The sequence below is a fragment of the Lemur catta genome, unplaced genomic scaffold (genome assembly GCF_020740605.2).
Source record: "Lemur catta isolate mLemCat1 unplaced genomic scaffold, mLemCat1.pri scaffold_62_ctg1, whole genome shotgun sequence".
NCBI lineage: Eukaryota > Metazoa > Chordata > Mammalia > Primates > Lemuridae > Lemur > Lemur catta.
In genome coordinates, this window is record NW_025423862.1 from 389,321 (window position 1) to 461,409 (window position 72,089).

The 72,089-nt window shown below is 42.0% G+C and overlaps 2 long non-coding RNA genes and 1 pseudogene across 6 annotated transcripts; 1 reads left to right on the top strand and 2 right to left on the bottom strand.

Annotated features, from left to right (window-relative positions):
- Positions 1–5,882: 5,882 nt before the first annotated feature.
- Positions 5,883–13,932, bottom strand: LOC123629884. 2 transcript variants are annotated; one of them, XR_006732357.1, is made up of 4 exons: positions 13,863–13,932; positions 10,628–10,712; positions 7,875–7,933; positions 5,883–5,992 (listed from the first exon to the last, which is right to left on the bottom strand). It is a non-coding gene; the product is annotated as an uncharacterized LOC123629884 (long non-coding RNA). The 2 variants fall into 2 exon arrangements; XR_006732356.1 differs by lacking the exons at positions 10,628–10,712; positions 13,863–13,932 and adding an exon at positions 8,021–8,123.
- Positions 13,933–13,938: 6 nt separating this feature from the next.
- LOC123629885 lies at positions 13,939–23,418 on the bottom strand. Of its 4 annotated transcripts, XR_006732360.1 has the most exons (6): positions 23,042–23,418; positions 21,713–21,866; positions 20,864–20,947; positions 19,843–19,922; positions 14,990–15,067; positions 13,939–14,027 (listed from the first exon to the last, which is right to left on the bottom strand). It is a non-coding gene; the product is annotated as an uncharacterized LOC123629885 (long non-coding RNA). The 4 variants fall into 4 exon arrangements; XR_006732358.1 differs by lacking the exon at positions 20,864–20,947; XR_006732361.1 differs by lacking the exon at positions 20,864–20,947 and having other exon boundaries at positions 19,843–20,030.
- Positions 23,419–25,950: 2,532 nt separating this feature from the next.
- Positions 25,951–59,607, top strand: LOC123629883 (annotated as a pseudogene).
- Positions 59,608–72,089: the final 12,482 nt, after the last annotated feature.

Below are 72,089 nucleotides of genomic sequence, written 5' to 3' on the forward strand. Positions count from 1 at the left end.
TTCTTCATGGTAACCACGTAATCGTGCGGATGGGGACCATGAAACAGTGTAAAGCATGTATTTCTAAATGTAAAGCTACTGGACTATTTTATTTAAATAGTCAAATTTTCCAAAGGAGATTGGAAAATAAACTTCCCGAGGAAGAATTTAAGTGTAAGCAGTCAAACCGTCCTCCAAGGGAGCTGAGTTGTCAAAGCCAGCAGAAGACAAAGGCAGGCTGGATGATAAGGGGCACAGCGATGATGCCCCATTAGGACAGCGACAGTCAGTTTCGGGCCCTGATGACTTCATCCCTCTCGGGGATCTCAGGCACCGTCCTGTCCCAGAGATGCCCAGAGTGTCCAGACCTGTCCCCACGGTGGACGCTGCGTGGGGCCTCCCCATAGGGGCAGGAAGCCAGTATTTGTGGAATAGATCACGGTTAACAGACTATTTTCAGAGATGGTCTTCTTAATATTTTGAGGCTTTTTTTAATTTACAATTTTTAATTGTAATAGATTTTTAAAGTCCAGGAGATAAAAGAAAATATACCTCCTGATTTTCTCCTCTTCCTTTCACTCTCAGTCCCTGTCCCTGTCTCTCTCTGTCCCTCCGTGTCTCTGTCTCCCCTCCACTTGCTCTCTCTCCACCAACTGTACATCTAATTAATACGTCATCAGCTGCTGGTACGACTTGCCCACGGATATTTGCAGCCACTGTCCCAGTTCCCAATTTTACTGAAGTTAATGAGGCATGAATGAAGAAAAATAATAATTTTTAAACATGGGAAATTGAACATTAAACTCAGCTCCTGCTGTTAAAGAAACCTAAAACACAGAGCAGCCAAAGAGCCCTGTGGAACAGTGTGGAAGAGACAGGCAAGAGTCCCCGGTACTTAATCAATCAATCAATCAAAGCTTAATCAATAGAGGTCTCTCATTCCTTAACAGGCCTGTGGGTCTCTTTATCCAGGCGGTGGGGACGGGGCTGAAGGAGGTGGGCAGAGGGGAGGCAAAGACACTTTCGCAGTTTTTTGCCAGCTCAATACTTCTTGCCAAGATAAAACCTTAGGCCTCACTTTAACTGTTTTCAAAAATTACTTTATAATGCTTTACTCTTTAGCTCTTTAACTATTAATTTCTAAACATCGATCTCTCATTAAGATTAGATAATAAAGAATTCTCAGAGGAAAACCTGTTAGTTGTTTTCCTATCTGTTTGGAGTTGTGACAATTTAGCTCTTTCAAAGATTTGTTTCCTGAGCGATGAGGCTGTAGAATAAAAGAAACTCACTTTTCACACACATGTCCTCAAGTCTTGAAAAAAGCAAGGATAAAAAATGTCTTTCTACTGAAATTGTGCAGAGCATGAGTAAAAAATCAATTTTATTTGAAAACACGGCCAAGATTAAATATCCCTAGGGTTTTAAAATAAAAACACCATATGGAGAAAATTGTTCTGGTGGTTGCAACGCACAGTCCAAACAAATGAATCCTTTGATTGATCTAAGAATGTAGAAAACCTTGGATAACAGAGAAACTGCCACACTGGGGCAGTTAGTACACAGTTAATAGATTATTGTGTTAAGTAATCAAAATTAACCATCCTCTGCCTTTGCTAACATGACATGTGTTCTGTAAGAAGAAAGGGCATCATCTGTAATGTAGTATTAAGTAGCATAATTGATAAAATGCATTTGAAAGTAAATGACCCCTTTCACAGTCATAAGTTATATCCTTTTTTTTTTTTTTTGAGACAGAGTCTCACTCTGTTGCCCAGGCTGGAGTGAGTGCCGTGGCGTCAGCCTCGCTCACAGCAACCTCAAACTCCTGGGCTCAAGCGATCCTCCTCCCTCAGCCTCCCGAGTAGCTGGGACTACAGGCATGTGCCACCATGCCTGGCTAATTTTTTCTCTATATATTTTTAGTTGTCCAGATAATTTCTTTCTATTTTTAGTAGAGACGGGGTCTCGCTCTTGCTCAGGCTGGTCTAGAACTCCTGACCTCGAGCGATCCTCCTGCCTCAGCCTCCCAGAGTGTTAGGATTGCAGGCGTGAGCCACTGCGCCCAGCCATAAGTTATATCTTAAATTGCAAATATGTTGAAATGTTTCCTTTTGGTGTCAATAAATGTAGATAAAGACGAGGTTATGGCCAGATGGGACTCAGAGTGTGTGCTTAGCTACTACATTCAGCCCACTCTTCAGTATGTTGCCATATTCACTTGTTTTCTTCAATATTACAGAATACATTGCCATTTTTCACAAACTCTTTACTTACAAAGTTCAAAAATCTTCTGGAAAGATAGCTTACATTTTTTTAATTACAAAAGGCAAAACAACTGTAGATATTAAAATAAGAACATTTGTTCAGCTTAACTGGAAAATGTATATCCCTTTTTAATTTTTTCTTGTAGAGAGAAACAAAATATAGAAACAGTATCAAGACAATCAAATTTTATTTATAATGAAATGAATACGTAACATCATTTAACTGGAAAAAATGAGTAGAAAGATTCTTAACTTTAAAGTATTTAATGTAGACAAATTTAATCCTGCCTAGATAAGGGTCAAAACGATAAGATTAATTTCTAATTTGATTAGAAATTAAAAATTTCTAATTTCTGATGCTTGTTTAAAAACAAGAAAAAAATAAAATAAAATAACCATAAATGTTAACACTGAAATAGAATTAATTTGAGAGGATCTTGAATTTTGCAGGTAAAAGTCAAAGGGTAGATTCTGTATCTGAAATCCAGTGCTGAGGGACAAGTCTCATCTCAACTTTTCACTATCAGCAGAGAGTATTAATTAGAATTACAGAGCTGAGATCGGTCGTTATTACTCCTCATTGTACCTCAACAGTCATTTATTTTCATCTGAGGAATTGAGACAGCAGAGTCTTTTGTGTTCCTTAATCTTGGGATAATCACCGGGATGTTAATATTACAAGCCGATGTCTGTGTAGCCCTAGGTATTTAGATTTAGCACAACTAATTGACTTTGATAATAATAATAATGATATATTACTTTTTGAAGGAATAGTTTCTGATATGACTTCTGTTGCTAAAAATTTGGTGCAGGTCAGAATACACTATAGTCTTTCCTTGCAGTGGCTCATGATGTGTTTTGGTAACAGGAGTAGAAAAAATTGTGTAACGATTATGCAGATACCTGCTGGGCTAGATGGTACAGGAGCTAAGAAAGGTGTTCTAGGATATAGCTGTGATGTCCACGCCTTATCCTCTGAATCTACAAGGCAATGATGAAATGCAGGTGAGATAACAAGGCATTTACCTTTTCTTTTAGTTTTTTGTGGTGCCCTGTATTCCCAGCCATCTTTTGACTTTCTCATGAAATAATTAGAGCTAATCCAACGGTAAAGTTTGAATTATTTTTGTACAAGACTAGGTCTTAATTTGGCCCTTACTTGCTAAGATGCATTCAAAATTAATATATAATTGTAAATAAAATTTATTACTTGGAAACAAAATCTAGTGTATAAATATTTCTGATAAATTGGCTGAAGTTGGCCTTTACTACCCTTTCAAGTGTGTGAGGATCTTCCGGAAGACGGTCAGCAGAAGCCTAAGGATGGCCAAGGCTGGCTCACCTCTAAAGGATATGAAAAAGATCCTTTTTTTTTTTAAACAAGTTTCACCTGAAGCATATTCCCATAAAACAAGCACATCCTTAATACCACATTTTGTGATTTTTTTTCAGCAGAACAACCAACATTCATAAATAATAATGTATCTAAAAATATTCATGTTCCATAAAAATCACTTTATCTACAGGCTTTCCAGTGAGTTTTGAAGATTAAACAAGATTTCAGTTTCATCACCTGTGTTTAGAGCTTGCTATTTGCCAGGCAGCACTAGAAAAATGATCTTGTAGTGCAGTTGAACTGGAAGTTGCTTTTAAATGCAGCTGCTTGTCTAAATCGCTGTAATTTTTTCTTTGAAGAAGGGAAGTATCATCCTCACTTTGCAGATGAGGACACTGAAGCTCAGAGTGTTTAAGCTCAAAGTGACAGAGCTTGGAATAGATTGGAATCCACATCTTTTGACTGTGGATCCGATCATCCTTTTAATAGACATGTTTTAAAAAGTTAGTTTGTAATTTGGGGAACTTTAATAAAATTCTTCAGTAGAAACTCACAATAAGGAACATTTGCCAAAATAGAGCTGAGTACAGACCCAGAGTAAGAACATGTTGGTCTTGCTGCAGAATGAGGGACTATTCTGTGGGCAACAATATCCTCTGCACAGGGTAACAATAGCTCGTTGGTAATATTTATTTCACTGAGCCTCTAAGACCCACGCATCAAGAGCGATATTACAATAATCCTAAAATGACCAATTTTCACAGCATGTAAGGATGGGAAGGACTCTTAGCCATGATAACGCCCAATCTGTTCCCATTTCAGAGATGGTGATAAACATCTTATTCAGGGACAAGCGAATTTAGTGATAGCCCTGGTGACAGACAGAGTCTTGGTCTCCTGACTCCTAGTTCAAGAACTTTTCCAGTTTCGGTGCCCAAATGTCAGTTGTGCATATAGAAGAAATGCGGGTGCCCTGATGTGATTGAGCTACAGAGAATCTGTGGTGGAGAAAAAGCTTTATTGCTATAAAACAAAAGGAATTCTTAGAAGGAAATAGATGATAAAAGTCCCTGATTTGACACCTTTCTAAGAAATATGAAATGAAAAAAAAAAAAAAACCTATGGCTCTTTTGGGTATTTCTTTCTTTTGGTTTAGCCAAATGTGTAGCCAAAAATCGCCTCATTCTCAATTGCCCTTGAGCTTTTCCTGTAAATGAGCGTGGTGTCTGATTTTCCTCTTCTCCAATTTTTCCACACTGCCATCAAACTCCTTAAGTACCTTTTTGGCATAAAAGGATATTTTCTAGAGGAAACAAATGAATGAAAACTTACAACATATGCTTTTTTTTTAATGACATCATCATATTCTCAAAAACCTTGAACATTTGGCTAATTTTGCACAGAAATTATCTAAAATATTTTAATGGTATCTTAACCTCACACATGTAAGTTTAGATTAGTCTTATAGTCACCTTATATGCTTCATTGTTCCTGTTTCTAGCCTAAGTGGAGTCCTTTTGATTATTTTCTTTTTTAATATTTTTGGAGATACAATGACTGATCTCGGGATAAAGCTTCTTGAACATACACACTGGTTATTTTAGGTATAAAGAGTGACTTACGATGGCTCACACCTGTAATCCTAGCACTCAGGGAGGCCAAGGTGGGAGGATCGCTCAAGGTCAGGAGTTCAAAACCAGCCTGAGGAAGAGCGAGACCCCGGCTCTACTAAAAATAGAAAGAAATTATCTGGCCAACTAAAAATATATATAGAGAGAAAATTAGCCAAGCATGGTGGCGCATGCCTGTAGTCCCAGCTCCTCAGGAGGCTGAGGCAGGAGGATTGCTTAAGCCCAGAAGTTTAAGGTTGCTGTGAACGAGGCTGACACCACGGAACTCTAGCCCAGGCAACAAAGCGAGACTCTGTCAAAAAAAAAAAAAAGAAATTAAGGAACCACAGCCAGAGGTAACTGCCGTGTGCTACTAGAATGAGGCGTCCAGACCACGGTGTGTCCTGGTTTGTCTAAGCAGGGGTCCCGTTCCCAGGTCTCCACACCAGTCAGCAAAAGTTCAGGACGTGCATGACCCACCCCCCCATCCCCACCCCCGCATCTAGGCTGATTCTGGGCTTCTGCTCAGTGGAAAATTAGGAGAGAAAACTGCAGCAGAATTCTTTATATTACGGTTTGATGCCACCCTGACTCGTAATTAGTGGAGATAAAGTTAGAGACGCACCCAAATGTTTTCTCAGTCCTGGCCTTCTGTTGTTTATTTCCTCTGAAAGAAATGAGGCAATGATATTGACAAGGCCTGTGTCCTCAGGGTGGGCTTTATTTTATTTATTTGCTTCCACTTGAAAGAGAAGCCCTTTGATTGCAGAGTATCTTTTGTCCAATTGTCTCCTTTGTCACTGTTTGGTTAGAAAAACACTTCTGTCAGTAGAAATGGAAAGAATTCTGGTGGAAATAGATCAATTGGAGATTATCATTATGCCTGAGATGTTGGCTTTTCCGATTATCACCAGTTGATACTGTTACTCCCTGACAAAATAATAACAAATGTAAAATTCCAGCCCAGGAAAAGGCAATTTAGGAAGGAATTACAATGTTCAGTACAATAATTAATACCTTTGAGGCAGTACCTGTCTTGTCTGTTTCCAGTGCCTTGGAGGTATTATTTGTGAATCTTAAACTATAAAATTTTAAGTCTGGAGATTTCTCTTTCCACATGGCATTTTTGGAGGGTTTACCACCAGAGTTCAAATAATGCAATGGTACTGCTTAAGAAATATATTTTCACAAGGTGTATTTGTAATGTAAAAGTTTTGTATATTACTTTAAAATATATTAGTATAAAAACAGATCGCATTTTACCTCAAATTTAAAACTTCGTCTGTATGATGTTTAATTATGGAACAATCATAGAAAGTCATGGACTAGGAGTCAGATGGCTCGGTGTCTAATCCTAGCTCAGCCGTTCATTGGCCCAGTCATTTGTCCTCTCAGGACTTACGTCTCCTTTATGGTAAAATGATGGTGTTGTGATTCCTGGAGTGTTCTCTAAAGTGTGAAATTCTATGATTCCCTGATGCGCTAGGATCCATGTATACTTTCAGATATGCTGGGAAATTTAGCATTTTTAAAAGTAATTTCAGGAATAATAAAACAATTGAGGACATTTAAAAACCCTTCCTACAAGTTTATTTCATTTCATTTATTAATTCAATTTTTAAAACTTCATCTTTCAGAAATAGAAGTCACTCTGTCAGGCAGCATGTCACTTGCCTTCCTGTTCAATGAATTTGTGAAATTGTGTACCACCTCCCGAGTGCCACGTAAGGGGCGGGCAGTCTTGCAATCCTGCATAGTTATTAATAAAAGATAGCTGTTCTAGTTGGTGGTCCACCTCCTACAACAGTCCTGACAGACACTGGCTTTCATCTCGTAACTGGCAACCATGGTGGTAACAGATGACTTTCAAACAGCTGTCACAAGCTGAAAACAAAGCAAAAAAAGCCACCCTCCCACACTATATACAGACAGCTTGCCAATAGCTGAAATGAATCCTTCCTGGAGTATTTTAACAAATGTTGTTTTCTTCTTTCTTTCTTTCTTTCTTTTTTTTTTTTTTTTTTTTTGGATGCTGTTACAATTAAACAGAAACATAAAACTCAGACAAGCCGGCTTCATGTTTCCCATAAACCTAACTCCCTAAATTTTCTAATGGGATCACAGCAATGAGTGGTTTCCAGATGCATTTAAAATGTGTTAATTGCCTGCATGAATTGGCTTTTAAAACCTACACAAATCTTCAAATTCTTCAACCTCAAGATTCTACTGGAAGTCCCATGAGGTGCTGTGCTGTCTTGGTAATGTTTGTCCACAGTTCAGTGCTTAGGTTGCAAATTATATCAAATAGAGAAAATGGGAAATGAAAAAATTCTGTGTCTTAAGCACACTTTTTCCTCCTCCTCTTATAATGATCGCATCACCAGAGCCCTTGTTATTCTGAAAATCATGAAAATAATCATTCATTCCTACTGGAGAAAAAGCTGGTGTGGACGCCCTTCCACGAAGAAGGCTGTTGGTGTCCTGGGTCATTTCTGGAGAACTCATTTCTGTCCTCCGGTTAATTAAACTACAAACACATCCATCTGACAACTTGGACAACTTTTCCACTCTCTGTGTTGGAATGTCTGGCTTTCTCTCATTTGCTCCTGGACGATTTCTACCTGTCATGAGCATCTTCCTTAACTGAAAGCCCCGAGCCTGTGTTTACACCCAGTGTTTTACCTTTGATTAGGACCCGGCAGAAGGTAAGCTTGTGGTCTGTCTTCTCGCATCTGGCTGGGCTGAAAACAAGACATGAGAATAAAAACATGGCTTTTGATGAAAAAAACGCATTAATTTAACAGGTGATTTTTCTTTCAGTGACTGACATAGTAAACTTCATTTGAGACACGTCTGAGCCTCACGTCCTTCATTTTTTTTTCTTTTAGATTCCGTGCGGACAGCTCATGAACAAAGATGAGAAACTGGTGGTGTTCACCATTCCGTATGAAGACTCTGAAAGGTAATAACAACACTTTGTTTAGAAGTTATAAGCCTCTCATAGTGATATTCTAATGAGAGCTCCTCTGTTTTCTGACAAAGATGGTGAGTTTATTAAGAGTGGATGAGCACCTATCAGGTGGAGCCTTGCAGAAAAGACAGAAACAGATGAGGTGACAGTGAGGGACAAGAATCATGGTAGATAATGAAGGTTATTTGATTTATAAAGTATTTGGCAAATTTCCATTGACAAACCTTGATACTTAGTTTGATTTCTCTTTAATGGCACAAATTTTCTCCTAGGAAACAACTCTGTTTTAGGAATAAGGTGAAGAAGTAGCTGTATCTTTCCTCCTGATTTGTTTAATCCTTAGCTCAGATATATAGCAAGAAGTTGACTAAGTTCCTTATGAAAAAATTCCTTCCTCAGCCGCTTTCCACATTCTTCCAATCTTTCAAGGTTTTGCTCAAGCTTCACTCTACTTGTTGGGGCCCAGAATTATGTCTTTGATTTCTTATTTGGCACCTTTTATGTGCACGATACCCTGCTACGTGCTGGCAGGAGAAGAATCAGATGCGGATCCTACGCTCTAGCTGTTTGCAGTTTAGAAGCGCAAGGCCATGCACACAGCTAAGTACAATATACAGTGGGATGTTTTGCCGCATAAGGAGACACAGACAAACTGCCCTGGGAAATCTGAGGAAAGTAGATTGCTAGAGGTTAGGACAGGGTGCAAGAAGAAGCTGTTGGACCCAATTTCTGGCAAAGGGAAAATGAGGAGAAAGATGGAATAAGAGAAGGGGAGAGTATTCCAGACTGAAGGCAGAGTGTGCACAGAGGTGTGGTGGCAGGAGAGTCGAGTGCTGGTGTCAAGACCAGTGACCGAGGCCGGGCACGGTGGCTCACGCCTGTCATCCCAGCACTCTGGGAGGCTGAGGCAGGAGGATCGCTCAAGGTCAGGAGTTCGAGACCAGCCTGAGCAAGAGCGAGACCCCATCTCTACTAAAAATAGAAAGAAATTATATGGACAGCTACAAATATATATAGAAAAATTAGCCGGGCATGGTGGCACATGCCTGTAGTCCCAGCTACTTGGGAGGCTGAGGGAGGAGGATCACTTGAGCCCAGGAGTCTGAGGTTGCTGTGAGCGAGGCTGACGCCACGGCACTCTAGCCCAGGTGACAAAGCGAGACTCTGTCTCAAAAAAAAAGACCAGTGACCAGTGACCCGTCCGCCTCGGCCTCTGCCCCGGGCCTGCGGCACAGAAGAAGGACGTCCGGTGGGCATCCCGAGTGAGGACTGAGCGGCCGGGAGTGCCGTCCACAGGCCAGCGTCTCTGTTTAGAAAGACAGAACTTCTGTCGTGCAACATCTTTTGGGCGAAAGATAATGTAAAGAAGTAATAATTAGGTTTCTATTAACACATCAATGTTTCTTAAACTAGGACTCCCAGACCCTGTGTGTCTGGGGCATCTGCTCGGGTTCTCTGTGAGAATCGTTTCATTAAAAGAGACCCACGCGTATTTCCGATATGAAAATCATGGTTGGACGAGGGAGGCCATTACGATTTGGGGATGGGGTCACTAACAGGCTAGCGTAGCAACGGTGTCTGAAACCGACTGGCAATGTGGAAGAATAGGGCTTGGATAAATACAGACATATTGATTTCTCCCTTTCCCCTCAGCCGGTTCCATTCAGTATTTTAACAAGCATTTTAGCCTTTAATTGTGTACGACTCAGCATTTCTCCGTGTGCCGCTCTTCACGACTCTGCGCGGTGTGTTTGGGGTCTCGCCGGCTCAACGCGGTTCCCTCCACCCCGAGGGAAGAGCCAGCACACGGCGAGGCAGCCCTGGGCGTCGTGGGTCTGCAACAGGCCTCGACCCATCTCGTGGACATTTTTTAAAACTTCAGTAAAACTCAAATTTGCCTCACAGGAACAGTCTGAGGACTAACTGATTCTATCAAAAACTTCCAGGATACCATCAGCATCATGGAAACATAGAAAATAGATGATGTTGAACAATTTCTAGGACAGAAGATGCCCCATGCTCCTTTGGTAGCAGAAAAACATGTTTGACTACATGTTATAGTTCAAAAAAGAAAGAATGAAAGGGAGAAGAAAAGAAAGAAAGAGAAAAAGGAAGGGAAGGAGGAAGAAAGGGAGAGGAGGGAGGGAGGGCGGGGAGAGACCCCTGCTTCCCCAGGGGCCGGGGTCACCTCGCCCCAAGCTCGGACTCCCACGGCCATTCCCTCCGTGCCGAGGATCGTAGGGACTTGTACGGGCTCCTGCGTCCCACCTTACAGCCCCTCTTCCCGGCGATGCTTATTAACGTTCCGATTCTCTGTATCTACTAACGATGAAGATTGTACAGAATTTAGTAGGTAACATACTTTTTTCTCTAGTGGTCAAAAACCCGTATTTCTAAGGGAGAGAGAGAGAGTTGGGGCCTTTGATAGTAATCTAAAATGCCCAGAAGATGCCTTTCAAGTTACCTGTAAGGTCTGCGTGATCCGGGGCTCGGAAGGAAGGATGCGGGGCTGAGGGATGAGCTGCCGTCGCGTCTTGGTCTCAGGGGACCTGGGGGAGAAGGCAGAGAGCGGGGAGATGAGAGGAAACGGCAGGAGCAGAGCAGCGAGCACCTGAGTCACCTTTTTACAATAATTGCAACACTGTAGATTCGGCAAGGGTAGCACTTGCCATCTCCTGACACATTATATTAATATATTGATATTATGGTTGTCATCCCAAGCAAGGTTTCATAAGAAAAGTCAAGGAGTGGAGGAAACAACTTTGATTCTCAGCGTGGGGGATTATCAGCGTAAACACAGTATTTTGTAGTTTTTATGTTTCACTTTCACATAGCCTGGAAGCATATCATTTTAAAGGCAGCCCCATTCCACCTGTTACGATCCTGGGGTCATCCTTTTTTTTGTTTGTTTGAAGTACTCTTATAATGATGCTAGTTCTTCACTTTAATTTCTCAAAAGCAGATGTTTCTCTGTCCAAACAATTCTTTTAAGAAGTATATTTTTAAAAAAAAATGATTGTGCATGCAAAAAATTACAATTATAACCTTGCAAAAAAAACTTTTTTTTTTTTTTTTTTTTTTTTGAGACAGAGTCTCACTCTGTTGCCCAGGCTAGGGTGAGTGCCATTTCGTCAGCCTAGCTCACAGCAACCTCAAACTCCTGGGCTCAAGTGATCCTCCTGCCTCAGCCTCCTGAGTAGCTGGGACTACAGGCATGCGCCACCATGCCCAGCTAATTTTTTCTATATATATTTTTAGTTGTCCATGTAATTTCTTTCTGTTTTTAGTAGAGATGGGGTCTCGCTCTTGCTCAGGCTGGTCTCGAACTCCTGACCTTCAGCGATCCTCCCACCTCGGCCTCCCAGAGTGCTGGGATTACAGGCGTGAGAAGGAAAACTATTATGATTCATTTTAGCCTGAAGTAGAGCTCATCTCAGAAGAGTAGGATGAACCCAGGTTCTCATGAAGTGCCCATGTCACCTGGCATGAAACTCACTCCTAATGGCAGTCGGTCACCTGCTCTTAAACACAGGGGAATGACATCACTCCCTCCTTGCCTTCTGCTAACAATATACCGGTTCTCACAGGCACATAAGGAGCTCCTGTGTCTTTCCTCCTATTCAAACCATTCAAATGTCTTTATGTAAACCACTGGCATCCTTTAAGAAAACCAACAATAGTTTTGTCTTTTTTCCCTCCGTGTGAACAGCACGCTGCCTCCCAGATACAGCGTTGAGCAGCCAGACAGCTGCTGGCTATTAAAAGTCCCGTAAAGCTCCATTATTTTGCTCATAAAGGGAAGAGAAGTGCAGGGACGTTTATGGGGTGACAGGCAGATGTTTTCGTTGGACTACGCAAGCGGTGAGCGAAAACTAAAATGATCTCTTTTGTGATATCATCAGCATTTTTACAATTCTTTTGGCCTCTTTATTTTTAACCCCCTTCTTACCTGCCCTAAAGTAAGCTATTCTGGAAATGCAGAATAAAGGACCATGGACACAGTTACTGTCCACCTTGCAGGGAAGTTAACGCTGTCTGCCGCTTTCTCATAAAGACAGGCATCCCTGAGTAAGGCTGGTGGCAGGCATCGTTCCTGGCGGGTCTGGTGGGCTTCTTCTTTTTCCACTGGGGAGGGGAGGGTGCCTGCCACCAGCCTTACAAGAACATCAAAGCCACCCTGGGTTTCTGTCCAACAGCTTAATTAAGTTTCTTCTCTTTCCACACTAAGAAAGTAGCTTCTCAACCATGTGTTTATATGTAATATATTAAACAAAATGAACTCTTATTGGATTGGTAAATCCACAGAGATTTAAGACAAGGGACTTTGGGAAAACTTGTGCCTTCAGCCACACTCTCTAAAGCACCTTCTGGAAAAACTTCTTCCATGCAAACAACACTCATGCAGTGGACCTTCCGTTCTCTGAGGCCTGGCTGGGACACAAGGCCCAAGAAGATCCCTAGAGTCCGTCTTCATATCTGTCTTTTTTTAATACTTTATGCTTACATAAGCTCTTGGATTCGAAGCAACAATTGCTTCTAAAGCTGCAACCACGTGCTAAGAAGTATTTGGGAGATACCACTGGAAAAAAGACCAGATTAGAACTTTCCCAAGAACCAATTTATCATTTGTCTGGGAAGGATTGGTATTGTTTCCCAGCATGAGATTTGTATGTCTGGAGACTGGAAATTGGCCAGGTTTTTACCTCAATGGAAATGTCTTTGATAAAAACCTCAGAGAGGCCGGGCGCGGTGGCTCACGCCTACAATCCTAGCACTCTGGGAGGCCGAGGCGGGAGGATTGCTCAAGGTCAGGAGTTCGAGACCAGCCTGAGGAAGAGCCAGACCCCATCTCTACTAAAAATACAAAGAAATTATATGGACAACTAAATATATATAGAAAAGAAAATGAGCCGGGCATGGTAGCGCAGGCATGTAGTCCCAGCTACTCGGGAGGCCGAGGCAGGAGGATCGCTTGAGGTCAGGAGTACGAGACCAGCCTGAGCAAGAGCGAGACCCCATCTCTACTAAAAATAGAAAGAAATTAGCAAAACAACTAAAATATATACAAAAAAATTAGCCGGACATGGTGGCACATGCCTGTAGTCCCAATTACTCGGGAGGCTGAGGCAGGAGGATCACTTGAGCCCAGTAGTTTGAGGTTGCTGTGAGTGAGGCTGATGCCGCGGCCCTCTAGCCCGGTCAATAGAGTGAGACTCTGTCAAAAAAAAAAAAAAGAATAACTATTGTCTTTTATTTTGGGGAGTTTGTTTGACTTTAAGGCACACAACATAATTCTTAGAAACTAATTTTAAACACATGAGACACAAAACGATGCCCCGTAACCAGATGTTCCACCGCGAGCCGCAGGAGCCCGGCCGTCCTGCACGGAGCACCTGTGGTTTCGTGGCCAGCCCTGCTGGGTCCCTCCAGGCACTAACTAAAGCCTGGGCACGGCCACCCTGCTGTGCCCTCTCATGGCACCTCTGATCATCAAGCTTCCTGAACTTTTCTCACACCTCAGAACCTGCTTTCTTGCCCCTCCCCATCCAGACTCATCGAAGCGTCCGGTGACACAGCGTGGAGTCCATCCACAAGCCACCCGGAGTCACCATAGCCACCAAATTTCCCCCCTGACCTTCAAGTCCCACCCTCTTCCCCCGCACCGGGTTCCGCTTTTACTGAGACTCAGAGCGGCTTACCAAAAAGTGACCTTTACTTTCACTCTCACCCGGCAGATCCAGAAGCCAGTTTCACTTTGTGGCACCTTCCTCGGGCTCAGTTCCACCGTGACAGGTTAGTTTCCAGCACAGCTCGGTGAGCGGACGGAGGACTCGGATGGCCGGCTGGGCTGGAGTTCCAGGAATCTGCAAACAAAAGTTTCTCTGAGGCAGTTTACATAAAAATAAACAAACAAAAATGTCTGTTGAGGAAAGGCCAGCCAAGGTGCCTGACTGCCGGCAGGGACTCTCTGATCAGCGATCAATGGCTTCGGCAGGGAGTGTCGCCGCGGTTCTCTCTGAACCCGATCGTTCTACCATAGGAACAGACGGCAGCTCGTTGCTGGCCGGGCCGCGTGTGCTCGGGGGTCTCTTTATGACCCCGCAGCCCGGCAGTGACAGCTGCCCACGGCCAAACCTCTGTGTCAACATGAGAAGCGGTGCTAAGAGGCGCGGAAAACCCCGCAGCCTCGCAAGTGCGACCGAGGGACAGATTTGAGAAATCGGGTCTAAATAAAGACGGCCGCGGGCCCCCCGCGGTTTTTGAGAAACCGTGGCCGACCGGTGACCTCTTCTTAATGTAAGACTATGCAAAAGGGAATTTGCAATTTTCGTAGGGTCTTCTTTGTAAAAACAACTCTTCTTCAGTTGTTCTGGTGAACCCGGCGCTCAGCAGTCCCGGGTGCGGCTGGTGTCACCTACCCGGGTGAGAACAAGAGCCAGAGGGACCGCCGGCAGCACACTGAGTCCATTCAGGGCAGTAAAGGACGCCAGCGACAGTGCTCACGACGCCCCGACGGACAAGCGAACGAAGTGCCAGATGCCATCCCGGTGTTGCCGGGTGACGGCCCGGCCTGTGACGGTGGCTTTTGGAGAGGGACACTGTTCCCAGGTCGCCCCCAGCCTATACACAGGTTCGCCCTTGCCCAGCATGTGCCCCCCCCCACGAGGGCCCTCTGGGCTTGGCCAGGTCCCAACCCTCCCCCAACACGGCAGCCTGCGCGGGACGCTCGGGTGGGTCCCCTGACAGTGACCGGCTCTCACGTCACCTGGCAAAGCTAAGTGTCCTTGGCCTCCCGTGTTCCCTGAGGAAACCAAAGGACACTCACCGCTGGACGTTGTGACTCTCTCTCCTCGGAGCCATTGTTCCCTGGCTGCTGCAGTTGGTCACACACCGTCAGTTCCAGCTGAGTGGGGGGTTGGGGAGATAAAAATCAGTTCACAATGGGCGCGGTGGCTCACGCCTGTGATCCCGGCACTCTGGGAGGCCGAGGCGGGAGGATCGCTCGAGGTCAGGAGTTCGAGACCAGCCTGAGCAAGAGCAAGACCCCGTCTCTACTAAAAATAGAAGGAAATAATATGGACAGCTAAAAATATATAGAGAAAAAATGAGCCGGGCATGGTGGTGCAAGCCTGTAGTCCCAGCTACTCGGGAGGCTGAGGCAGGAGGATCGCTTGAGCCCAGGAGTTTGAGGTTGCTGTGAGCGAGGCTGACGCCATGACACTGACTCTAGCCTGGGCAACAGAGCGAGACTCTGTCTCAAAAAAAAAAAAAAAATCAGTTCAGTGATAAGCCCAATCATGGGTTGAAATCTCTAATGAAAGTCGCCAGTTGCCGCCGCCGCCTCTCCCAGTCCATTGACCCCTCCTCTAACCGGGGCCTTTGGAGTCCTTGTTTTCCTGCCAGACGATGGCATTTCCAAGTAGAAGGATAGAAACATTCGTTTCTCACAGGCCCATGCCTGGCTTCTTTTACTCTTAAATGAAAACACGGTTCAGTCACAACCAGCCCTACAGGCACCTCTGCAAGCTGCACCCCCTGCAGGTGTTACGTGCACATCCCTGGACGTCTTCTCGCTCCAACATTCGTCCCTCACTGGTTCCCTGAGCTGGTGCCACCCCCGTTTCCATGGTGTCTCTCAGGTGTCCTTTTCTCTGGATTTTTCTCTCGATCTTCTGTGTCTCATTTTGTTCTGTTTTGTATTTTTTTGCTTTGAACTATCTGTCTCCTCTCTTAGCACTCTCAGCTGGGCCTGCCATGCCCCATCTGGGTTTTCTCATGTTTTTTGTTTGCTTGGTTGGTTGGTTTTAGAATTTCGCTAAACTGCCTCTTAATTTTTTACAACTTTGTATCTCTGGCCATCCAAGAGGATCTGTACTCTTTCCAAAAGATCTCTTTAAAAGATTTACATGTTAAAGACGATCTCTTTCTCATTACCCTCCCTAATTCTTCACTTTTATTAAAAATATTTAAACACCTCAGAGCTGTATGTATATTTTATGACCTAAAACAGTAGATGCTCTCATGGGTCACAACTCAGGCCACAGCAGTCACCTTTGAGAGGAGGGGCTGTGCCCGTAACATGTTCCATGATTTTGTTAACCCTCTCTTTGAACCTATCGATATTTTCCAAATAGATATACTAGTTTTTAACTCTATCTAGAGGCAATTAATCTTCCTGATACTTGAGTTGACTTTCACTAGATCTTCCAAGATGTGTTTATTAAAGAACATGACTGCAAATTCACTATAGATTTGTTCAGAGGCAGAATAATGTTACAGTCTTTGTCATTTTTTTAATGGAAACTTTGACATGTAAGCTCCAAAAGATCAGGGATTTTTTTTTCTGTTTTGTTCATTGATACAAGAATATGCCAACCACCAAGAAAAGTATGTGGCCCAAAACAGGTGTTCAATAATTATTTGCTGAATGAATGATAAAATCTAGTCATTTTAAAGTTTTGCCATGTAGCCCTGTAAGGGTAATTTCATAAACAAATAATCTACAATGCCTTGTAACTCTCTTTGCAACTGAAAGTTTAGGCCGCAAATACCGAGTCCATTTGTTCTGGTTTTTTTCTCTGAATGCAATTCTTTACGATGAAGCCATGTGTGACCTTTCAGCCTCTTCCCACAAACTTGTGCACTTCTCCTGCAGTTTATTTCTTTTGCTTTAGCATTTTGGTTTGAAAAGCCTTAGTAGTATCATTGTTTATCTTTCTAATAATTTATAAAAGAAACAAGAATGAAAATTCTCCTAGCCCAAATCCCCAAGAAAAATCAAATATTTATACTCACCCAGAAATGTCTGTTATCTGTACCCTTTGATTCTTTTCTAGAATCTATTTTTTAAATGACAAACATTTTCATATTTATTCAATGGTTTAAACTGCCTTTGCCTATAAGCTTAGTGACGGTTTCACATGTGTATTTATTCAGCAAGAAACTGTTCCTTCCACAGATTAGATGACTTTATAGCAGTGAGTCTGTATCGTGGCAGTCCGGTGCTCACTGGTGAGGCATTTGCGTTTGTTCCAGGGCTCTCTTTATTAGACAAGAACAGTATCAGCAATCCTCATTTCTCCTTCATGGGGGCTAACATATTTTCAGCAAGGTTTCTAAATTTGCCCTCAAATTCCTTTTGGTGATTACGAGGAGTCCACAGGGAGGTGAAATGCCAGCCCTCGGAGCCAAGGTGAAGGCCTTTCAAGGTTTGGGGTTTTTGTTTGTATATTTTGTTTTTTCTTTAAGTATTATGGCAGGAATATTCACTTCATTTTCTGAAATCCTTGGGCTAGAACAGACCATCAAAGTAATTTGATTCACACAAATGCTCTTCTTCCACATCCTTTTAGAAACACAAAACAAAACAAAACTCTAAATCATCTTAGTTGCTTTGGTTAGCGCTAATTTCACAAATCCCAAGAAAGATTTATTGGCCTGAATCTTATTTCCTGATACATAATGAAATGCTATTAATAATTTCATTTTTATAAAGTGATTTCTACCTTGAGCATAATTCAAGTATCAAATCAGATCTCATTTTTTAAGCTTAGTATTTTAAGTACTTTCTCATGCACTTTTTAAAATACTTTCAAACTTACCAAAAATTTCTAAGAAGTGTACAAAAATATGTTTTCCTCAGCCATTTGAAAGCAAGTCATCACTGGGTGACTTGGTATGCATATCCTACAAACAAGGATGCTGTCCAATACAGCCACAAGATTGCCATCAGAATCAGAATGTGAACGTTGATTGATACAGTACTCCCATCTAATACTCAAACCCCATTCAGGTTCTGCCAATTATCCTGTCAATGTCCTCCACAGAAAAAGGAATCCAATCCAGGATCATACATTACATTAGTTTTCATCGTTTTTATTCTCTTGAAATCTGGGGCAGTTCCTCAGTCTTGGCCTGTATGTCCAGAACACTCCAGAAGACCATGGGCCTGATATTCTGTGGAATGTTTCTCAGTTTGTTTTGGGCAAACGCTTCCTCGTAGTTAATTTCAGGTTATGCATTTTTGGCAGGGACACCACAGATGGGGAGCTATGTGTCTTGTCATGCATATGGTCCAGTTTTGATTTTTCCCATTACAAGGGATTCTAACCTCGATCCTTTGATCAAGGTGGTATCTGCCAAGATTCTCCAACGTGAAGTTATTCTTAGTATTTCCTTTAGTTGTCTCTAAGTATTTGGGGGGGACTATGGAATTATGTAAATATTCCATCTCTCATCAAATTTTCAGCCACCAGTTTTAACATCCATTGATATTTCTCATTTGAATTATTAATCATGGTTGTCAGATAGTGATTTTCTAATACCATAATGCTCTCTACATTTATTGGTAAGGCATTCCAATGTAAAGAAAAGCTTTGTCTTATACCCATTTATGTTTATTGGAAGTTTTTTCATCAATATAAATTAATGATTCCTATTTGATGAGTTACAATACATTCTCATCATTATATATTTTGATGTTGAAAGTGTCCTATATTTGATCAGTTCTCTGAGTATTTACTAATTTCTGTCACAAAAGAAATTCCAGGCTCATCAATTTCACATCCCTATGAACATCACAAAAGACAAGAGAGAACACGAATTATTGCAATTTTTTGTAAAACCGACTTACACATGACAGTGTCATGTCTGATCTCTGGGGGACTGTTCCCTGTCTTTCCATCTGGCTGATAGGGTGCAAGCCACTTTTTGTCAGATTCCCCACACTAGTTTTGCTAGAGGTGGTGCAAAATACCCTGAATCAAATCATGATCGGTTATTATCATGTGTGGGGTAACTCGATGTATTTATTAGAACTGTTTCTGAAAAACTTCTACTTAAGCTGTTTGATGTAAGTCTATTACATAAATGTCCAACATTATTGGCAACTCAAAAAACTTTATTAAAAAAGAAGTAATTGTGCTCACTTCAGCAGCACAGACACTAACACTGGAACAAGACACGGAATACACAGGAGTTGGCATGCTCACTAGGATGAATTGTGAATTTGTGAAGTGTTCCATATTTTAAAAAAAGAAAATAAAAGAAATAATTTTCATTAAGAGTTTTAAAATAAATAAAACAAATGAGCTATAATTATTACTCACATGGACACCACCTATTCTCTAGCCCCCGCCTTCCTAAACTCAAAATTCAAAATGAAAACCTTCAGAAAAAGGGGCCTTCGGGAACTTTCTATGGGAACTGAATGCAGAGCGCCCTCTAGAGGCAGCATTGAATTGATGCAATATTTCTAACAGCAAATGGACTATTTTTTTTTCTTTTTTCTTTTTTTAAAAATTTTTATTTATCTATTTTTTTGAGACAGGGTCTCACTCTGTTCCCCGGGCTACAGTGCCGTGGCATCAGCCTAGCTCACAGCAACCTCCAACTCCTGGGCTCAAGCGATCCTCCTGCCTCAGCCTCCCGAGTAGCTGGGACTACAGGCATGTGACACCATGCCCGGCTAATTTTTTTCTATATATATTTTTAGTTGGCCAGATAATTCCCTTCTATTTTTTTAGTAGAGACGGGGTCTCGCTCTTGCTCAGGCTGGTCTCGAACTCCTGACTTCGAGTGATCCTCCCACCTCGACCTCCCAGAGTGCTAGGATTACAGCTGTGAGCCACTGCGCTCAGCCAAGAATGTGATTTTTACAGAACTTTGTCCACAGCTTACCTCTCACTGGGGCTCACACCAGCACCCGCAGCTGCACTTCATCTCTGCTTCGAGTTGGCTGCTCTGCCGGCACCGTCCACCTGGGCACAGATGCAGGAAGTTGGGCTCAGGTGTGCAGCATCAGTACAGCGACCCAGCACATCAACAAAGCAAAGAGGAAATACACAGGGATCCAGCCAAGAATGCACCTTGAGGGCAATGACAGAGTCCGTGTTTGTAAGAAATATTCCCCCATTCTCTGAGCTTTCATTTCAGACATGCAAAATACAATTTTGAGACATTTATTTAAATTATGAAACCACATACCTTTGGGTAAAACTTTAGAAATATTCATTCTTGCCCAAGGACAATGCTAGTTTAAAAATTCTCTGAGCAAACTTTTTCTCTTCTACTACCTTTTTAAGCCACATCTGTCAATATTTGCAATTACTAAAATAATTCAGATACCTGAACTTAATCACCTAAAACCCACGTACACAGAGTAATTTCTTTATCAAGTAATTTGTTTCTCCCCAAATAGCCAGGAGCAAACTTAAAGTACTAATCGAACACTTAAAGTACTTCTAAGTGTCTAAAGTGTTTAACATAACAGTTTGCAAAAAGTTGAAAACATGACCCTCATGCAAACATAAAATGAAGATATGTCTAAGATTTTATTGAACTCATTCATTAATGAGGTATCCAGAAAGATAAGAAGGCTCATTCAAGGAGCATTTGAAGAGCTGGGTGCTTAGGGGCAATTCAGTAAAGGAATGTCAGAATAAGATGGTTAGATTAGATACAAACCTGCCCTACACAGCAGTAAACCATAACCTTTGAGGTTATCTTTTCTCCCAGACAGAATTCTACAAGTTAACAATGCCTAGGCTCTAATCATCTAATAAAATTTAAATAAACAAACCCTGGATGAGCCTGATAAAGGCATTCAAAGACGCTGCATCCTTTAGGTAATTTTTTAGAGACTCCTGTAAGTACAGATGCTTTTGAACAAGTAATAAACGTACGAGGGCTCCAAATATACCTGCAAATCATTCATGTGTCTTCCCCTGTCCTCTCTGCTTGCTCACTGGGGTGACAGGGCAGATTGTCACTTCCCAGTGTTAGTCTAGGGAAAAACAGCTCACAGTCGTGGATCATGTAGGGAAACTTTTTTTTGAAAAAAATTTTCAGTGTCAAATTGGCTTAACCAACTACCCTGTTGGTAAAATATAATTTATATTAATATCGTTCCTATTTACTTTCTGTGTTGATTTATTCTGTGAGTGAAGGGCAGGAAGGAGGGATTGCACCAAAGGAGGTTTGTGTCTATATAAGTTCAAAATAAGTCATGAATAAGCCACTTGCCAAACAGGGATTTACCGAATGTCACTCTCAGCTCGAGCTCTTAGCCCAATGGTATGGCTTCTATAATTCCCTGTTCACTTGCAATTTAGTAAGAAGGGCCCCTCAAATGAAGATTTTAGTAACTGTGTTTGATTAAAAGATCTATTTCTGAATTTTTATAGTTCCTCCATGGAAAAAAGAAAGAGAAAGAGAGAAAAGAAAGGAACAAAGAAAGAAAAAGAAAGAAAAGAAAAGGAAGAGAAAGAAAGAAAGAAGGAAGAAAGGAAGAAAGAAAGAAAGATTAAAGTATACTCTTACACCAAAAAAAAAAAAGCCACAGTGAGATTTGATTTTAAAGGAGTCCTCATGACAGTAACTAAAGTTGGATCCGTGTGTTCCAACTTATAAGCAGGACAAGAACGTGATAAAAACTATAGACCTTGTCCTCAGAAAGAGACAATAAGCACATAACATTTTTTATTTAGCTTCATTAAGGGTGATTCACGGACCCCCTGAATCCTAACCATGGAACTGGTCAAGAACTCACCACTTTAAAAACCGGGGAGTTCCAGAAAGGAGGGGCAAGGGTGGATTCCCGACCCTCATCTCTTCTCTCTCAAGCTTCTCCTAACATCGCCTTTACAAGCCGCCTACATTGCAGCTGGAGCCACCAACAGGTTGTTTTCTTTAAACAGAAAGGCCTGTCAAAATGGAAAATCTAAAACGAATTATTTGGAAGTGAAAGAGCCCTCCACGGTCCTGCTGAATTTATGGTTCCCAGCGTCACTGCGAGCCCAGGGACAGAGTGAAAAGTCTCCGGCTTCAGTGTGACCGTCACCCTGCCCATCACGAGTGACGGTGGAGCAGGCACTTAGCCCCACTGACCCCCAAGTCTCCTCGCTGAAAAATAAGGATGAGCTCAGGCCAGAGCCCAGAGCACAGGCCACTGCAGTCACAGTTCTCGCTGAATCAGCCGGGCAGATTCAGGGAACACATCCCAGGGCGAGGATAATGTTAGAACTAACGCAAGGATTATATAGGACTGGTTCTGTTTGTGTTTAAAAGTTTGGTAGGGTGTTTCTCTTTCTCTATTCCACTGCAAACCTCAGGTCTTAGTGCTATATTCAGAGTATATAAAAAAATGACACAATTAATGCATTTTTCCCGTGAGTTGTGTTTTTAATGAGAAAATTCCTCCGTCATGCCAACATGATAAAAAGGGAAAGAAAAATCTGATTGGAGGAGAAGATCTGGTTTAAATCTCGGTGTTACCAGTGAGCGGTTAAGTGACAGTGAGCAGTTCACTCTGGTTCTCAGCTACATGAAGCCACTGGGCTAGCTTCTCCTTAAGGTAGCTGCCAGATACTCTTCGGCTATAATATAATATTTCCATTTGGCAGCAAGTAATTGCTTAGGGATTTGCTCCCAGGTTAATTGAAGATACACAACAAAAATGGTTAACACGGGCTATAGAATTCTACAGATCTGAGTTTGATCTTGGCTTGCCAACATTTCACAGTTGACCTCACCTAAGTTAGTAAGTAAAATGCAAGGACAGTGACTACTTCAGTGGGTTGTTGTACTCATTGAATAAGAAAAATGTATTAAAGTACCTGGCTCACTGTGGGTGCTCAGTTCTTGTCATTGTTATACTATGGAAATCTCTAAACTTGTCTGCGTCCTCCTTTCCCACTTTGCGTAAGTGTGCAAGTAAGGGAAAATCGAACTCTAATACTCTTTCGAAGGGCTTTTATGTCACGAACTAATGAAAACAAAAGAAGGTCAGAGTCTGGGAGCTTCTAGAGAGGTATCCGACACAAATAACACCTCCGTGTCATTCACGAGCTCGCTCCACCCTTGCATGATTTGTGATCACCTTTGTAAAATGTGACTTTCCTGTGTCCCCCTGGGCAGGTGTGAAAGCCTGGAGCTGGACAGCCAGATCCGGGCTCTGATTGAGAGAAATGCTTCTGGTGCAAAGCGGGTCACCACGGAGGCCGGGCCGAGTCGCAGAAGTTCCTGTTCTGCAAAGGTAAGAGAGAGAATGCCTTCCTTCCGCTGCGTCTCAATGTGCCCTTCCATAGTTTACTCACCGAGAAGAATCTGTGGGGACAGTCCCCAAATCATTTACAGTCAGTCTCGTACTTCCTTGTCGCCCGAAGTGGAGCCCTATAAACCTTCTCGCACCCAGTCACTTCCTGTCACTAAAGAGCTCCTTCAGCACACGGCACCTTCCAGCTGAAAGTGCTCCGGCAGCTGTGACCACAGGAGAACGAGGAAGAGATCAGGCTATTAGAAAGAATGTTGAACACAGTGACAACTCTTTCCTCGGGAGGAAGTAACCCAGTTTGAGTAAACCCATTCAAATTGGGTTACTAAAATCAGCCCAAACGCTGTTTTTGTGTAGTTGCTGTTTCTGTTTCTGTTTTGTTTTGTTTTAAGAAAAGAAAACAGGTTGTACTGATTAAAGGAGTTGTTTGACTTTGGACTTCCTCCTGTTTGAGGAGCTGGATGTCTATGGTGCTTCAAAGAAGCAAATAAAATGCAAGGGTAAGCTCACGCTAGGAACTTTGTGAACCACTTTCTAGAAATGCATCCTAAATTAACAACAGGAACTCAGACTCCATGGTCCTCCTGAGTAGAAACCATCTTTAGTGATTATTACAAAAAAATCTAATGAGTAGATTGACAGCGTGGCTGGCATTAAAAAAATGAAATAATTTATACTTCTGTTTAAAAGTATCTTTAGTTCTTTCTAAAGTAATTCACGCTCATTGTAGGCAATGAATAAACAACAGAATATTGCATGGGACATATGTCTACAAAAAAAAAATTGTTGTCTATAAGAAATTCAAATTTATCTAGATGTCCTGTACTTTTCTGGCAACTTCAGTGTGGAGGCGTCAGGGTTTCAATAACGTACCCTGTGACACTGCCATTGGCACAGATGTAATCTACCCTGGTGGTCTTTTCATCGGTCTCTCTCCTCGGTAGCAGCCACTTAAGCTTCCAGCACATCTCCTGACCTTGGGTCCATGTACTTTGTGTTCAATTTGACGTCGAGCCTTCCTCAAATCCACTCAACCTCAGTTAGCCACTTCTGCATCCTTTCCCAGGAACACAGGAAATGTCTGGCTCTACTTCCACACCACTCTGGGGGGTGAGTTGTCTCAGGACCTCTCTACCTGGACGTGTCACTAGGCCCCATCACAGCTGTGCATCCCGCCGGTAAGGGGAAATTGGGAAATTCTCTGCAAGACGCACCTTTCCTGGAAGGCTGAAGCTGGCTCTGCTGTTTGAGATTCAATCTGGGCAGTTCGACAGGTGATGGATGAGTCCCTACAAGTAGGGGGGTAGGGCTTAGTCTCCTCATGAGGACTGAGTGACATTCAGGCAGTACTCTTCTCCCTTCACCCCACCCTTTTTTTTTGTTTTTTAGACAGACTCTCGCTCAAAAGGAATTAACAAAAGGAATTAACTTTTAAATTTTTAAAAAAATTATTTTGAAAACACTAGTTCTTGCAATTCAAAGGTTTGGGCCGGGTTGTTTTTCCTTCTCTAATGAGCAGTTTTAGTGTTGATAAAGTGTCAATCTCCAGGAAATTTCTGCTTCCATCCCCTAAAGTCAGACCCTGTGTGAGCTGTAACTTTTAGAACTCTGAATGAGCAATTTGATTCCCACCTATAGTTTTGAATACTGCCTTAAGGCCACGTCATTCCTTCTTGGCTCAAGTGTATCCCCAAAACAGACCAAGAAACCAGCAGGAAGTAAACACACAGGCACACTAGCCAAAAGTCTATAAATTGGGTGCCTGGGTATTCAGCTAGTCATCCATGTGTTCATTCAGCAAAACGTGTTGAGCACCTGGCGTGGGCCAGGCAGCCTGTGGCCGAGGTTCTGTGGATGCCACGGTGAAGACAGGAACATAGAAACACAGAATTGTTTTTTTGTTTGTTTGTTTGTTTGTTTTTTGAGACAGAGTCTCGCTCTGTTGCCCGGGCTACAGTGCTGTGGCGTCAGCCTAGCTCACGGCAACCTCAAACTCCTGACCTCGAGTGATTCTCCTGCCTCAGCCTCCCGAGCAGCTGGGACTACAGGCATGTGCCACCATGCCCGGCTAATTTTTTTTTTCTATATATATTTTAGTTGGCCAGATAATTTCTTTCTATTTTTTTAGTAGAGATGGGGTGTTGCTCTTGCTCAGGCTGGTCTCGAACTCCTGAGCTCAAAGGATCCGCCTGCCTTGGCCTCCCAGAGTGCTAGGATTACAGGCATGAGCTGCCATGCCCAGCCCAAAGATAGTCTTAAACTTGAAAGCCAAGTTTAACCTTTCTGCCAATAAAGAAGATGAGATTAGCAAACAATGCCCTTTTTTTTTTGCAATAAATTATTTTCTCTTTTAGGTGCATAAGAACTGGTAGCACTTACAGAATTATGGATGACTCATTAAGTTCGACAAATCTAAACTCACATTTAGAAGGCATTGCCAGAAAACTTTGCCATTAGGGAAACAAGTAACCGAGCTGTCAAACAGTCAACAGTTACCTAACTGCTCTGGGAAGCACAATGAATTTATAGCAGTTCGACTACTGAGGAAAGACTTGGATTGCCCAGGCTTTCTGCGGTGGTGAACTTCCTCTCTCCAGTGGGAGAAACTGCCAGTAAAGGAAGAATGATGATTTACATACCAGAGCAAGGCTGATCTGCCACAGGTCTTAGTCAGAGCCTGCCAATTTGAGACATCCTGGGAAATCCCCATTTGGAAGAGAAGAAAAGTTAAAATCACAGCTACTGTGCTTATAATCTTATTTTGTGTAACTCATATCCAGAGTTACTTCTGTTTATTTTTAATGAAAAACTATCGCTGTTATCTTCTATCATGAGTTAACTGCGGAGTATGTTTTTTAAATTTTGTATATTTGCTCTCACCCTAAAAGATACCATAAGAGACTTTTTTTCCCCTTTTTTTCCCACTGCTTTCCAAGACTCCAGGAAAAACAGCTTCCATGGCACATCTTGTACAGGAAACTTCTAGAATGAGTGCTGCGGAAAGTTCTATGGAGCATGCAGAGGTAAGAACACATTTCTAGGGGATGAATTGAGCACACCTGGCATTGGTAGCATTCCTAGCAGTTAATTGTGCATTGATTAATAGGAGTAGAAACAGCTAGTTTGCTTTTTTTTTAGCTAAGATGTGCTCTATATTTTTAATCAATGTTATTTAACACAGAAAAAGTATCTGGGTAACTGGTGCATTGCTTTTACCCTCTCTGGGCTACATTTCTTCTTTTACAAAATGAGAGGATTAAATCTGTCAAAATTACTTTTGGCCTCCCAACTCCATGGGTTCCATATTTTGCTCTTGATTTATAGGAATTTAGTTCAATATAAAATGTAAAAAGAATATTGGTCTGGTTAGAGATAGAACATATTATAGCAATAGAGTATCTATAGTAAAATTTTTACATATTTACAACTGATATCAGTATTCTTCTTCAGTTATTGCAATAGATACTTGCTAATAATGAATGAAGTAAAGTGCTTTCTTAAAGTTTTTTTTTTTTTTGAGATAATCAAGGTATAATGGGAAACCAGGTGGAACTCTTTTGTTCATTTAGGTATTTAATGTAGTAGTGTCAGACCTTAAATATACTAGAAGTTGGTACGGCTGTTATGGTAGAGAAAGGAATGCCCAGCTACTTTGAACACAGATTATACTTCACAAGGAGTAACCATAGGGAATTATTTACAGGGAATAATTGCTCTGTAAGCAGATGCTTACTAGAACCAGTGACTAAAAATCTTTATTAGATACCTTCACTAGCAACTGGAAAGCAAAGTAAATACAAATGAAAAGTGACCACAAACCTTTGTGTTTGATTTATTTCACTTCATTTTAATACACACCTGAGACATATGAACCAGAGTAAAATGTTGCTTAATCGCCAGTGAAACTCCTAGTGACACATTCACGGCTTACGGGCCATTCCGATTCACTGTGCCATCTACCTTCCCTCCCTCTTTCCTCTCCCGCTTATACCTGTGCATACTTCTGAATTTCAGAAATTAGTACTCCTACAGTTACAAATAGATTCTCTTGCAGATTTAGTAACTAGCTTTTCAGTAATCCTTGTTTATAAAATAAAAATCAAGGGTCAAATATTTTACACTTTTCTTCCAGAGAAAATTAGTTATGAAGGTTAAAAAAAAAAAAAAAAAAACACTGGCTGGGTGCGGTGGCTCACGTCTGTAATCCCAGCACTCTGGGAGGCCGAGGAGGGAGGATGGCTCAGGTTCAGGAGTTCGAGACCAGCCTGAGCAAGAGTGAGACCCCCGTCTCTACTAAAAAAATAGAAAGAAATTAGCTGGACAACTAAAAATATATGTAGAAAAAATTAGCCGGGCATGGTGGCGCATGCCTGTAGTCCCAGCTACTCGGGAGGCTGAGGCAGGAGGATCGCTTGGGCCCAGGAGTTTGAGGTTGCTGTGAGTGAGGTTGCTGGTGGCAAGTTAGGCAGATGGTGGTTTCCGGAGCTTTTGAGCTTTCTTTAAATGAATACTCCCCCTTCTGAAAAAAATACGTCTAAAAAGAAAGGTGGTTAAATTTTTCATTATGCCAATAATTTATAATCAATCTAAATTTGTAATCTAGTGGCTTTACTCAAGGAGCTGACTAAAGTTACAAGGTACCAGATAATCTATGCCCACCTCTATAACATACTTGTGTCATGGTCATTAAAGTATTTTTGGTTTGGTTTGGTTTGGTTTTGGGTGTTTTTTTTCTTTTGTTTGTTTTTTGTTTTTTTAGAGACAGAGTCTCCCTCTGTCACCCAGGCTAGAGTGCAGTGGCCTAATCATAGTTCACTGTAACCTCGGACTCCCACCTCAAGCAATGCTCCTGCCTTAGCCTTCAGAATAGCTGGGACTACAGGCGTGTGCCACTATGCACTGCTATAGTTTTTATTTTTTATTTTTTTTGACACAGGGTCTCGCAATGTTGCCCAGGCTAGTGCTAGGATTACAAGTGTGAACCACCACATTTGCAATCAAAGTAATTAACTTATTTAGTTCTGGAATCAACTTGCCACATTTTAGCTGTATGTGTTCTTTATTCTTGATGGTTCTATCACTCCTCTGACTTTTGCTAGGGCTACTCTTCAGAATCTCACTCACATACATGTTCATGGGCACAACTATAAAAATGACTTCTTAGAAATGTATACTATGTAAATGCCTAAAATGTACCCATGAAACTTACATGATTTCTATAAGCCATCATACTCTGAATTGTCATTTTTTTTTGGAAAAGATTGAAATCCAAATTCATGAAATTTTAAATTCTAATCTCTGGCTTGCCCATTGCAGTATATAGATACACTTATAATTTATTAGAGAATCATTTGGGTAACTAATCCATATAAAGGAGTTTAAAATATAATATGAAGCTGATTCATCAACAAGTTACTATGAAGGACTTAGAGTGTGAGGATTTTTACTGCTAGAATCAGGTATTTTTATAAATCATGACATGAGAGTTGGCCAAATGCATGAGGTTTGTGAAGGACAGTATTTCTCCTGCTTATTTTGTAGACTTTTGTTTCAATCTTCCTTTTTTCTTTGTCCTCAGTGTGCTCAATCATCAAGAAGAACGAACTTGACAAATTCTCTTGAACAAAAGATAAGGTGCTTGGAAAAACAGAGAAAAGAGGTAATTTAGAAATATTAGTTGAAACCACATGTGTCGTAGATTAACACTCAAAATAAAATAGTGTAGCACCTCGTGCTTTTTATTTTTATCAGGTCACAGTATTTACCTCTAGGATACTAGTCTGCACATTTTGAAAACAAGTGGTTTTTTCTTATTCACCCACATATCTTGTACTTGGTCTCTCAGTGTTTGTGCAATGATGAATGAGAAATAACAAAGACATAAATCTGGTAATTATAATACTAATTTTCTGAAAACTTAGATCTTTCTTTCACATGGACCACGTGAGCTTATCACCTGTACCCTTTATGCCTTGCAGCTTGACACACCTTGAAACTCAAACTGTCAAAGGCTTCATAAGTACAGTTGACTTGTAATTTTGTAATTTCTTTTCTAACCCATTCTATGTATTATTTAATACATCTTTCATTTCTTCTGTAGTGCCTTCTATTCCTCTTTGATACTGCATTGAATATTGTGCCCATCTGGAAAATTACTGAACTATGGCAGAGTAATGTTGTTATAGCATAGAAATGTGAATCCCTAAAATGCCAGCAGATCAGGTATATTTATATAATAATATTATATAGTCTTATGCTAAATAACCATATCTATTTCCAGTGTAAGATGTATCTAGTAACTGCCACTCTGGATTAGGTATTTTGTCCTTTAATTAGGAGAAGGCCTTGCTATTTTTTAGTCACGCGACTTATCTTCTCAGTGTCTGTTCCATATTGATAAGTGCTGGAATTTCTCTTAATGTAGGAAGCTGTGAGCTTCCCCTACAAAAATACTAAAACACAGATCATAGTGTTCTTTCTACCTTCTAATTAGCAGATAGTTTTAAGATCCTTAAATTATTTGCTGCCTCACATTTTTCTAAATATTTTCTTAGGATGAAACTGTTATTCCTTGAAATCTATACCTTCAAAAAGGTGATATCCATTTGGGCATATATCACAAATCATGTGTTAATCTTTTAAAGCACATTATTCCAAGCCAATGATTATCAGTTAATGGAGTCTAGGATTTGTTAATATAAATTTTGCTTTAAAAGAACTGGAAAAAATATTTCATTATAATGATCAGTGTAAACACATAGACCAATATGGAAAGGTTTGGAGGAAGACGCTTCATACATTAATAAATCTTACCAAAAGCTATCATTTCTTATAGACTTTTAACAGATTCTGATTGGATTAAACAAAGAAGATGAAAATTCAAATACTTAAGACAAGTTAATAGTTGCTGATAAACTGTTCAACTGATTTGTCAAGATACATCTAAGACTTAATAGTTGTTCATACATGGATCAATTCCTAAAAGATGATTCTAACGAGAGAGTGTGTCCAATTAAATTATCCTCGCCCAATCAAAACTTGATGGAAGGAATCTCATCCTCACTCATGGTTTCCAAAAAAATCTCAGTAAGGTCACAAAGTGATTTCATTGTAGCCAAATTTCCAGATAGGCGGGCATTCTTTTTTTGATTCATCAAATTTTAATCATTTCAGCTCCTGGAAGTTAACCAGCAATGGGATCAGCAATTTAGAAGTATGAAAAAGTTGTATGAAAGAAAGGTGAGCGCCTCTGTTTGGTCTTTTCTTGAAACCAATCGCCCTGGTGGAGCCAAGAGCATCAGGACTCACCGGCGGGAGCCGCCTGCTGAAAAGCGAGGGAGGGGTGCTGAGTACGTTGTTGGCCTCTCGGTATTGACGATTAACCATCAGCGTCAGCGAATTATCTTGAGGGGGCTACAGAAATGTGCTAAAAATAGCCCCCAGCAGCATCTCGGGATTTTTACGCCCATTTATCGCCCATTTATCACGGTCCATCGAGAGTCCGGCCTCAGCTGTGCTGTCGATACCTGCAGCCATCAGCGCCCAAGTTACAGGTGCAGTGAGAAACATTTAAAGTTCACACGGTTCTAGGCAAGTCTAGCTCTAATTAATCAATTAGAGAGCAAAAGCTGGTCTCCATGGAAACAAACGGTGGCGACAGCGAAAGTGGGAGGACAAACGGGGCCCCCCCTCTTCCTTCTAAAGCACATTTGCCCTCAAGGAGCTTTTGCTCTGGTGAGGAAGGAACTTTTTGGACAAAATCTCCTTTCATAGGTCAAAGGCAATTTATAACTTAAAATCATTCTGTCCTCCAAAAGGGAAAGCGAGTTCCCCTATATAAAGGAAACTCGACCACACGTGAGGAAGAGCAGCATTCGTCCCTTTATTTCCCAGCACGATGTCCCCGAGTGCTCAATTGAAAGGTGCGGCGTCCGCGGGGCGGGAGTTCGCGCCTGTCCCGGGGGCCGCGCCGTCTGGGAGGCCCCGGCCGCCGTCGGTCCGTCCCGCGGGGCGTCGGATTAAAGGCCGCGCCCGTCTCTCTCCGTGCGGGCATGTTCCGCCGGCCGCGACGCCCGCTGGCTTTCCCAGACCGTGCCAGGCCGCCCGGAGAGCCGAGAGCAGCGTGACCAACCTGGGGACGCGGCCCCGGCGGTCGACCCCGCGGGCTGAGCCGGGGAGGCGGGAAGCGCGAGGCCGTGCGGGGACAGGCGCGTGCGCCGCGGACTGTCTCCCTCAGTCGCCGAGTCGCGCCCGGCGGGGACGGGGCGTGTCCGTCGCCGCGAGCGCGGGCTTGGCGGCGACCGTCTGTGAACGCCTCCCCAGGTCGCGGAGCTGAGGACGAAACTGGACGCCGCGGAAGGACGGCTGGGCGCGCCGGATGGGGAGCGACGGCAGCAGCGCCCGAGAGACGGCGACGGGCCGCGCGGCCCCGCCCGGAACCCGCCGCGCGAGGAGGTGGGCGGGCGCCGGACGGTCGGAGCGGGGCTTCCTGTGGAAACCCCGTCAGGGCGACGGCGGCTGGCGCGGGGGGGGGGGGGGGGGGGGGGGGGCGGAGGGCGGGCGGGGGAGGGGAAGCGCCGGGCTCGGCCCTCATCGTGCGCAGGCGCGGACGGCCGCAGGCCCACCGGGAGGGCGCCGGCCCCCGGGACGCTTCGGGCTCGGCGAAAGTTACTTTTCCTTTTATTCATAGTTATTATTTTTATTACTGGCATTAATAATAATATAGCAATGCCTCGTATTTGTACAAGACAGCTTACAGAGACTTTACAAACAGCTAATGCGTTTGTAATCATAAAAAACAACACTTTTCGAAGCACTTCGGCCTCATCGTCTCCTTTAGCGCTCTCAGCCCGCCTGGGAGGGAAATGTGACTTTTGCTGCAGGAACGACGAGGAGGCCGAGGCTGCAGAGGGTGACCCGCGTGGAGGGGGGACTCGAACCCGGTTCCCGGATGCTGAGCCTCCGGCAGTCCCTGCCGCAACCTGGGTAGAGAGGATTGAGACGGCAGTTTCTCCTGAAATAGATCCTTCCCTCCCCCCCCTCCCCCGGTTTTACTTTCAATTACTGGACTTCCTGAATAGCGTAGAAACTGGGGAGGAGAAAGCCTTAAATACTAGCGGCCTCCAAGTAAGAGAAAACGCAAGGGTGGCTGTTCCGCGGTGGCGTCTGGCCACTGACGCTGCGAGGCGGTGGCGGTGGCCTAAGACCAGCGTGGCACGTGCTGGCCTGGGGGCTCTGGCTCGTGGGACGTGTTTGCCGCAGTGAGGAGGGAAAACGGATTGTGGCGACTCCCTTTCAGCCGGGTAGCCGGCATCTCCTTTTCCAATCACACCCTGACCGGGAATCTTTGTAATTAATTGTTTCCCTGTGCAGTTGGGACCGTTTTCTAGTTAGAATAATTTTCTCTTAAATTAGAAAATGATTGGTTCATTTTCTAAGTCTAGAGGCCATGCTGTTTAACTAAAAGCAAATAAAAAATGTTTGCATTTTTAATGACAATGAATTACCTAAAGTGGATTTTTAAAATTTAATAGTTGCGTTGGGAAAGATCAATTACTAAAATAACGTACTTTAACACATGTATTAGCTATTTTCTTATCTCGAGTTGCCTAAATTCTGCAATATTTATTTTACCTGGTTAAAATCTCAATCTCCTTAAGAATCCAATTTGCTTGACAAAACATTTGCTATCTGGCATCTAAAATTAAGAGATAGGGGACATTGTCTGAATCCAGAGCCTGTTAGTGTCTAAGCAGCTAACCTTCAGTCATTTAGTACACTAGACTTCTTGATAAAGATCTAAAAAATGGAACAGTGGTGGCAATTGAACTAGTTGATTTCTACCTTTTAAAAATAATAATCACAACAATGCAGTGCTCTGAATAATTACCTATAGTGAAGGGTCTTGTTTGCCCAAAAATTGTCTTCTCCCACTCTCTAGTACAGAGTGTTGCAGGATTGAGCTTTCAGATAGAGTATTATTTTGTTGCAATGACAGTTTTTTTCTTTTTAGGAGTTTCAGCTACTTTTCTGAATCACTTATCCATCACTTAGTATATGGGAACTTGTTTATTCTGCAGACCCATTTATTTGACTATTGAAAGTAAGACTTGGGGATCTTGATTTTTTTCCTAGGGTCACAAAACTTCTAAGCTACTCCACTAACTCTTGATAAAAGAAAGATTTCTTCAATCCTAACCTTGTCTTTCACCCAAAGGATATTGGTCAAATGGAATGTTCAGTGAAAATCTTGCAGGTTATGTTATTATTATATCTCAGAAGGGTGACCCTCTCAATCTACCATAGCAGCTGATATATCACTTTTTCTACAATATCGCATTTGACATTTACTGAGTTTGATTTTATTTTCTTGCTCTTTACCTCAGAAGGAAAAGGAAAGCCTAAATGAAGAATTGCATGAATTGAAGAAAGAAAATAAGCTTTTGAAGGAAAAAAATGCTCTTGCAAACAAGAAGAAGGAACATTTAGAATGTGAAATAAGACGCCTCAATAAGGTATCAGGCCAGCCCAAGCATGGGAGATCAGAATGAGAGGTCCCTGTGTAAGGACACTTTCCTACTGAGAGTCACAACAAAATCTAGCCTGCAACATGGGTCCCAGCCTTGGGGGCTTGCACAAGACATTATCTGTAATTTTAGAAATAACTCATGTCTACAGCTTTCAGCCATACATGGATAAGGAGGCTTTAGGGAATTTATGTCCCTGCAAAGAATCATCATGAAAAAGAGAAGTGAAGAGAAATTATAGACTATAAGAACTGTTTTTTTTTTAGTTTGAAGAAGCACACAAAGCAAGTGGGTGTTTGCGAACAGTAACGTATCTCTTGGTCAACCACAAAAGCTTCCTGAGGAAACAAGCTGCTCTTTAAAATGATCACTAGAGCTGGGTGTGATGCCCACTATATGGAAGCATGCTAAATGCCAGACCCAAGGCTGAGATGGTGGCCCTCCCAAGTGCAAGCCTAAAACCCACTTTTATTGGGGGCAGGATGTAGGGGGGGGGTCAGGAATAGTCAAGGCTTTTAGGAAAATGCAAGTGTTATAATAACTCCAACGTAATTCTTCAGAGGGGCAGCCTGTGAATTGCTGCAAAAGGATAATGCGTGTGTGTGTGTGTGTGTGTGTGTGTGTGGTTTTATGGACTAATTACTTATCAGGGGGAAGGGGTTGATGACTAGTTCAGGGGAAAAATAAAAATTCATTTGCTCTTGACTTCCAAGCGCCAAGCCATGTGTGGAACATGGGAATGCTGTAGCACGTGGTTGAGTTGAGATACGCATCTCTCAACTAGCTATCTCATGACCAAAGCCATAGAAATTGTCTTTCTTCTGAAAGGAGAGTAGGTGTTTGGCCTTGAAAATGTGCTCAGACCCTGTGTTTTGGACTGAATGCCCATGGCTGTAGTTAACCAGAGTTCCCAGGTGTCATTTAAAGATCCTCAATGCTAAGCATGTGCCTGCATAGTTGATAGGATGCTTTGCAGATGTGACCCTGTATTAGATCTGTTTGTGGAACAAGTTATTCATCAGGAGAAAATGGCAAGGTGGAGATTGACTTCACAGGCAATGTACTTTATCCTCTAAAAAAGAAAAACAATGTTTAGACAGACAAATTTAGGGCAAATATGTATCTTTTTCCTCCTATTCTCTGCTGGAAAATCTTCTGCAAATGAATTAGAGGAACTAATTAAGATTATATTAAAAATCCCTCGCATTTTTGACACCGTATTACAAGTTTTCTTATATTCTGTAGTTCATGTCCCTAAATGTGGGCACAAAGATATAAATCTCGTAGATATCAGAACAGCCAAGAATGCTGTTTTTTTGCTTATGTCCATGTGCACACTTCATCTTTATTTATCTGTATTTATAGTTCATAATTTTTTGAAGTTAGAAAAATAATAATTTTATAATTCTGGTGATTATAATCATAAAATATCAATGAGAAAAATTGATTTATGTAAACGCAGATATTTATACAAATGTCACCTCCCAAAGATAACTTTTCTGGCTATCCTAATTAAAATTACATACTCCTCATACTTCCTGCTTTAATTTTTCCTTGGAATTTGTTACTACCTAATATATGTTTAATGTCTTATATTTATTATCTTATTTGTTTTCTGTCTCTCAATCTTGATTACAAGCTACATAAGGCTAGGATTTTTGTACAGCTGTCTTCATTAAGCACTGTAGACACAGTGTCTAGGGACCACAATACGTTTAGGGGCCCATAAATGTTTACTGTCATTTAAAATCAAAAGAAAAAATAAACTTTTGTTGAATATATGTTTTCATATATATTTGCCTTTATAGCAAGGCAGTTGTAAAATATAATTTTAATACGTATTTTTATGGAGAAAGGGACTCACAAAGGCAACAGCACAATGTGGTCCTGACTTTTTTTCTGTTTTGTGTACTGCCATATCTTGAGTGCCTAAACAGGGCCTTGCTTACAATAAGTTCTTAAATATTTGTTGAATGGGTAGATGAATGAATAGATGAATAAACAAATTTAATTAGCTAGTATGTAATATGTTCAATAGCCAATTCTAGACCCAAGATTTATGCTTTAATGAGCATAATACATTACTTATGGGCAGTGAGAAAAATAAAAGGACACTTAAAGCCAGAAGAGATTTTGTCCCACATGTCTGTTTACACCTTGAACTGTCACTTGAAAACATACATATTAAGTGATAGTTACGAAAAGAGATTTTTTTTCTCATTTAGCACATGTGTTAGAAGATCATGACGTGTAAGATGTTATTGTTCTTCTATGTTACAATGAATATTTTTCTTTTCTTTTTTACCATTTTGATGTTACTCAAAATGTTGATTTCAGCAGCGGACTGTGCACACCGTGCACCACAGCACGGAATTGGGGCCTGCCCTCCTTGTACAAGCTGACTGCCTGCTGACCCATTCACTCAGCAGAAATCTGTAATACGTCAGCCTAGTAATGAACTTGTGATTGTCAGAAGTTCACACAACTGTGTACTCAATCCAGTTTATTTGCTTTGAAGAAAATACCCAAGGGTTTTATTTTCATCCCTCTCTCCTGTTGGGGGTATGGCATGGTTGTATAGCAGAATATTACTCAAAACATCATTTGGGACATTTCTCAGCTTTTGAGAAACTCAGATTCTCAGACTCTACCCCCAGATCTGCTGATGCAGAATCTCAGACTGGCAGTGCCCAGGGATGGGCATGTTTGCTACCTCTCATGCTCCCTGAGGTCTGAGCATCATCTACAGAGTTAAATGTAATTAAACCAGAGAATCTAGAAAAAGGCGATAGATATGGTTTCCTTTCCTATTTGGCTAGGTAGAGGAGGGTCCAACATCAAAGCCCCCCTAGGTAATAATGGGGATTGAATAGCATAAGCATTATCATGGAGAAAAGACAGAGATTCTGGGGAAAAAAATACATAATGCAAAAAATCAAAAAGAAGAAAGTTATTCAGTCCTGTAAGCAACATTAAAGATGAAATTCTACCTTGTGGGTGCATTTGAAATGATTGTAACTGTTATAAATGGATTCATGTGATGTGGTAAATCTTAGATCACCCGTGTGCTTATCTGCTACCACAGGCTCTTCAGGATGCCCTGAGCATCGAGTGTTCTTCATCTTCCGGGGGTTGTTTGTGGAAGTCTGGAGAGCGCCGCCTTCAAGAGCTGAGGACAGAAATGGAAGTTCTCAAGCAGCAGGTGAGAAGCTGGAAGTGGCATGAACACAAGAAGACAGGGGTTTGTCACACTCCTTTGGACACTTGTTTTGCTGCTCAGAATATGTCAAAAGTTTTTTGCATTTATTTTAATTAGAATTATCTAATTTTACAGCTTGATAGGAAGACTATAGATCAGTTAGTTCGTTCCCACACTGTATAAAAGAGGGAATTGAGTGTCTGCTGGATTAAATGGCACGGCCAAGCTCACACAGTCAAAAGAGGGGTATGCTAATTAACCCTTGGGTGAGATTCTGTTAGCACTGGGTCTAGAGAGTTTCATGTAGAGATTATTTTTAAAATGCTGTTTTCTGTTTTTTTTTTTTTTGAAACAGAGTCTCGCTCTGTTGCCCGAGCTAGAGTGAGTGCTGTGGCGTCAGCCTAGCTCACAGCAACCTCAAATTCCTAGGCTCAAGCGATCCTCCTGCCTCAGCCTCCCAAGTAGCTGAGACTGCAGGCCTGCGCCACCATGCCCGGCTAATTTTATCTATATATATTTTTTAGTTGGCTAGATAATTTTCTTTCTATTTTTAGTAGAGATGGGGTCTTGCTCTTGCTCAGGCCGGTCTTGAACTCCTGACCTTGAGCGATCCACCTGCCTCAGCCTAGACAGAGTGTTAGGATTACAGGTGTGAGCCACCACGCCCGGCCTAAAAATGCTATTAATCCAAATTCTGGGCCTTTTCAGAAAATGGTGGCAGCCAGATTGTGATTTCGTAGCTGCTGGCCTCCAGACTTTTGAACAGGAAGGGCAATTTTAAAGGGCATCCTTTGCACTGGGCATAATCACTGAAGAGCCAGGTCTGCTCAGCTGTTCCCATGTGTGGGTAGCACCACCTGGCAACTTACTGATGCCCATCAGCTCCCTCCTCCCCACTCACCCAGCTTCCCTCACTGTTGCCAGGTGGGCAGCAAGAGTAAGGATGCGCTTGCTACAACAGTTCATGCACGTATCTGCCAGCAGCTTAGGGCTGTAGGGATGTAGCAGCCTACACTGTTTGTGTCTAACTGTAGTTCATTCAGCTGGTGTGCGCTTGGCTGAGGGCCCAACCATGCATAGCACATCTCTTTTGCTGTGAAAGGTTAAATAAACTAATGTAGGTAAAAGGCTGGAACAGTTCATGGCAGTGTCGATAAATACAGGACACATACAGGAATCCCAATGCCTGAAGCCCATGTTGCTGGTAATGTATTAGCAGTGGGGAAGAGGGCGTCATAGAAGAAAGGGATGGAAAGTGTCTTTTTCTGATGTCCCTGGGTTTGATTTGTTGACTGTTTTGCTCTGAGCAAGTGCCAATGACAACGATTTTTGATGCAGTACATGAAAAGATTGAGCACTTGTGTTATTGTTGTTATTTATTGTTATTATTTCATAGGAAGTAGCCTATCTGTAAGTAGATCTAAAAATGTCATAACACTTGATGGTGAAGTTGGGTTTTCTCTTCTACCAAGTTCATTTGAATAATCGTGGTCATATGCATGGCTTAAAAGTAAACCCATGAAGAGAATAGGGTAATATGCAGAGTGTCAAAGCTCTGTCAAATTCTCAATCCCTAAAACACTGTTGGTGCTAGCTAGGATTCCTTTGAAAAATAAAAAGAACGCATTGCTTATGTTCAAAGACTTGAATCCTCTTTGGTGTTGATGTATAATGTACATAATGTGTCACTCTTACACATGGAGTTTACAGTAATGGATTAGCTCATATTTGACAAAGACAGTGACAGGTATGATTTTTTTCATAATCCCCAGTGGGAGATCCATCTTCTTAGTTTTGGGGTGGCTCTGTTGGTAACTTTCTTCATAAGCATTTTAACTGCACATTTCTAACTGGGCACCCACAATCACCACATCACCAAGTGCCACGTGAAACACTAAAGGGCTTAAATACACAAAGAAATTGAATTAGAGTCTTTGCCTCTACCTGGCTGAACTGATGACATTGCCAGGGTGTTCCACTCTAATCAGATGGCCTGGTCCCATGTAAAAGGCTTCTGGTAATTGTTTACAGAGCGTTAAACTGTCTCTGGAATTGCACCTCAGTTCTCAACCAAGAAAATAAAAATAAAAATAAAAATGCCAGCTTGGCTGTATATAGCTTCTTTGCAATGCTTCTGGTAAATAAAGCCTTAAAAATGGAATATGTACATCTGCATCTAGAGCTATCGAAAGTGTTTAATTTTTTGTCTTGCCTATTTTGTTCTATTATTGTTGACTTAAAATTGAAAAACCCTTAGTTAAAATTTATTGCACTGTTGGTGATGAAGGTACAACGTGCATTAGTGTTTATAGACAAAAATCTAGCTACTGTGTTCCAATGTAAGTAATTTAAGTCATGGTCTAAGAGGAATTTTTTTGCCTCATTAGCTGAGTTTCCTTTGTTTTCATAACTTCACATGCTAGTCTACAAGCCACCAGTCAACACTATGCCCATTAAAAGCAACAACAATAATTAAATCTATTTTTCTTTTTAGATTGATCACCTTCTGGAATATTTGAAGTACCTCTCAAGAGGTGTTCCACTAAAATATTACTTATAAAGGGCAAAATTTGTGAACGCCTTACTTTTCCACACACATCAGGCTTTCATTTCTATTTTGCACTCAACCTATACTTTATACTTGGGCGCTTTAGCATGTCAGTATTCTGTGGCTTCCCTTCACAGCTCTTGTCAGTAAACTGTCGTTTAGAACTTCAAGCAGTGTCATGCATCGGAGCCCTTGTGTTGGTGCCAGATGACTGGTCCAGAGGGTTCATCACCACGGTGGAGAGTGTGCAGCAGAGAGGAATTGTTTCAAAACATACATATTGTTACTTTCCTTCTGAATTCCTGATGCAGGAATTGTTGAGAGTTGCCACTGTAAACAAAGCGAAAGATAAAATTAAATAGTCCTGTGTATTTCTCCATCATACCATGAAGAAATATTCATGAAGAGAGCATAGGAACATCTCAGATTGCAAAGGCCCAGAAAACACCTTTTCTGAAATCTTTTAAATGGCTTAAGAGTAAAGGAAGCTTTTATAACCGCAAGTTAATGTTTCTTAGGTGCAAATATATGAAGAAGACTTCAAAAAAGAATGATCGGATCGAGAAAGACTTAATCAAGAGAAAGAGGAGCTACAGCAGATTAATCAGACTTCCCAGTCCCAGCTGAACAGGCTCAATTCTCAGGTACAAATCAAAACAAAATACTCTTTGCCAGAATATGTGTATTTTATTTTATTTTTTTTCTTTAAAAAAAAAAAAGAAGACTTTTTGACTTCTGTTAGTTGACACTGGATTTTCTGGAGAGATTAGCACCTGCAATGAAATCATTCTTAAACAATCTTGTGAGGAGATGAAAATGACTGGAAATTTTTTTTAACTAAAGTATAGTAAAGTATTACCCAAGAAATTGGATTCCAAAGTCTTTTATAAAATACAGTTCTTTTGATCTTTTTCTCATAATATTTATCTTGGTGGAATGGGAGTTGAACGACCTAGTACTGAAATAGAGTGAAGTGGTTTCTAAATTCTTGTCATTTTCTTTGAAGAGCTATGTGAGAGTGCTCCTGTCTGCCAAAAACATACATATTTCTAAAGGCCATTTACATGTGAAACTGAGGATTTTGTTCTGTGGGTTTCCAGATTTAATGTAACTGGAACACTTTCAAGGAAGCCAGATAATGGTTACCAGTTTATTAAAATAGAATATATTAAATGTAAGCACACTAAAATTAAGTGTAATAGGATATATTAAAGTAGACTCAGGAAGTTGCCATGATGGGTAAATACTGATGTTAATGAAGAAAAATGTAGCTAACACAATTTGGCTTAAAAAAATAAAATGAAACGCAACTTTTTTTTTTTTTTTTTTTTTTGAGACTGAGTCTCACTTTGTTGCCCGGGCTAGAGTGAGTGCCGTGGCGTCAGCCTCACTCACAGCAACCTCAAACTCCTGGGCTTAAGCATCCTCCTGCCTCAGCCTCCCGAGTAGCTGGGACTACAGGCATGCACCACCATGCCTGGATAATTTTTTCTATATAGATTTTTAGTTGTCCAGATAATTTATTTCTATTTTTAGTAGAGACAGGGTCTCGCTCAGGCTGGTCTCAAACTCCTGACTTCGAGTGATCCACCCGCCTCGGCCTCCCAGAGTGCTAGGATTACAGACGTGAGCCACTGTGCCCGGCTGAAACGCAACATTTTTGATTTGCAAAATCTTGCAATGCTTTTGAATAAATAAGAGATCGTTGTGGTACCTTCTGTGGCAGCTCTTAGCTTTAAGATTCTTAGTCTTACAAGACATTTTAAACTCTTAGTCATCCCCTTCCTCCTCCAAATACAAAGTAGATTGTGAATCAAACTTAATTTCTTTTCTGATTTTTATTGAAGGATTAATTTGAAATTTCTAATTCTACATGGAAAAAATTTTCAAGAGAACAATTTTCTCTCTAAGAAATTAGAGGAATAAAATAGTAAAATATAATAAAATAATTTTCTGAAAATAATTTATGCAACCTAATACATAATTTATAAACAGTGGGTAAGAAAATATTCTGGTTACTCTAGGTTAAGAAATCTCTCTTTTAGCTTTATTTCTTACATGCAGAGCTTCCTTAATTTCTTTTGTCACTGTATAAATAGTTTCACTTCCTACTATATTTGAGTTTTATCCATTCTTCTATAATAAGTTCAGATTGGTGATGAATTGATGTCTAAGACTGGCAATGTCCTTGCCATTACAGAACTTTTATCCAGCCCAGGAACATCTGTTCATCCATGCCATGTTATATGCTATAATCCACAAGTCATTTCCTGTGCCATCTGTAATTTTTGATAGTTATCAACAGAATAAATGTATTGTCTAAACACAGTATGGTATAATTGTGCTTATAAACTAAGGGACAATCTTAATGATATGTAAATAATATCTTAAAACTATTAAAATTTTCCTTTAAAATAATGATAGCCCAATCATTTATTTTTCAAAAGTGTCCTTCACTTTGGAAAAAGGATGTTAGAACTCACAAAGAAATATAGTAGATGGTTTGATGATCTTTGTTAAGTGTATTTACAGCAGGTTAAATGCTATGATATAATAAAAAGGACTGGGGTTACCTTACTTGAATAACATATTATTTATTGTCCTAGTGGACTTTTAAAGGAATGTTTAGGTCAAATCATTCTGGAACTAGTTGCTGACACACCAGAACCGATTCATTCTGTCACTGGGGATGTTTTTAAGGCAGCAACAATGGTAAGATAGCAACGTGGTGAAGTGAGACCTGCTTAAGTACTCAGGAGTCGGAGAAATTTGGGGGGAAAGACCTGGTGGTCCTGCCACTCTAGTGCTCAGTTGGTGTGACCTTGAGCAGGTTATTCAACCTGCAGTGACTCCCTTTCTTCATCTGTCGGATGACAGAGTTGGACTAGATGAGCTCTAAAATGTTTCTTATAACTCTAAAACCTCTCTCTTTAAAAAATAAGTTACCTAACCTCTCTGAGTATCCTCACCTGTAAAATAGGGATAACGATGCCTGCTTCATGACTTCACAGAGTTGTTCTCAGGGTTAAGTAGGGGAAAAAAGCCTTTATAAAAACACCGAGCTGAAGTCATGACTCAAAGGTATTTCATAAATTATTTTAGTCTGTTAGAAGGGTGCATGTTTAATAGTTTCATTTAGTTATATGAACATGCTACTTTCAGTTCCTTGTATTCTAATTCCTGTGCTTTTTTTCTGCAAGGCATTCTGCTTTGTACTGTAAAGGAATAAAATACCAGTTCTTGTTATTAAAGAACTCACCATATAATTAGAGAGACATACACAGTCTGTTCTGAGCATCGCAGATTCCGTATATGTGAATTTGCCTGTGCACTGACGTGTGTTCCCCCAGATCGGCCCCTGCAGTGCTCTCCTGGCACATTCGCACACCTGAGCAACCAGATTCCGTATATGTGAATTTGCCTGTGCACTGACGTGTGTGTGTTCCCCAGATCAGCCCCTGCAGTGCTCTCCTGGCGCATTCGCATGCCTGAGCAGGCAGTGGCAGAGTCACCTGACATGCACATTCCTGGCTGAGGTTGAACACGGTGCTGCTGCCTTGCTGTTTCAGTTCTCACACTGTAGAAAGTTTCTTTCTTGTGATCCATTTAGTGCCATGTGTTTCACAGCTTTGTGCTTTTTGTTGGTAATTTCATTGTTTACAATGGCCACGAAGCATAGTGCCGAAGTACTGTCAGTGTTCCTAAGCGCATGAAGGCTGTGACATGCCTTTACCGAGAACACGTGTGTTAGGTAAACTTCATGCAGGCGTAAGTTGTAGTGCAATTGACCATGAGTTCTGTGTTAATGAATCAGCAATATATAAAACATAAACACATAAAACAGCAACACATAAAACAAAGTTATGTATCAATTAGTTGACAAAAATACTGTGACCAGAGGCCTGCAGGAACTGAAGCCTGCATTTCTTCTAGGAACAATGGTTCAGAATTCACTAACCCGGTATTTGTTATGACTTTATGGAACATAACTACTGCCAGGAGCAAGAATTGACTATACATAGCACATATTGGACAAAGCCTCATAGTAAACACACGACTCCACGTGGGAAGACCAAGGGAGGAGGGAATAATTCTGAAGAGCGCAACTTGGAAAGATATCGCCCAGGAGGAGACATTTGGCCATGCCTTTTAGGGATGCGGAAAATGGGGTATAGGGATAAGGGTGGCATTAATAAACACTCAGAGAAAAAGGGGCTTCCTCTAGGTGTGTCAGATGTGGAGGGACCCCAGGGCAGGTGACTGTGCTAGATGTGGCTGGGAGAAGTCGGTGTGACTTTGAATAAGTTACTCAACATCTCATGTGTGGATGTCCTCATCTCCAAAATGGAGATAATAATATTAAGTATCACCTGGGGGCATTAAGAGGATTCAATAAGTTATTGTACGTGAAGGATTTAGATCAGTGTCTGGCCTGTGTTAAGTGCATGTACAGCATCTAACATTTATTGTGGGGGCTTTTGAATGTCAGAATGACCAATTCCAGCTTCATTCAGTCAGCAGTGGAAGCCGTTTCTGTATCTATATCTAAATAGATCAGCTTAAAACTCAGAATTACAATAGCCTCAAAAAGTTGGAATAGGATTTAAAGCTATCCAGCTTTCCACACTTCATTTGGGAATTTCAAGATAGGATCAGTGTGTGATTGGAAAAACCAGAATGTGACTGTTTTTGTTGGCGTTCCTGCTGCCAGCGCCTCAGCGCTCAGGTCTCTGAGTCTGTCGCTGACAGCTGGGTCAGGAGTGCATTTGGAACCAATGACTTGAACTCTTCTTGATAAGCAAATGCTTTTGTTTTGTCCATAGACAAAAGCTTGTCAGGTGGAGAAAGAAAAACTGGAAAAGCAATTAAAACAGGTATGTTGGTCCTTACCTAAGCCCTCTTGTCACAGTTGAGGTGGCAACTGCAAGTCACTCACACGTTTATTCCCATGTACAGCGTTTCTCGTGGTCCCGGTTAAAGGCGTGCGCTGCTGCAGATGGCCCAGAGCAGCCTGTGCCTTTCATTACCGACTGAACCGTCAGTGGGTGGACCACGCTTGGGAACTACCAAAGACTTTCAGCCGTCACACTCGGGCAGAACACGCGCTTTCTGGAGCATGTTTCCAGCGGCACAAGCCTTAGTGTGTGTTCACTCAGATGGAGATTCTTTGTACACCCACAAACATCTGGGAAATATATTTCCTTGGTATTTCTTGCAGTTGCTCACACAATTTACAGTGGAAAACCATAGCAAAGATTTTGCCTCTTTCAAGAAAATGTCTTGATCACTGAAGCATTCTATCCTGTGGGTTCTCTAGTGGCCTTAAAGAATGAATATTGTTTCTCTTAATTCCTAATTTCCTTTCTGGACTTGAGTTGTCTCTGACTGCAATCTAAGAAAACTTACTTTATGCCTCAGTGGATGTTTTTTCTTCAGTGAGGACCCTCTATGACGATAACTCAGAAACAAAAAAGTTAACTCTGTATACTTTTCAAGTGTTTCTAATTCCTTCAAAATGAAGAAGTGACTATAGTTTCACCTTAGATAAAATTTGGCCTTGGAGTCTCGTCTGTATTGGTCCTGAATCTATACTGACATATTTACTATTTTGAGTTAGAATTATTCCAGATTGGGCACCTCAAGATTGAAACCCAAGCTTGTTGTGTAGAGCACGTGTCAGTGTAACTCCCCAGTTTCACCCACTGCCCATGAACCGACAGCCTTGTTCTCCCCAGATGTGTTTGCCAACCTGTCACTGCGGCTTGGTTTTCCACCTGCGGGATCCCTGGGGACCAGCAGGCCCTGCGGCTGTGCAGAATCCACAGGAGCACCCAGTAAGTAAGAGCTTTCATTGTGGCAAATAAATGCTTAGTGTTCTCTTTAGGTAAAAATTATGTGCATCTCTGGAGTTTTGGCATGTAATACTACTATCTGTAGAAAGAGCTTCTATTTTCTCTCATCCCCTAATTTGTACTGTTCCGGTGGTCGGTGTACAATATAATTATCTTTGAGACACTGAATCCACAGGACACATAGATATGAATAAATTAACTGAAAGGTCTCAAACTGAGGTATGATTTCTTGAACAAACATGTAACATTTCATATGGGTCATTTTCAATTGGCATGCCCAACTCTACTCAAAGGATGTTTTTATGTGTAAAGAAAAGCAAAGTAAATATGGGCAAACAAAAAATGAGATGCTTCTTTTAGTTATAAACGTAAATTGAACAACTATGGATATGGCTGCCTGTGTGCAAAATAGCTTTTGACATTTTTCAATTGAAAGGATTTTCTTAAAGGATCCAAAAAAAAGTGACCCACTTAAACTGTTCTCCACGGCTGTGTCTGCCCAGGCAGAATGAAGCGAACAGTTGAGCAATTATTTGTGAGTGGAATTGATTTGGACAGTCAACCTGAATAAGTCAAACCCGAAGTGCCCTTCCTTTCCTTCTCAGTGGCAGTATCTGCCCCCTCCTCTCCCCACAGTCTGAATTCTGCTTCTGCTCTCCATTTTGCCTATGTAGACAGAAACTTTATCCAGGAAAAGAGTTACACATTTTTCTAGATTTTGGATTTGCTCGGACAGTTCACCCCACATTCCTTAGTTTTTATTAATGGTGTTTCCAATGATGCAAAAAATTTGAGATTTTAACTGGGATTTTCCTGGCAAGGCACATACAGACCGCCTGATTCTCTTGGTTGCCTGAAACCTCTCATACTTTGGTACTTGAGTGTGACTCAAAGCCCGTGTCTCAAGGGAGGATATGACGACTCTCTGGGTGGCATGAGCATGTCAGGATTTAATGAGCATCTCTGATTTGGCCCTGGTGTGACACAGCACACTGCCGAGAACTGGGTTTTCATGTTACCCGTTGCTAGTGCTGTTCCCTCTTCCTTTCTCATTTCCTCTTTTCTTTACCTGTTTCTTTACCTCTTCCTTTCTCATTTCCTCTTTTCAGTCTTTACTAGAAACATTTCTGGGAATCTTCAAACACAGCTATTATTCCTTAAAATTTTTTTTTTCCAAGAATGTAGGAGTAGACTAAGATTGTGGGAAACATAAAGAGAAATCTATTTAGGAGTTAGCTTCTACAGGTTGGGGAATTGGAGAGAGATTTTTATAAAAGATTAACAATAAAACCAGTAAGTCATTCAAGTTTAGGAGTAGAAATGGCATTTTTGTCAACTCTTCATTTACAGAAGGAAGAAAGGACTTCACCTTCTCATTAGACTTTCCTGTCACCTGGAAGGGGCGAGGCCATCAAGACCACACAAACTTAGCACCAACACAGATCCACGTTTGAAAACAGGACTCCAGGCCATGCGTAATGGCCTACAGTTTCAAGCTGTATTCAGTTTTTTAAAAAATCTTACATAATGGCAGAATTTACAGCAAAATCCTCAGAGTTAATTTCAAAAGAATATTCTATGTTTCTTGCTAATAGCTAAGCCTGAATTCAGTAACAGGCAACGATGCTGGTGACATGATGGCATATTCACCTTTTGGTGACTCTTCTGAGCTATAAAACTGAGGCTCACATCACTTACCCTGTGTGTTACTGGAGACATCTAAAAATAGATGAGAAGATAAAAAGCAGAGGTGATCTCATTTCCCCTTTTAGCTTTTTCATGAGCCAAAGGAGCCAGGAGCCCAGGTGCCTGAGTGGGGCAGGGTGAGGTCACACTGTCCCGGCTCTGAGACAGGCGGCGTTCCCAGTGTTGTGTCAGGTCATCGAACTTTGTAGGCTACTGTTAGTGGCCGGGCAGCCCTATCAGTGCTCTCTAGTGGCTCACGTTAGAGAAATTTTCCTCAAGTTATTTTTAGGAGATAATTGAATAATGGCACAAAAGATGTATATTGTCTGTGTCTTGTGTGGAAGTAGGAGGCTGGGGTGGGCATTCGGAGCGGAAGGCAGGCCTACTTTGTGGCCAGGTAAAGCTGAGCTTGCTCCGTTCCAAGGAGTTAAATACAAAGATGCTGGCCTTGGAGCTATCTTAATAGTTCAGGTCTGTAGCTTATTGTTTATTCAATGCAATTTGTTTGACATGCTCCCTGACATTCAATATCTAGCTGTTCTTAACTAGTATAAACCTAAGAGAAAATCCCACGAGAAAAATCTGGTCTTTCTAGACTAGCCTGGTGCAGCAATTTGGAGAGTAGGTTCTGCTGGAGAACCGTGCAGAGGGAAGGGTGAGCCCTGCGTCGCCATCCCCGTCCCCGTCTAACAGCTTAGGTTTCTTCCTTGAAGAAAATAGAAAACATATATTAAACTTGCATTTTTTTTCCTGGCCTCCTCATTGCCTCCAGTGTGAGGGTTTTTAAAAAAGTATGTGTCGATGGTAAGTTGCTTTGTTTTATGTATGGGCTATGGTCAGTTTTACACAAGTGTTTATACTTCTGCAGATATCCAAAACACATCTGTTTCCAGAGTGGATACGTTTTCTTTCTTTCTTTCTTTCTTTTTTTGAAACAGATGTGTCCTTCTCCACGCCAGCACAGCTCGGCAGCTCGCAGAGGCTTGTCTGCACCAGGGAGAGGGCTGACCATGGCTGGGGGGCCACGAAAGGAATTCTCGGCTCGGAAATCTGCCTGTGTGGGTTTGCCATGGCTCCTTCTGGCTCCACAGCCAGTGGTGTATGTCACAGCTGAAGCCAGGTCACCTGACTCGGCAAGAGCTCTGAAATCACCCTTGTCACAAATGATTCACGTGCCAGCATATAATGTCAGTAGTGATTCTTGTTTTTTGGTTCATTTAATTGGAAAGCTCTTTTTGGTTGTCAGTAGAAAAAAAGCCAAACTCTGTAAAATAATTTTAAAGAGATTTATTCTGAGCCAAATTTGAAGCTCAAAGCCAAGAAGCCTTGAGCAAGTGGACTCGCTGTGGCTGGGTTACAGTTTGGTTTTACACATTTCAGGGAGACAGGGGTTACAGGTAAAGTTATAAATCAATACGTGGGAGGCTACATTGGAAGGGGTGGGGCTTACAGGTGGGTTTAAAAATTCTTTGACTTGTAATTGGCTAAAGACATGAAGCTTTGTCTAAAGGCTTGGAGTGTTTTAAGATAAGGAGGTGTTAATCAGAGAGAAGCCACAGGACTTACATTTGTTGTGTAAACTGAGGACCTGCAGGTCTGTCTTGCATCCCCTTAGGCCTGTTAGTGGGTTACAAAGATGTCCCCAAAAAGGGAGGGGGTGTGATAAGGCCTGTCTGACCCCCCTCCTCCTGGCAGACAGTTTAGTTTTAGGATATTCCCTTGGCCAAGAGGGGGTCCATTCAGTCATCCCATGGGGGGTGAGCCTTAAGATTTTATTTTAGTTCACAGGTCTGTAGGTTTAACTAAATTGCTCAGAATTATACAATAATTTTGTGGTCTTGATCATTAGGGAATTATAGGTTTAAAAATCTTTTGATTGTGCAGACATTTTTGTTATGATGGAAGACATTGTTTTACTATATGACTGATATATTCAGGAATATACTAGTCAATATGCCATATTTTGGGCTGAAAATAATGAAAGTTCAAGCGATGGAAAGAAAAATGAGTAGAAAAATAAAACTATATCTCTGATAATCTATAAGCAAAAATTATTTCTTAAAATTCCTATTTTATTCCTTTAGTAAATGCTTATATTTTACTCATATTTATAAGAAATGAACCTTTTAGAAATGAGGATATTTAATATTGACCAGTATATTGTGCGTTATAGATCATCCAGTTCTGTTTTGACTAATTTCCTGCAACTCCTGAAAAATTACTTTTCTGACCCACAATAAATGTATCACATTATATTTTGATCCTAGTATCTTCGTCTTACGACAGCTCAACCTGAAGTAGTAGCTCTATTAAATGTTTACAGAGAAGTAGCTTCATTCGATTAATAAAAGGCATGGCAGGTGATTACATTTCAATAATACCACTGGATTCTCCTCTGACATTTCTGAGGCCTCGCACAAGAATAAATGGGGAACTGTGTGTTATGTAGTATTTTTATATATATGGAGTTACGCAAATTAATGAATCAATCTCAGAAACTCACATAGTCTATCTTCGTCCTACCCGAGTACAACTTAGAAAGCTCAGATTCAAAACCACCCAGGGCCGGCACATGGTGGCACAGGGAGCCCTGAGTGTTGGCCGCCTGGGACCCACCACTTTCCGACTGTGAGGACCCTTGAGCGTGGACATGGGGACAGCCCAGCTGGCACATCCCAACTCTGTCCACTTGCCCCCCACTACCCTACACATAGCACCCCTTAGTCAGCCTTCAGGCCTGCGAAGAGGACAGCCTGCATCCTGGGAGTGGGCCCAAGGTCACTTGGGCAGTGACTTTGGGGGTCTGCGTTTGGGTGCCAGGAGCTTGTTCTGGAGGGACGGATAGTCTCGCTGTGAGGGGGGATGTGGCTGGGGGGGCCAGAGCGGATCCCCTAAAGCATGGGGACCAGTGAAGGCCCCCCGGCCAGGGGCTGTAGGTGCTGAGTGCCACCCCAGTCTTCCCGTCAGCGGATTTTCGCCTTGCTCCATTACTGTCGGTGGTTATTGTAGAATGCTCTGGAGACACATTGAAAATCAACTTTTCTTTCAAAAACTGAAGATTTTAAGTGAAGGTTTTCAAGTCATTTGAGACTTGGCTTTCTATCTTCATGGCATTAAATAATGATGTTTTTCATACATGGAAGTCCACAGATGTTAATGGGTTACAGTTTCTGTTTAGAAGCATTTACAAAAGAACATTTTGATCTTGTCTCATCTGTTATCAGAATAAGATGCAAAATGATTTCTATGCCTCCAGAACAATGATGGCATAGTAGAGTTAGTATAACCTTGAAAACATGTTGTTTGTTTCCTCCTTTCTGAAATGTCCGCAGGCTAAGTTTTCTGACTGCATTGCATGCCAGCCACTTCTGTCCATTCCAAATTTTTCATGTGGTGCAGAGTTGAACTTGGTCTAATGAGCTCGAGCTCGATTCTTGCATGGTTGGAAAGGCATGAAATGTAGGCTTGTGAGATTGTGCTGTGAGCAAACATAGTTCTTTCTTTACAATATAGAAGATCAAAGCCTAAATATTATAGCTGGCCTATACTAATGTCTAATAATCACTAATTAACCGAATCCTGACTGAATTCATTTCCTAGGACTGCCGTAGCAAAGTACCACAAACCGGGTGGCTTAAAACAGCAGAAACTTTTTCTTCACAGCTTTGGAGGCCAGAAGTCCGAAGTCAAGGCGTGGGCTGGGTCGGCCTCCCTCTGGACCCCCAAGGGAGGGTCTTTCCTGGCCTCTCACAGCTTCAGGCAGCCCCTCCGAGCTGCGCCTCCTTCCCCCCAGGCCAGCTTCCCTCTGTGTCTGCGTCCCCATTTCCTCTTCCAGTTAGTGTCGTACAACAGTCCACCCTAATCCAACGTGACCACTTTTTAACCCAATTACAGGATCACGTTGCAGTCATATTTCAAAGAAAGGTCATATTCACAAGTTCCAGGGTTGAGGACATAAATATATCTTTTTTTTTTTTTTTTAGAGACAGAGTCTCACTCTGTTGCCCAGGCTAGAGTGAGTGCCGTGGCATCAGCCTAGCTCACAGCAACCTCAAACTCCTGGGCTCAAGCGATCCTCCTGCCTCAGCCTCCCGAATAGCTGGGACTACAGGCATGCGCCACCATGCCCGGCTAATTTTTTCTATATATATTTTTAGTTGGCCAGATAATTTGTTTCTATTTTTAGTAGAGACGGGGTCTCGCTCTTGCTCAGGCTGGTCTCGAACTCCTGAGCTCAAAGGATCCACCCACCTCAGCCTCCCAGAGTGCTAGGATTACAGGTGTGAGCTACCTCACCCAGCCCATAAATATGTCTTCTGAGGAGACAGAATTCAAGTCATGACACTAACTATATGCTAAGCCGCCTTTGCTGTGGGTGATCTGGAGTCAGAAAGGAAACTTCCAGATCCAGAAGGGAGAGACAGAAGCATCCTCCCTCCCGATGCTCTTCCTTCCTTCATCCCCTGCCAGGTGTCCCTCTTTCATCCATTCTATTTTAGCAGGTAGCTTCCATGCTAAAATTTCCTTCATTGGTCTTTGGGGATATTAATTTCTGTTGTTTGGTGCAGCACTGTGTAGCAGACACTTGGTTTTCTTCCTGAGAGCCCCTTTCCTCACTCTAGAACCCGTATTTGGTGTAGGTCTCAGGGAAGATGAGTCTTGTCCCAGTGGCTACCCCCAGCCGATCACAAGGCAGCGCAGCTGTTCCTTCCCAGTGTGGGATTGGGCTGGGAAGAAGCACCTGACCCGATTGATTCTAAGTTACAAGACGTGCGTGGATATCAATGCGGATGAGGTGTCCTTGAGGGAAAGATTCTAAGCTCTTAAAAAGAGGCATGAGAGAGAAAGCCCTTTTGTTTATTTATTTTGTCTCTGGACATCCGTGTGTGAGGCTGTGTAAGGTCTGGAGATAGAGTCATTTTGCAAACATGACAGGGCCTCACCAAGGCAAGGCAGGCAGGACACAAGGATGACGCCGGATACTTAATAGTGTCCTTGATGTGCTCAATTGACGAACCCTGCAGCCTCCCTACGTCTGTGTGGTAGTGAAGTTTCCATGTTGACCCAGCTGCTGAGAGGAAAAGTCGGAAGCCTGTCTCTCCAGCAGTCTGGGAGCAGCTAATCCGCCCATTTTCAGTCAGCTTGGGTTGTTCGCCATAGTAATACACATGTATTCCATGCTTATTCTTGTCAGCCTCAGTCTGTGATTTCATTTTGAGCAATCATTTGGCATTTTTGAAATGGTTTGCCTATTGCTAGGCTGCATCTTAGTCCCTGTGCTTTCTGAAAAGACAAAGTGGAACACAAGAGGCATGTATGAGAAAAAAGTCATGAGATCTACAGCTCAAATAATAAATAGCCTCGTGTAAGGTCTTATTTCAAACTTGAAACTTTGGCCTAAATTTTAGTGTCCTTTATACAGAATGGATGTATTTCAGAGTGTTGGCTGTGTTACAAAGCTAACATCGTACATTTACCTGTTGTAATACATAATGAAATTAAAGGCATATTCCCCATCAAAAACACCGCCAAGTAGAATTGAATTTTAAAACTTCCAGCAAAAGACATGATCAGGTTTGCAAGTTGCTTGCCGTTGTACTACTTGATGTCATTCACAGTTGTTTGAGAATTTGCAAAGATTTCTCAGATGGGAGATTTTTATTCTAGCATTGCCGTCAATTTTCAGGGTCATGGAACTTCTCACATTCCCAAAATTCTTTTGATCACATGTTTGTGGTTCCCTAAATTTAACATTTTCTTCTTTTTTTTTTACTGGTACATGATAGCTGTACGCATTTTGGGGGTCCATGTGGTATTATGATGCCTGTATACAATGTGTAATTATCAAATCACGGTGATGGGAATATCCATCACCTCCAACACTTGTCTTTCTCTCTGTGTTGGGAAACCTAAAATTCTCCCCTTCTAGCTATTTTGAAATATACTATACAAATGACAATCCAAAAGTTTGAAATTCTAGCTTCCCCACACCTGTCTCTGTGCCCAGACCCACAGCTCAAACATCATTTCCTCATCTCACACAAGGTGGTGAGCTGGACCCAGCATTTCTAAAAGTTGCACACTGGGAACCCTAAATGGCAAGACAATAATAAATGTGCTTGGAACATAGACTCTCTTGGAAGGTCTCCATCAGAGATGAAAAACTGAGGGCCAATTTTGCAGTCTAAGTCATGACCTATATTTGTTTTCGTATCTGAATATTGAGTAAATTGAGACAGCAAAAAATGTGCCATGCAAACTCCAAACACACTGTATTCCTTCAGTAATACACATTCAGTAGTTTTAAAACTTGACAGAACACTCTCTTCCTTTTCTAAATGTCAGGAATGTGTTTCTAATGATGTTAGACCACAATATCATACGTTGCAATAGGTGCCACCACTTAAAATCCTTTGCCAGGATGTGAAAATTCCTTAGTCCAACATTCATAAACTAATTAGTGTGTTTTAGTATAAAACTAGCTTCATAAATGTAGACAGTGCATAAAGTGATTTTATTTAAAATAGGAATACTTCCACGAGGAATCTAGAAAAAGTTAAGTTCTGTGGCTGAATGCTGTGAAGAGAGGCTATGTGAGATGTAGTGAAATCAGTGGGGAATGGACGCATCTCATGGACAGGCATCGTTATTTTACTGGAGTTTGGAAAACCAAACTTGCTATTATGATAGATCATGCACCTATTTGACCCTTTAAAATAAAAAGCTTATTCACAACTATATTCTATGTTAAAACAATTCTCTCTTCTTAAAGAAAAAGAAATACTGTGAAGAGTTGTAGAAAACACGTGGGAATTGGAATTGAACAGACTCCAGTTTGATTTCAGTTCTTCCTCTTAATATTTGGACAATCTTAAGCAATTTTACTTCACCTTTTCTTTCCTTTTTTTCACAGAGTTTTCGTAAGATTAATAATGTATGTAAATCATTGGGCACATAGTAAAGGCATGCAAAAAACAGCAGCTGCAGGTAATAGCCGTGTTTCGGCACAGTGTGGCATCGGCCCAGGTGACGCAGGGCCAGGCATCAGTGGCTGCACTGGTTTCCCAGGGTGGCTGTAACGCTCCTTCCAGAACTCTTTAAGGGTGTCTTCAGAAATGCTTTAAAAATGAATAGTTAAGGCCTAGCGCGGTGGCTCACGCCTGTAATCCTGGCACTCTGGGAGGCCGAGGCAGGAGGATCACTCGAGGTCAGGAGTTTGAGACCAGCCTGAGCAAGAGCGAGACCCCCGTCTCTACTAAAAATAGAAAGAAATCATCTGGCCAACTAAAATATATATAGAAAAAATTAGCCGGGCATGGTGGCACATGCCTGTAGTCCCAGCTACTCGGGAGGCTGAGGCAGGAGGATCGCTTGAGCCCAGGAGTTTGAGGTTGCTGTGAGCGAGGCTCATGCCATGGCACTCTAGCCCGGGTGACAGAGTGAGACTCTGTCTCAAATAAAAAAAAAATGAATAGTTAAGATCTCCATGCTTTAAGTGAGATTTTGAAGTATGAAAACAGAAGCCATATACGTCCCACTACAGGAATTTCGTTTGCAATAGGTTTTGTAAAGACTTGGTTTTTGGGGTTTTTGTTTTTTAATTATTTGTTTTCATTCTTTCCGAATCTTCTCATTGGAAGACCTTGTTTATTTTTAGTTTGGTACCCGGAAACCTCTCCATTCCCCAGCAGTGTTCTGGTGGTCCTGGCAGTGACGGCGGTGGTCTTCCCTTTCCAGGTGCTTGGGCCTGTCTAGAGCGTTATGAGCAATGACAGCTGAGTCCTTAGAAGCCGTCCACCCGGGCAGTGAATGACGTCATGACGGCTACAACTCCGTTTATTTCTTTCACAAAATAAAATCATGCATAAAATTCCTAAGATTGACCAAGAAAAGGTTGAAGGCTGTTTAACAATTTACATAAGTAATCTTGACAATAAGTTTTTTGTTGAAACACAGTTCAAATGAAAGCAGAGGGGAAACCTTTTGGGTGGTTGGACACAATCCAGCAAGACCAAGACCAAACCACTAGGGCCTCGTAAATGACCTGGCTTCAGATCACTGACGTGCTGGCACCAATGGAGGGTAAGAAGAAAAACTACTTTACAAACGACAAACACACGGCAAGAATTCTTGTTTGGAGAGTCAGAAAGCCAGTGTTAGTGTTGATGATAGAGATTTTTAAAAGTCAGCTGTCTTGCTTTGATGCAGTGAATAAGTCTGTTTGGAAACCTCTTCAGAGCAGCAACATCATGACGTGACAACGGTCGGCTTTGCAAATCCTACCACCGCTTGTGTCCCTTCTGCCCCCAGGACCCTTGTCCTGCAGCTTCCTCTCCAGGTCCTGTCCCATTGGTTCCACAGCACTTTCAAGATGTCATTGGTTCTAGAAGGGAGAGTCACATCTATGTGTGATTTTCTTAAGCTTTCCTCATGAGAACAGTCCTGCAATAATGACTGTATGTTCTGAACATGCTGTTTGCCTTGGGCTCGTGTGCGATGAGCACACTTCCCGAAGGCCAACCAGTAGGGGACAAATACAGGGACCAGGTGACCCTCCATGTTTGGAAAGCCCCACGTACAAGCAGCAAGGACAAAAAGGTGCTGAGCTCAAATTGGGTGCTGACGCGACGTGACCAAAGTGGACAAGAGCGAGTCTCTCCTGATGGGTCCGTCTGGGGTCTGTGCTTACCTGGTTCCACCCATGGGCAGGGTGCAGAATGGCACCACTGGCAGCTGGCAGCCTGGGGAGAGGGCTCACGGCGGTTCCTCTGTGTACACGGCTAATGCTCTGCGTTAGTCTCAGCCTTTCGCACTTACATGGGCACAGTCAAGATAATAACAATGCCACAAAAGCACAGCGTATGACTAGAAGGGGACAGATGGCTTTCCCTGGCATGACAGAGCCATAACTGAAGGGCGAGGCTACATGACGCTGATGTCAGCTCGTCTTTATTTTACCATCTGGCTCCTTGTCTAGGGCTCCCTCAAAAGGGATGTCCCCGCTACCCTGCGCCGGGGCCTCCTCTCCCACACGGCAGTCCGTGCGGAAACACAAAGGAGGTGGATGGTGCTGGTGTTCTGCGTAAGCCCCATGCCAGGCTTGTTACCAGAAGCCTCTTCCTTCACCCCGGCTGGCTTCCCCTTCGCAGCCAGGAGTCTCCACTTAAGTCCTTTTTAATGAGAGGAGCTCAGCGCTCACTCAATGGTCCCCACCTTCCTCGTAAAGGAACTGAGCTCCACCCCCCCCAGCAGCCACTTCCGACAGCATCCCTAATAGGAGCCTGACGCCTTCCTGTGACGCCTATTCAGCGCCTGCACTTCTCGTCTTCAGAACCAACAGTGCTGTTTTTCAGAACAACAGCATGGTGTTAAACTCACCCCATTGGAAATCCGACCCCATCACCCCCTGCTCTCCCGAGTCAGCTTGCAGACTGAGGGTTACGTGTTCACATACCGGCCCATACGGATAATCCAGACTAATGACAGGCCTGGTCGCTCACGGATGAATATCGAAAACTTCACCAGTTTGAGCTTATTCCACTGGAGCTCTGCCTCGACGATCATGTCGTTGGGTGAAGACTATTCACGGAAGAGAGGTGTTCAGTGCTCAGAGAAGAAAGGGCAGAGTACAAGAGCTGCTTCTGTTTCCAGTTACTTGAGTGATTTTTCAGGGGCTAAATAAGCCACTTTATCTAGAAGTGCTTAAACAATTGCTTAAATAATGCATGGGTGAGGGGAGGCTTTCTGAATCCCAGTGGTGCCTTTGATTTGAGAAAGATTCGTTACAGGTTCCCAGACCTGCTTGTGGACATCACCAGGACATCCGTTCTACTATTCTCTTTGTCCTTGTTTCCAACTGGTGGCATTCTTCAAATACAGAGCGGCATGGTAAAAAATATTTGCAGCACAAATTTTATTCTGATTCATGATTGGAGCAAATATCTGCCCTGAAATTTACCTTTAGAGAATTTTTTAAATCATTTAATAGAAAATTTAAAACAAACATTCTATTTTTTTTTCCACATCCTTCATTTATTTGGCATGACCCAAACAGCCTTGCCTCACATTGCGATCAACTCTCTCCACAGAGGTAGAATTTCTGAAACGCTGCTGTATTTCACCTGTCATTTGCGTGTGGAATCTTTGGCAAGTGGTCTGGGCAGAGCTGGTGACATCTCTCAGAGCAGAGTGAGACGTGCACACAGCCGCTCAAGTGTTGCTCGTACCTCGGCAGCCTTGGCACAGCGCTCGGTGAACTGTCCAAAATCTGTGACTTTTTCCATTTAGACACTGATTTCCTCATTCTAAGAAAGGACATTATTCATCTTTAGAAACAGTGGTTCTCAAATTGCAGTACCCAGGCCAGGAACATCAACATCAGCCAGGAACTTGCTAGAAATGCACACTCTCAGGCCACACTACGAGATTTGAACCAGAAACTGGAGGAGTGGGGGCCACCAGCCGGGTTTAACAATCCCTCCTGGGGCTTTATTGCACACCGAGAGCCACTTAGCAGAAGAGCAGACTTTACCTGCTGTGAATTGGGTGACACAGAGTGGCAGTTCTCTTGTGCTGCTGAAAGTCTGACAGAGCAGGTAGCACTCACTGAACCATCTCCCCCTTGCTGTGCGATGTTGTAATCACAACTTAAAAATCTGATCAATAAGATACAGAAGACCTTAAATAACCTTTTAAGCCCCTGGCCTTTACGACAGACATGCTGAAATTTCAATATTTTCTTGTTCTCACCCAAATCCATTTTAACACATTAATCATAGTCTTTTAAACAGGAAGCCAGTTGGAAAGGGGTGGGGGAGCAGTCACAGGGCAGGACGGCAGCAGAAACACCGCAGATTTGTGCAGAAAGTATCGTGCCCAGGAAATAACCCTCAGGCTATGCCTGTTCTAAAAATTTTCAAAATAAGTCTCTTCATCTGTAGGATCTTCCCTTTCTTCATTAGTGAAGCTAAATCTCGGGTTCAGAACGTTGTCATCTTGCCTGAAAACTCCGTGACCTTCTCCTAATCAGCTTTCTTCTTGAGCAAATTTCTTTTTTGTCTTCTCAGATCAGCTCTAAATACAGCCACGCAAATACTGTTTTCTGTTGCTGCGTATTGACTTGGCACACTGGTAATTTCCTTTAGTCTTTTTCCATGACTCTCCCAGCGCGCATCTCGAGCACGCATGGCTTTTGTCATCTTCACCAGGCTTCTTGTCCCTGTGTGGTCTTCTCTGTGTATTTACTCATGAACTTCTACCCATACCGTTATTTCCTTTAACCTGGACTTTGAGTCTTTTATCTTTGCCTTTTTCCACTGTCTACTTAGTATGGGACAGCATCCCCTGGCTTATGAACAGGTGAGCTGAGGAGCTGGCCATGGTGGCAGGGTGAGCTAAGGACAGTCCCCTCCCTTGTGAGTGAAACAGCTTAACACACAATCTCTCTGCAGAGAAGAATGAAGGTTCCTGAGCGCAAGAGACGACAGACAGTCATCCCGGTTGGCCACGCGGAGTCCTCGTGTCTTTACCATCACCTGCTCATTCTGGACATCTTGCGCCATCTCCGATTCCATGGCAACCCTGTTTCCATGTCTCTTGCAGCCTCCAGCATACCCCATGCCTTTGTGCAGATTACAAAACAGTGGTCTCTCTAGGGACATCAATGATAAAAAGACACACCCAGAGGCAGACAATTTTACAGGACCCCTTGGTTGGACAAAACACAGACAGGTGGCCCTTCCGTTAGGTGGGTGTTGCCCTCAGGGCTTGGCAGGTCCAGCCTGGGCTGGATTCCATTCCCACCCCACTGCCTGTCCCGGTGCCTTTGCTTTGTGCAGAACTGCACAGTCTGATCTGCGGCGCTGCTGTCTCTGCCCCCTTTCCCACTGCTGTGTCTAGAGCAGCCGTTCTCCAAGCACAATTCTTGGACCGGTGGCACCGTCACCTAGAGACATGCTGGAAACACAAGCTCTCAGTCCCCACTGCAGAGTTCCTGGCTCAGCAAGCAGCAATCTGTCTTTAATCAAACCCTCCAGATGATTCTGATGTACACCAGAAAAGCACTTGGCACACAGTAGGTCTGCAGTAAATGCTTGTTTGTTGAATGAATAAATGAATTTCTCCTTCACAATGAAGCTCAAGCACCCTCTCCTTGAGACAGCCCCTTCCCCAGCCTCCCGCTTGCTCGGCTCTGTCCTCTCCGTGCTTGCACGGTGCTCCCTGCCGCCGTGCGCTGGGCCGCGGTGCTCTGCGAGAAGCTCTCTCCGTGCCCTGCCCTGGCTCTCCACGAGCACAGAGATGGTGGTGCCCAAGCTGCACCCCTGTCACCCCCAGCACAATGCTTGGGCCACGCTGGAGACCCAGTTCACGTGGGCAGAAGACACAGCAAACAGCAAACGATAAAGTCATCACTGGGCCTGGCGTCTGTACCTGCCCAAAGACCATGGGATTCCAATCAATTCAAGAACCCATGCTAAGAAGAAACTATTTTGTCATTATGCCTCAAATGTGCCATTTCCTCTTGTTTAGTTGTTGTGCATACTCACAGTTTAGTAATAAAATTTGTTTATTAAAATATTTAAGCCACTTGTGATTTGTCCAGGGCAGTGTTTGTGTCCGTTTCTAGGCCTACGTGTAAATGAGGTCGGGGGCTGGACCTAACCGGACCCTCGAGATGCTGATCCAGTCACCGGCAGGAGGACAGGAGGCTGAGAAGGTGACTTCTGTGGGTGACGCTCCTGGAAAGGGAATTTATCGTGATGGGAAATGTTGGTCCACGTCTTCCTTTCTAGGCACCTGCTGCTCACGTTACCTCAAAGGACATTTTTATCAGGGTTTTCCCCTTCCACTTCCCCACTGGTGTCCTCCTTCAGCACAGCATATGAAGGGTTAGATGATAAATCTATAAAACTGCTTTACCGTAGAACAGGAGTATCTGAAGAAACTAGTTTCACATGGCGTTTCAGTGTTCTAAGACGGCCGTAACAGAATAACCTGAGACTGAGTGGCTTAGAGAACAGAAATCAGTTTTCTCACAGTTCTGGGCACCACAAGTCTGGTATTAAGGTATCAACAGATTTGGGTTCTTCTAGCAACTTTCTCCTGGACTTGCTGGTGGCTGCATTCTCACTGTGTCTCCACCTGGTCTCTCCTCTGTGCTCATCCCTGGTATCTGTCCGAATTTCCTCCTCTCACCAGTCAGCTGGACGAGGCCACCCTGACAGTCTCATTTAGTCACCTCCTGAAAGGCCTTCTCACCAACTGCAGTCACATTCTGAGGTGCTGGGGGTTAGGGCCTCCACATCTGACTTGGAGGTACTGGAAACTCAGTTCAACCCTTACATATGGGGAAGCAAAGTAACGGGTCTCCTGTTCTTGAGTAGAGTCGGGAACAGGTTCAGCCACTAATCAGGATTAACTTGCAGACGTTCTTTCCCAGGTAGGCAGATGCACTGTTTGCCGCCCCCTTCTACCTTGGTTATCTGCACCCAGACTTGTCTGAATCGCTGGATCCCAGCCCCATGACAGAGCTGTCCAGCATCTGTCCTCTTACTTTTCTGGACATGCAAGCCCACAGTTCGCTTCACTTCACTGTTCCTGATTTTATCCAAAAATCTTTGAATTGTTCCTTCAATCTCTCTCATCTTCAGCAAAGCATTTTTTTTTATTATTGTTGTAGTAAAATATACATAACATAAAATTTATGATTTTAACCATTTTAGGTGTACAATTCAGTGTCATTAATTACATCCACAATGGTGTGTAACCGTCATCATTATTCCCAGAATTTTTCATTATCCAAAACAGAAACATTGTACTCACTAAACAATAACTCCCCAATTTCCGCCCCCCACCCTCACCCCCGCAACTTCTAGCCTTCTAGTTCCAGTATCTACGCATTTGCCCAATATCCTTGTGTGTCTGGCTTATTTCACTTAACGTAATGTTGTTCATGTTCACCCTTGTTGTAGCACATGTCAGAACTTCACTCTTGGTCAGCAAGATGGGGGAACAGGAGGTTTCTGTTTTGTGTCCCCGACACAAACAATGATCCGGCAGCCGTACACAGACACAAGTGCTTTTGTGGGAGCTTTGGGATCCAGGAGGGAGGCTGTGGAACTCCCGTGAAGCCCAAGACCAAGGAGCGCCATTTTGAGGAGGTCGTCCCACACCACAGTGACAGGCGTTCCAGACACGGTCCCGGCCAAGGACAGAAAGTGGCTTCATCCCAGTGAACTTGGCTCCTTCTCCTCTGGCCGTGGTCCTGCACCCAACCCCCACTGGCAAGGGACCGGGAGGAGCCCCGTCTGCCCACGTCCCTTGTAACAGGCCCACCAGCCTTGGGTCCCTGACCACGGACCCTGCAGCAGCTCCATGTCCTGGTTCCAGCCCTACGTACCGTTCCTGTGTACACTGGTGAGTGAGCCTTTACTGACCTCAGTCTGGTATGTAAGCAGATAAGAAATGATTTCAGAAATAAAGCAGAAAAAAAAAGAACCTCGCTCGTTTCTAAGGTTGAATAATAATATCTCATTATATGATTATATTTATACACTTTGTCCATTGATGGAACCTTGGGTCGTTTCCACCTTTTGGCTTTTGTCAGTAATAATAATAATAATGATGATGACCAGTACAGCCTTTTCTGCATGGAGTAATTCAGTGCTTTCAAACTGCTTTCCATGAAGCATTTTTTCGCCTGATTTAGGTATCAGCATTTCATTTAAGGCTTAAAAATTAGTTTTGCTGGTGAAATAGAACAAGTCCGGAGTTTGAAGTCAGACGGCAAATGCCGTTTCTGCCTTCTGTTTGCTGTGTGAATTTGGGGCAAGCGATGTAACTCCTCTGCCTTCAGCCTCTTCCTCTCTGACGTGGATCTGGCGATTTCTGCAGCGCACGTCGTGGGAATGAATGAGAGACAGTAAAGCACCTAGAGTGTGCGTGGCGTCCGACACCCAGCGGGAGCGCAGCAGACGCCGGCCGTCAGCGCTGTTTCCAGACAGCCGCGCGTGGCAGCCACCAGGCTTTTAAAGACACTGCGTTTTAATCAAGCTGCTTTCTTCATCCCATCATGACACGTCGACACTTGGCTCCTACTCTTTCCTCTAATAGCTGTGAAGTTCTGTTTCAATCACTTACATAGATCACACCACCTTTCCAGGTTTGTCAACCCATTTCACATTTCATTCTCAAAATGTCTGTTCTGCCAGATTTACCTTCAGATCTATGTTATAACTTCTAATATGGAGAAAAATCATTAAAGAAGAGGTTCAGGATCATTCATGTCTGAATTATTTTGTGTCTATGAAGAAGTACTTAAATGGTGACAAAGACATTTGCTAAGACTGCTCATGCCAGGGAAAGAACAACGATGATTAACTTTTGAAGGCTAGATAGAAGATATTCTTTCACTGGGATGTTTTATAATTTCAAAGTGGCATTTTGTCACCCCAAAGATACGTGGAAATCTCTGATGGGGCGCTATTTCATATGCCTCAATCCAGGAAAAACTTTGGAAAGCCCTAGAATTGGCTTCGATGTGTGCAAAAGAGGAAGATTCTGTTCAGTCTTAGCCTGCCCTGGTGGTCGGTCTGTCTGCTTGGTGTTGGTGCAGTCACTGTCCAGCAATGTGATGGGTAAAAGAGACCCACAGATGTCCTGGCTCAGTCCAGACACCCTCACGCCTGGAAACCAGATCTGCACGTCTTAAAAGACCCACTCAGAGCTCAACCATTTTAATTCTGAACAAAATAAATCATGATGCAATCAACCATTTTGGTCTTTTGGTAAAAAATCAATTCTAGATATAGTTCACAGCCATTTATAGAAGGTTCGGGTTTTAAGTTCATGAAAAGCAGGGCAATAGTGACAAGAACTGTGACTTCAGGTATATTTTATTCAAAGTGTCCGGAAGTTTACACTGTAGGCCTTCAATCTGCTTTTAGAGATAGTGTAGCTGGAATTAACACTCCACAAAATCAATTTTAAAAATCCAACCATGCTAACATTTTGAAATTATCCAGATAATAAATACAGATATTTGAATGAAGCATCTGAATTGATTGGCGATTTAGCTAGCATGTGGCAACTTAGAGGTGAAGATTTTATTTCTCCAATAGTTCATTTTAGACAATCATTTACATTAATAGGCAGCGCCTCCTGAACTATATGAATGAAGCAATTGCCAGTGTCTGTGGCTGCTAGAAAGTGACCAACATATAACTCAAGCCCATTAGATACTGGTGCCAAAGTGAATAAATGTTCTCTGTTACTCTGTATTTTTGAAAGCTTTTGTACCAGATCTTTTTTTTTTAACGAGTTGCAGTTTGTTTCTAGCCACAGTCACTCCAGGGCTTATGTTACCTAGCTTGGCTTTCTACATCCATAAATCAGCCACACTTTTACCAAATTTTTAGTGTGTTCTTACAGGAAAGTCTTTTGTTTACTGGCAGAAACTTTTGTTTGTTTTCCAGTTTAATCATTTGATTTCTATCTTATTCATTGTGAATTTTATATGTAAACAAATTATCTCTGTTGTTGTCCTTTTTATTTTCTTTTAATGCTGATTTTATCACAAGAAAAAAACTTGTCTCTAACATTTGGAATCAAAGATTTATTTTTAGGTAAATTGTCCACTAGATGGAACTATTGTTTCAAAAGAATAAGGGTGGTGCCTTGACAAGGACTTATTTCTATAACTTTCCCACTGAAAGTTACAACATAAAAACTGATGGAGAATTCCTTTTTTTTTTCCTTTTCTCTGTTTTTTGCTTTTTATATAAGTGACATTAGCATTTATAACGTATGCCATTTTCAGTTTATATTCTGAAAATCTTTGCATCTCTGTTAAGACTTTAGTTAAGACATCTCAATGCTGAGTTCTCTTTTTAAAAAATTCATTTTCTGTATGCTTCACAGGTTTCATCACAACAAATGAAAATATCTTAGTTAAAAAAAAAAACATGCCTTAGGATTCTGGGAACTTGCTCAATGAGTCAGAAATAAAAAATTCATAGAGGTTTAAATAAAAACCCTAAACCTAAAGTGCTTAAAAAGATAAGAAAACCCTCAAGTGAGAAAAACACACACAGAGATTAAGTGTATCTATTAGGCATGTCTGTCCCGTTCTCAAGGAAACAATATCATTGTGTGTTTACACACTCTTACCCAGTATACACAACTGTATTTAAAGTGGTATTTTACTATTTGCTAATGCAAATGGCATAGTAAAGTTGCAAATTGCACTCCTTTCTTATTTGCAGTTGCTGACATAAGTATAAAAATCTCTTTATTAACTGAAATTTATGATTTCTTCCATTATCTTCATGTACTTAATGCTGCTGCTTGATCAATTTTTTGTTCTCTTACTATAATGTTTGTGACATTTTTTACAGTATTCACTCAACCTCTTATAGCATATTATGTTTTATAATTAAATATCACTTTGGAATGAATGGTTAACATAATCTTTAGGAACTACGATCCTGAGGAAGCAAACTTAAACGCTGTATGAAAGCATTTTAGTTGGAGGCTTCAAACCTCCAACTGAGTGACAAGCTTTCTCCATATGTTGCCCCTCAAGTGTGTACTTTCAACAACTGATAAGAGGAAGTCAGTCAGCCCCTCAGAAAAGTCTTCACAGTAGTAATCGGAAATATCATAGAAAATGTATTTCTTAAAGCACATCTGAGTCACCATGATGTCATTGAAAATACTGTGGTTCTTTTTTCTCTAAAAAAAGTGGAGGAGAGATTTTAAAATTATATTGGAATAGTTATAATACTTTCTTAAAAAATATTTTTTTAAGTTTTCAGAGTAAATGTTCTTTCTTACATATTTACTTAGTAAAATTTAGCAAATACATTAAGGCTCTCAAAAACTAACATAGCAACTTTGTATTCTCCCTTTAAGTCATTTGTCAAAATGAAGTTTTTTAAACACTAGGTTTTGATTTAATATTGTATGTATAAATACAAAAGTAGTTCAAACTCTGTAATTTTACTTATAAAATTTTTGTACTTTGAAAAGTCTAGAAGCTCACTTTCCAGTTCTAAAGCTAGACAACTAAACTAGTCTACTAAAGGAGCGTGGGCTAATTTGTTACATAAATGAGATCACGCTGTTGATGTTTGGCATAAACAGTGGAGGTGAAACTGAAGTCAGCCTGCTTGTGTTATTTAAGCAGTCAGTGTAAGATTATGTAAACCCGAGTCCAGTGTTAGAATGATTGTGTGTTCCTCTGTTCACCCATCCAACTACTTTTTCATTTATTGATCAATATTTATTGAATGCCTAGCAGACCTTTTGAAGCATTCAACATTTTCCATGCCTTTATTTTTGTATGCTGTCGTACCTTCTTAATTTGATTCCCAAATGCTCTACTTTTTAAGCATTATAAAACATTCTTCCATAACTTCTTTCTGCCTACTGAGAACAAGTGCAAACTCTTCGGTCTGATATGCATGGCTTTCCTCAATACAGCTCCAACTTGTATTTTGAGATTTATTGCCTATTCCTCCACATGTCTTACATTTAATTCAAATTTTATCCACTCATCATTCCCTAAACACCACCTTCACTTATTGGTATTTTCCCTTTGCTAAAATTCTCTTGCTATGCAATCGCTTGCATCTCCAAATTCTTCACATACTTTAAGACACATCTTAGATTTCACCTCCCTGAGGTGATTGTACTCCCTACCAATGAGAAACCACCTTTCCGGTCTCTGAACTACCATTCCTTGCCCTTGACTTGTGTCTCTCCTATCGTTTATCACTTTGTACTGCAGAACAGAATCATTTGCGTGCGGTTTTTCTCTCTCCCACATGGAAGGAGGACCCGGGTCCTGCCATACTCATCTTTGCATCTTGAAATCCCTGATCACAGGAGCTCCTGTTACCAGCCTGTGACCATCTGGACCATCGTCACTCCTTTCTTCTGTCACCGGCAGGGGTTGCTTTTTTCTGACAGCGACTGGCTCCCACCAGCACCTTCCATCTTCATTCCCTGCCCTAGCGTCTCCTCCCAGCGACCATTCTCCTCTCTGCCAGCTTCTTCCCGTTAGCATAGGAACATGCTCAGGTCTCTTCTGAGACCTTGTCAACCTGTCACGCTCTTTCAGCTGGCGTCCTCTCTCTTCTCCTTCAACAGCCAAATCTCTGTCGAGGGTTGGTTTCCCACACATGCTGCCACCACGGCCGCAGCTCCTACTCCTTCTCTTCCCTACGCAGTCTGGCTTCCGTCGCCATCACTCCAGTAAAACTGTTCCCGTGAGGGACACACGTTAAATCCACCGGGCACTTCTTAAACCTTTCCTTATTTGGCCTTTCTACATTATCTAACGCTATTGATCATTCTTTTCTCTTACATCACCCTCTTCCCTTGCACTTCCATGACTCTTTGTGTTCCTGGGTATTCTCTTACGTTCCAATCCGTCTCTTAAATTACGGACTGGGTCAGTGTTACATCCTTGGATTCTGTTCTGACTCTATATGCTTTTCCAGAATGATCGTCTAGTCCACAGCTCCAGACTCCATAAGGCCAGGGACTTTTGTATCTCATTTTAGTTCCAGCCCAAATTTCTCTTCTGAGCTTTGTGCCTACAAAATACAGCCTGCTACACGTGTCTTTTTGTGTGGTCTGTATGCACACAAGTACAATGGTACCAAACCAGGTTCGTCACATTTCTTCCTTTCAACCGATCCATGGCTTATTTTTTGTTCCTCATCACATTAAAAGGCAATATTAGTCATCAGGTTTCCCAAGCCAGAAGCCAGGGTGTCTTCCCTGGATTTTCCCTCTCCCTTGTTCTGCGTATTTTAGTCAAACACCCACCCCTGCCAATTCCATCATCTTTCTCACCTGGATTTCTGCCGTGGCCTTCCAACTCGGGGCTCCGCCTCCAGTCTTGCTTTCTCCATTTACCCTGAAGGTAAAGGAAACTTGACAAATGCAAATCTGATTATTCCCCTGATTGAACACGTCAGTCAACCTAATGACTTGTAAGACTAAGTCCCGCTGCCTGAAGGCAGTTGACTAAGGTGTGCAGGACCCGACCACTGCTTCTGCCTCTGGCCTCATGGGGCCGCACCCCCTTCAGACCCGACCTTCCAGCTCCTCTGGCCTCTTCGAGTTCCCTCAGCATGCCACGGTGTCTCTCACCTCTGACCCTTTGCAGGTGCTGTTTTTTATGTCTAGATCACCCTTATTCCCACCTCTCAACTGCTTTGCAAGGCTGACTCATTGCCATCCATCAAGCCTCTCAGCTTACACATCTTCCTCCAGAAAATCTCTAACTTACCGCACCTGGGCCTGATATCCATCCTGTGTACTTCTGATTGCATCCTACACTGTTCAGATCCTACCTAATTGGTTTTGCCTGTTTAGGTACCTGTATGCTCATGAGTTGGTAAACAGGGAGTGTGTCTATGTTGTGCACGACCATAACCACAGTGGCGAAGACAGTGCCGGCACATAGAAGTGACTGATATATGTACTGCTAGTTAAATATTTTTATTATCTTCCCAGAGTAAAGCTGATAGACTGGCAGATTCTAAATACACCCATTCCTGTGAATATAGACTATGGAATGCCAGAATATTCCCCAACACTTCAGTCATGAAAGTGATGTTAAGAAGCATTTTATGAAAAAGCATTGCAGTATTACTTTTGTTTTCTTTTTTTTTTTTTTCTTTTTTTTGAGACAGAGTCTCACTTTGTTGCCTGGGCTAGAGTGCCATGGCATCAGCCTCGCTCACAGCAACCTCAAACTCCTGGGATCAAGCGATCCTCCTGCCTCAGCCTCCCAAGTAGCTGGGACTACAGGCATGCGCCACCATGCCTGGCTAATTTTTTCTATATATTGTTAGTTGTCCAGATAATTTGTTTCTATTTTTAGTAGAGACGGGGTCTTGCTCTTGCACAGGCTGGTTTCAAACTCCTGAGCTCAAACGATCCTCCCGCCTCGGCCTCCCAGAGTGCTAGGATTATAGGCGTGAGCCACCGCGCCTGGCCTCAACTTTGAAATCTTATAGATGGGAAGAGCAGAGTCTAGAGGGGTATTGTTTTAAGGTCCTTCCCCAACACAGTGGCAAAGCTCCCCTCAGGTTAACAGGATCACAGTAGGACACGCTTGCACACCATCCTACCCGGTGTTCTTCCCATCGCACGGTGTTGTTGTGGACCACCTCACTTCCCTTCGTTTAGAATTTCGAAGTAGAGCAATGCTGAGAATGTATTCCAACGATGTATGTTTTCTAGCTGGGATTAAAAAAAATTAATGGAATCTTATCTGGCACCACAATAAATACACAGAACAGATAAAATCAATAAATGGGTTTTTCAGGCAATTAAAATCTTCATTGTTTGTAGAATTCCTGATACGCTTTCAAAGGTCCAAAACAATCTCTGGAGCTGAGTTTGAAAACTACTCTAGACCAAGGACGGGAGATTTGGTGGCAGGATTCTGGATTCTGCCATTCAGCCAACCCAGTGCCACCCTTGGACGTGGAGAGAGCAGGCTGATGCAGCAGAGTTACTCTGGCATTCTTACGTGTCTTAACAGTGTCGGGATTTTTACCACAGTCAAGCAGGAAATAATCACCTCAATAAGACAATAGTAACTCAGAGCTCAGCCAAGACAAAACGATAGGAAATTGGGCGTCAGAGTGGTCTTTCTATGTTTCTGTTATGTGCATTCGTTCAACAAATTGTTTTTTGTTTTTCACACCGTCTCCCTGAGGGGCTTTAGTCACCAGCATCTTAGCTGTGCCCAATGTGCTCCTGCAACTAAAGACCTGACCCAGAGGAGCCAACGGCCAAATTTTTTTTTTTAATATAGATTATGCTTTAGACACTGGCTAGCTGTCTAAAAGCTCCCACAGATGCACTTCATATCTCCAGTTCCCGGTGTTTGCCAATGCCTGTTTCTCATCCCAGCTCTTTCATGGAAAGCTCATCGGAGTGAGGCGAGATTGCTTCCTCCTGTAAGTCCTTATGGCATTTTGCTCAGACTTCTTTTATAATAGTTAGGTCCATACAGACGTCCTAAGTGCCTACCTTCTCTCTGCCCCACCGTTCTCTCCGGACGCCACAACGCACACCTCTGTTTCTGAGACAGCTGCTCTCTTACTTACCTGTGTATCCACCAGAGCGGCCAGCCCAGTGTCTTGAAAAAAGAATGGGTTTTGGGAAAGATGAAATGAAGACATATTCTGGCTTTAGGATTTTTTCATCTAATATATTCCTTATGTAATCTTTCTCCACCTCAATTTCCTCATCTGCAAAATGTGGATAATTACTGTCTTGAAGAAGTAGGAAGTCCTTGGCAAAGATTGCAAATAATGCCTGGATCATCATCATCTAGTACGTATTTATTTAATTCACATGGCATGGAGCTGGAGTCTGCTTTTCGTCTGCAGACTGCTGTGGCTGTGGTAGCAGTCTTGCCACCAGGCCTAGAGAGCTGCGGAGCCCACAGCCTGGCCTGTCAGTCCTGCCTCGTAGGGGCAGATTTCTCTTCCTACCCAATCTGTTTTGCGGCCCTCAGCTCACCCAAGGAAGCAAGATATGACGGGAAGACCACTGGATTGGAAGCCAGAAAACCTGTGTTGAACCTGAGCTTTAATTGATTGCGTGATGCCAGGGAAGGCAGAGACTTGTGTCCTTCATTAATTCATGTGGAAAATAAGCACTTGCCATATTTGCCTCACAGGCTGTGGCAAGTACCAGAGGCAATTACAGAAGTGAAAGCCATTTGGAAACTGAAAAGGACAAGACAAAAAGGGATTAAACATTTGGTTAGTTTATTGTTATTTTGAGTAGGTAATGTATAAACTGTACAAAATTCAAGAAGTGCAAATGGGCATACGGTGAAAAGCAAGTCTTTCTCTCCTTCTGTCCCCCAGCCACTCAGATCCTCCCCAGGGACCACAGATGTTATCATTTTCTTATTTATTCTTCCAGAGGTCTTCTATTTATGTGCAAGTGATTATGTAACTTTTTGTAAAACTTTCCAAATCCCCCACCACCACCACTTTCCTCCAGCCCAAGTTTCCACTTAACACCTTTGAAGCCAGCAACACCTAGGGCTGACAGCTCCGGTTGGCCTACTTGCACTGCTAACTGTATTTACTGTTAAGAGTCACTCAGTCACTGAGAAGGATTCTGTTGTAAGTCTGAAAAAGCCATCATTCTTGGCACACAATCCCCCCGGGGAGCACAGGGCCTGATGAGACATAAAGTTGCTACATCTTCAGCTCACAGTCCTAACAGCTAAATGGTCCCTATTCTCACACATTCCAGCTGAAGCTGTAATCCACCGACAACCAATTGCTTTACTTTTTTCTTCTACACAAACTTGGTTAACTTAGTTGCAGATATAATAATTTTCCACTGTATTTGCTTGAAACAAGTAGATTTGAAACAATCTTAATGTTTGGCTGATTTATATGTGTGATATTTATATGCTGTCATATTCATGTGAATATTGAATAGATTAACTAAAAGTGTTAATATTACAAAGCTCTTCCAAATTTGTTAGGTGAAAAGTCTACATTTATGTTAAGTCTGTGGTTTTAATATTAGAGAGTCTCAAATCTATTTTGAGACTCTCTAATATTAAATGTCTTCAAGTCCTTTGCCCATTTTTTTAATCAGGTTATTTGTTTTCTTGCTACCAAGTTGTTTAAATTCCTTATATATTTTGGATTTTAACTCTCCATCAGATATATGGTGTGCAAATGTTTTCCCCCATTCCATAGTCTGTCTCTTCACTCTGGCTGTTTGCCTTGCTGTGTAGAAGCCTGTTAGTTTGATGTGATCCCATTTGCCTGTTTTTACTTTTGTTGCCTGTGCTTTATATCCAAAAAATCATTGCCCAGACCGATGACAAAAAGATTTTTCCCTGTTTTCCTCTAGTAATCTTGTGGTTTCAAGTCATACATTTAAGTTTTTAATCCATTTTGAGTTGATTTTTGTATGTCGTATAAGGGTCCAGTTTCATTCTTCTGCATATGAATATCCAGTTTTCCCAACACCATTTATTGAAGAAACTGTCCTTTCCCCATTGTGTGTTCCTGGCACCTTTGTAGAAAATCAACTGGCCATAAATGCATAGATTTATTTGTGAGCTTTCTATTCTGTTACCGTGGTCTATCTTTAGGTTTTCATGTCATACCATGTTGTTTTTATTACATAGCTCTGTAGTATATTTTAGAATCAGGTAGTATGATGCCTCCAGATTTTTTCTTTTTGCCTAAGATTACTTTGGCTATTTGGGATCTTTTGTGGTTCTATATCAATGTTAGAATTGATTTGTTAATTTTTGTAAAAACTGTCATTGGAGTTTTGACACAGATTGCATTGAATCTGTAGATCATTTTGGGTACTGGAGATATTTAAACAATATTAATTCTTCCAATCCATCAACATGGTATATTTTTCCATTTATTTGTGTCTTTTTCAATTTTTTAATCTGTTTTTTATATAATATTCAGTGTACAGATATTTTACCTCCTTAAATTTATACCTAAGTATTTGGTTTTTGTCACTATTGTAAATGGCATTGTTTTCTTGATTTCTTTTTTGGAAAGATTGCTCTCAAGGTATAGAAACGCTACTGATTTTTGTAAGTTGATTTTAAATTTTGCAACTTTACTGAATTCATTTATTACTTCTAGGATTTTTTTTTTTTTTTTTTTTTGCTAAAGTCTTTGTGGTTATCTATATATTAGATAAAGCCATCTGCAAACAGAAACAATTTAACTTCTTCCTTTCTGATTTGGATGCCATTTATTTATTTTCTTGCCTAATTGCTCTGGATAGAAGTGGCAAGAGTGGGCATCCTTGTCTTGTTTCTGATCTTAAAGGAAAATCTTCAGCTTGTCACCGCTGAGTATAAAGTTAGCTATGGGCTTGTCATCTATGGACTTTATTTTGTGATTATATGTGAGCCGTGATGAGTTAAAAATGACCACAAATTTTTTGCTGTTCCTCGCATCAGAGGGAGAGACCAATTCCTCACCTCTTGAATCTGGACCAGCTTTGTGAGTTGCTTTGTCCAACA